Source organism: Triticum aestivum, chromosome 2D (genome assembly GCF_018294505.1).
Source record: "Triticum aestivum cultivar Chinese Spring chromosome 2D, IWGSC CS RefSeq v2.1, whole genome shotgun sequence".
In the NCBI taxonomy this organism is placed as follows: Eukaryota; Viridiplantae; Streptophyta; class Magnoliopsida; order Poales; family Poaceae; genus Triticum; species Triticum aestivum.
In genome coordinates, this window is record NC_057799.1 from 75,707,151 (window position 1) to 75,779,239 (window position 72,089).

At 44.3% G+C, this 72,089-nt stretch overlaps 3 protein-coding genes and 1 long non-coding RNA gene across 4 annotated transcripts; 2 read left to right on the forward strand and 2 right to left on the reverse strand.

The window, feature by feature from the left end:
* The first annotated feature begins 19,148 nt into the window (after positions 1–19,148).
* LOC123048808 (momilactone A synthase) lies at positions 19,149–20,812 on the forward strand. Its single transcript, XM_044471838.1, has 2 exons — positions 19,149–19,406; positions 19,501–20,812. Exons 1-2 carry the CDS (start codon positions 19,294–19,296, stop codon positions 20,303–20,305), a joined length of 918 nt encoding a protein of 305 aa, XP_044327773.1. The 5' UTR covers positions 19,149–19,293; the 3' UTR covers positions 20,306–20,812.
* Positions 20,813–23,746: 2,934 nt separating this feature from the next.
* Positions 23,747–25,770, forward strand: LOC123051685 (momilactone A synthase). The gene is made up of 2 exons (XM_044474647.1): positions 23,747–23,961; positions 24,060–25,770. Exons 1-2 carry the CDS (start codon positions 23,846–23,848, stop codon positions 24,856–24,858), a joined length of 915 nt encoding a protein of 304 aa, XP_044330582.1. The 5' UTR covers positions 23,747–23,845; the 3' UTR covers positions 24,859–25,770.
* On the reverse strand, positions 25,050–28,687 carry LOC123051686 (uncharacterized). The gene is made up of 2 exons (XR_006424232.1): positions 28,448–28,687; positions 25,050–28,247 (listed from the first exon to the last, which is right to left on the reverse strand). It is a non-coding gene; the product is annotated as an uncharacterized lncRNA (long non-coding RNA).
* Positions 28,688–28,948: 261 nt separating this feature from the next.
* Positions 28,949–33,221, reverse strand: LOC123051683 (cellulose synthase-like protein D3). Its single transcript, XM_044474646.1, has 4 exons — positions 31,269–33,221; positions 30,164–31,123; positions 29,726–30,056; positions 28,949–29,628 (listed from the first exon to the last, which is right to left on the reverse strand). Exons 1-4 carry the CDS (start codon positions 32,880–32,882, stop codon positions 29,171–29,173), a joined length of 3,363 nt encoding a protein of 1,120 aa, XP_044330581.1. The 5' UTR covers positions 32,883–33,221; the 3' UTR covers positions 28,949–29,170.
* Between the last annotated feature and the right edge of the window lie 38,868 nt (positions 33,222–72,089).

The following is a 72,089-nucleotide window of genomic DNA, read 5'->3' on the forward strand; positions in this document are numbered from 1 at the left end:
ACGCTGAAGAGTGTTACGTAAAGACTTGATAGTTTTTAACAGGATATTAGTGGAGGTGTCCTACCTCTTGAGCATGCGTTGGTTTTCTCTTGAAGAGGAAAGGGTGATGCAGCAAAGTGGCGTAAGTATTTCTCTCAGTTTTTGAGAACCAAGGTATCAATCTAGTAGGAGACTACACGCAAATCCCTAGTACCTGCACAAACAAATAAGAACCTTGCAACCAACACGATAAAGGGGTTGTCAATCCCTTCACGACCACTTGCAAAAGTGAGATCTGATAAAGATAATAAGATAAATATTTTGGTATTTTTGTTGTATATATTGAAAAGTAAAGATTGCAAAATAAACGGCGACAGAAATAGCACGTTGGTGGGAGATTAATATGATGGAAAATAGACCCAGGGGCCATAGGTTTCACTAGTGGCTTCTCTCAAGATAGTAAATTCTACGGTGGGTGAACAAATTACTGTCGAGCAATTGATAGAAAAGCGCATAGTTATGAGAATATCTAGGCATGATCATGTATATAGGCATCACGTCCGTGACAAGTAGACCGAAACGATTCTGCATCTACTACTATTACTCCACACATCGACCGCTATCCAGCATGCATCTAGAGTATTAAGTTCATAAGGACAGAGTAACGCATTAGGCAAGATGATATGATGTAGAGGGATAAACTCAAGCATTATGATATAAACCCCATCTTTTTATCCTCGGTGGCAACAATACAATACGTGCCTTGCTGCCCCTGCTGTCACTGGGAAAGGACACCGCAAGATTGAACCCAAAGCTAAGCACTTCTCCCATTGCAAAAAAGATCAATCTAGTAGGCCAAACCAAACTGATAATTCGAAGAGACTTGCAAAGATATCAAATCATGCATATAAGAATTTAGAGAAGAATCAAATATTGTTCATAAATAATCTTGATCATAAACCCACAATTCCTCGGATCTCGACAAACACACCGCAAAAAGAGTTACATCGAATAGATCTCCAAGAGAATCGAGGAGAACTTTGTATTGAGATCCAAAGAGAGAGAAGAAGCCATCTAGCTAATAACTATGGACCCGAAGGTCTGTGGTAAACTACTCACACATCATCGGAGAGGCCATGGTGTTGATGTAGAGGCCCTCCGTGATCGATTCCCCCTCCGGCGGAGCGCCAGAAAAGGCCCCAAGATGGGATCTCACGGGTACAGAAGGTTGCGGCGGTGGAAAAAGTGTTTCGTGGCTCCCCTGGATGTTTTCAGGGTATAAGAGTATATATAGGCGAAGGAAGTAGGTCGGTGGAGCTACGAGGAGCCCACGAGGGTGGGGGCGCGCCCTCCTACCTCGTGGCCGCCTCGTGGCTTCCTTGAAGTCCACTCCAAGTCTCCTGGATTGCGTTTGTTCCAAAAACAATCCTCGCGAAGGTTTCATTCCGTTTGATATTCCTTTTCTGCGAAACACTGAAATAGGCAAAAAAAATAGCAATTTGCACTGGGCTTTCGGTTAATAGGTTAGTCCCAAAAATAATATAAAAAGGTACAGTAAATCCCATTAAACATCCAAAACGGATAATATAATAGCATGGAACAATCAAAAATTATAGATACGTTGGAGACGTATCAAGCATCCCCAAGCTTAATTTCTGCTCGTCCTCGAGTAGGTAAATGATAAAAACAGAATTTTTGATGTGGAATGCTACCTAACATAATTTTCAATGTAATTCTCTCTATTGTGGCATGAATGTTCAGATCCAAAAGATTCAAGATAAAAGTTTAATATTGACATAAAAATAGTAATACTTCAAGCATACTAATCAAGCAATTATGTCTTATCAAAATAACATAGCCAAAAAAAGCTTATCCCTACAAAATCATATAGTTTGGCCATGCTTCATTTTCGTCACACAAAATGCTCCCATCATGCATAACCCCGATGACAAGCCGAGCAACTGGTTCATACTTTTTAACGCGCTTCAGACTTTTCAACTCTTACGCAATACATGAGCGCAAGCCATTGATATAGCACTATAGGTGGAATAGAGTATGATGATGGGGGTTATGTGAGAAGACAAAAAAGGAGAAAGCCTCACATTGACGCGGCTAATTAACGGGCTATGGAGATGCCCATAAATTGATTCCCATGCAAGGAGTAGGGATTGCCATGCAACGGATGCACTAGAGCTATAAGTATATGAAAGCTCATCAAAAGAAACTAAGTGGGTGTGCATCCAACTTGCTTGCTCACGAAGACCTAGGGCAAGCCCATCATTGGAATATACAAGCCAAGTTCTATAATGAAAAATTCCCACTAGTATATGGAAGTGACAAAATAAGAAACTCTCTATCATGAAGATCATGGTGCTATTTTTAAGCACAAGTGTGGAAAAAGGATAGTAACATTGTCCCTTCTCTCTTTTTCTCTCACATTTTTTTTGTTTGGGCTTCTTTGGCCTCTTTTTTTATTTGGGCTTCTTTGGCCTCTCTTTTTTTCATCATTCTTTCCTCACATGGGACAATGCTCTAATGATGATCATCACACTTTTATTTACTCATAACTCAATGTTACAACTCGATACTAGAACAAAAAAATGACTATGTGAATGCCTCCGGCGGTGTACCGGGATATGCGATGAATCAAGAGCGACATGTATGGAAGAATTATGAAAGTGGCTTTGCCACAAATATGATGTCAACTACATGATCATGCAAAGCAATATGACAATGATGGAGCGTGTCATAATAAACGGAACGGTGGAAAGTTGCATGGCAATATATCTCGGAATGGCTATGGAAATGCCATAATAGGTAGGTATGGTGGCTGTTTTGATGAAGATATAAGGAGGCTTATGTGTGATAGAGCGTATCATATCACGGGGTTTGGATGCACCAGCGAAGTTTGCACCAACTCTCAAGCTGAGAAAGGGCAATGCACGGTACCGTAGAGGCTAGCAATGATGGAAGGGTGAGAGTGCGTATAATCCATGGACTCACATTAGTCATAAAGAACTCATATACTTATTGCAAAAGTTTATTAGCCCTCGAAGCAAAGTACTACTACGCATGCCCCTAGAGGGATAGATTGGTAGGAAAAGACCATCGCTCGTCCCCGACCGCCACTCATAAGGAAAGCACTCAAAGAACACCCCATGCTTCAAATTTTTCACACAACGTTTACCATACATGCATGCTACGGGACTTGCCAACTTTAACACAAGTATTTCTCAATTTCACAATTACCCAACTAGCATGACTCTAACATTACCACCTTTATATCTCAAAACCATTATCAAACATCAAATTTATCATAGTGTTTAATGCATTCTATATGAAAGTTTTTATTATACCTATCTTGGATGCCTATCATATTAGGACTAATTTTATAGCCAAAGCAAATTACCATGCTGTTCTAAAGGACTCCCAAAATAATACAAGTGAAGCATGAGAGATCAATAATTTCTACAAAATAAAACCACCACCGTCTAAAAAGGTATAAGTGAAGCACTAGAGAAAATTATCTAGCTCAAAAGATATAAGTGAACCACAAAGAATATTCTAATAAATTCCGATTCATGTGTGTCTCTCCCAAAAGGTGTGTACAGCAAGGATGATTGTGATAAACTAAAAAGCAAAGACTCAAATCATACAAGACGCTCCAAGCAAAACACATATCATGTGGTGAATAAAAATATAGCATCGAGTAAAGTTACCGATAGACGAAGACGAAAGAGGGGATGCCTTCCGGGGCATCCCCAAGCTTAGGCTTTTGGTTGTCCTTGAATGTTACCTTGGGGTTCCTTGGGCATTCCCAAGCTTAGGCTCTTGCCACTCCTTGTTCAGAAATCCATCAAATCTTTACCCAAAAACTTGAAAACTTCACAACACAAAACTCAACAGAAAATCTCATGAGCTCCGTTAGCGAAATAAAACAAACCACCACTTTAAGGTACTGTAATGAACTCATTATCTATTTATATTGGTGTTAGACCTACTGTATTCCAACTTCTCTATGGTTCATACCCCCCGATACTAGCCATAGAATTATCATAAGCAAACAACACACGAAAAACAGAATCTGTCAAAAACAGAACAATCTGTAGTAATCTCTATCAAACGCAAACTTCTATAACTCAGAAAAATCTGCCAAAATAGGACGACCCAGATAATTTGATTATTGATCTACTGCAATTGGAATAAATATTTTATAACTCTCTGGTGATTTTTAACAATTGTTTTCGTGAGCAGAAAGTTTCTGTCTTTTTCAGCGAGATCGAATAATTATCACCCAAGAAGATCCTATAGGTTCTACTTGTCACAAACACTAATTAAAACATAAAAACACATCTAACCAGAGGCTAGATGAAATATTTATTACTAAACAGGAACAAAAAGTAAGGAATAAAAATAAAATAGGGTTGCCTCCCAACAAGCGCTATCGTTTAACGCCCCTAGCTAGGCATAAAAACAAGAATAGATCTAGGTATTGTCATCTTTGGTATGCAATCCATAAGTGGCTCTCATAATAGATTCGTAAGGCAATTTAATTTTCTTCCTAGAAAGTGTTCCATGCCTTTCCTTAATGGAAATTGGAATCTAATATTTCCTTCTTTCATATCAATAATTACACCAATCGTTCTAAGGAAAGGTCTACCAAGAATAATAGGACATGTAGGATTGCAATCTATATCAAGAACAATAAAATCTACGGGCACATAATTCCTATTTGCAACAATAAGAACATCATTAATCCTTCCCATAGGTTTCTTAATGGTGGAATCCGCAAGGTGCAAATTTAAAGAACAATCATCAAATTCACGGAAACCTAACACATCACACAAAGTTTTAGGAATCGTGGAAGCACTAGCACCCAAATCACACAAAGCATAGCATTCATGATCTTTAACCTTAATTTAAATAGTAGGATCCCACTCATCATAAAGTTTTCTAGGGATAGAAACTTCTAATTCAAGTTTTTCTTCATAGGATTGCATTAAAGCATCAACGATGTGTTTGGTAAAAGCTTTATTTTGATTATAAGCTTGAGGAGAATTTAACACGGATTGCAAAAAGGAAATACAATCTATCAAAGAACAATTATCATAGTTAAATTCCTTGAAATCCAAAATAGTGGGTTTATTGCTATGTAAAGTTTTGACCTCTTCAATCCCACTTTTACCAATTTTTGCATCAAGATCTAAAAACTCCGAATCATTGGGACGCCTTTTAACTAAAGTTGACTCATCTCCAGTCCCATCATTATCAAGATTCGTACTAGAAAACAAAGATTTAATAGGAGACACATCAATAACTTTTTGATCTTCATCATTGTTATCATGAAAACTGGAAGAACACGCTTTCGCAAAGCAATCTTTTTTAGCACGCATCCCAGCGGTTCTTTCTTTGCACTCATCAATGGAAATTCTCATGGCTTTGAGAGACTCATTGATATCATGCTTGGGTGGAACAGATCTAAGTTTCAAAGAATCAACATCAAGAGAAATTCTATCCATGTTCCTAGCCAACTCATCAATCTTAGGCAATTTTTCTTCAAGCAAAGCATTGAAATTCTTTTGCGAATTCGTAAATTCTTTAACACTAGTCTCAAAATCAGAGGGCATCTTATTAAAAATTTCCATAAGAGTTGTTGTAGGAATTACCATAATTATTAGAGGAATTACTAGGGAACGACCTAGAATTAAAGTTTCCTCTATATGCGTTGTTACCAAAATTGTTCCTACCAACAAAATTCACATCCATAGATTCATTATTATTCTCAATCAAAGTGGACAAAGGCATATCATTAGGATCAGAAGAAACACTCTTATTAGCAAACAATTTCATAAGTTCATCCATCTTTCCACTCAAAACATTAATCTCTTCAATTGCATGAACCTTTTTACTAGTAGATCTTTCGGTGTGCCATTGAGAATAATTAACCATGATATTATCTAGTAGTTTAGTAGCTTCTCCTAAAGTGATTTCCATAAAAGTGCCTCCCGCGGCCGAATCTAAAAGATTTCTAGAAGCAAAATTCAATCCAGCATAATTTTTTTTATAATCATCCATAAATTCAAACCATGTGTAGGGCAATTACGTATCATTAATTTCATCCTCTCCCAAGCTTGTGCAACATGCTCATGATCAAGTTGCTTAAAATTCATAATATCGTTTCTAAGAGAGATGATCTTAGCGGGAGGAAAATACTTAGAGATAAAAGTATCTTTGCACTTATTCCATGAATTAATACTATTTTTAGGCAAAGAAGAGAACCAAGTTTTAGCACGATCTCTAAGCGAAAAAGGAAATAGCTTCAATTTGAAAATATCATTATCCACATATTTCTTCTTTCGCATATCGCACAAATCAACAAAGTTGTTTAGATGGGTAGCGGCATCTTCACTAGGAAGGCCAGAAAATTGATCTTTCATGACAAGATTCAACAAAGCAGCATTAATTTCTCAAGATTCAGCATCGGTAATAGGAGAAATCGGAGTGCTAATAAAATCATTGTTGTTGGTATTAGAAAAGTCACACAATTTAGTATTGTCTTGCGCCATCGTGACAAACAATCAATCCAACACATAAGCAAGCAAAAAGAAGCGAACGGAAAAGGGCGAATAAAACGGCAAGGGTGAAGTGGGGGAGAGGAAAACAAGAGGCAAATGGCAAATAATGTAATGCGAGGGATAAGAGTTTGTGATGGGTACTTGGTATGTCTTGACTTGTGCGTAGATCTCCCCATGGCGCCAGAAATCCTTCTTGCTACCTCTTGAGCATGCGTTGGTTTTCCCTTGAAGAGGAAAGGGTGATGCAGCAAAGTAGCGTAAGTATTTCCCTCAGTTTTTGAGAACCAAGGTATCAATCCAGTAGGAGACTACACGCAAATCCCTAGTACCTGCACAAACAAATAAGAACCTTACAACCAACGCGATAAAGGGGTTGTCAATCCCTTCACGGTCACTTGCAAAAGTGAGATCTGATAAAGATAATAAGATAAATATTTTTGGTATTTTTTTGTATAGATTGAAAAGTAAAGATTGCAAAATAAACGACGACAGAAATAGCACGTTGGTGGGAGATTAATATGATGGAAAATAGACCCGGGGGCCATAGGTTTCACTAGTGGCTTCTCTCAAGATAGTAAATTCTACGGTGGGTGAACAAATTACTGTCGAGCAATTGATAGAAAAGCACATAGTGCTACCTCTTGAGCATGCGTTGGTTTTCCCTTGAAGAGGAAAGGGTGATGCAGAAAAGTAGCGTAAGTATTTCCCTCAGTTTTTTGAGAACCAAGGTATCAATCCAGTAGGAGGCCACACGCAAGTCCCTTGTACCTACACAAAAAAATAAGAACCTTGCAACCAACGCGATAAAGGGGTTGTCAATCCCTTCACTGCCACTTGCAAAAGTGAGATCTGATAGAGATGATAAGATAATATTTTTGGTATTTTTATGATAAAGATTAAAAGTAAAGATTGCAAAGTAAAAATAGATTGGAAACTTATATGATGGAAAATAGACCCGGGGGCCATAGGTTTCACTAGTGGCTTCTCTCAAGATAGCATAAGTATTACGGTGGGTGAACAAATTACTGTCCAGCAATTGATAGAAAAGTGCATAATTATGAGAATATCTAGGCATGATCATGTATATAGGCATCACGTCCGCAACAAGTAGACCGACTCCTGCCTGCATCTACTTCCATTACTCCACACATCGACCGCTATCCAGCATGCATCTAGAGTATTAAGTTCATAAGAACAGAGTAACACATTAGGCAAGATGACATGATGTAGAGGGATAAACTCAAGCAATATGATATAAACCCCATCTTTTTATCCTCGATGGCAACAATACAATACGTGTCATTTCCCCTTCTGTCACTAGGATCGACCACCGCATGATTGAACCCAAAGCTAAGCACTTCTCCCATTGCAAGGAAGATCAATCTAGTAGACCAAACCAAACTGATAATTCGAAGAGACTTCCAAAGATAACCAATCATACATAAAGAATTCAGAGAAGATTCAAATATTCTTCATAGATAATCTTGATCATAAACCCACAATTCATCGGATCTCGACAAACACACCGCAAAAAGAGTTACATCGAATAGATCTCCAAGAAGATAGAGGAGAACTTCGTATTGAGATCCAAAGAGAGAGAGAGAAGAAGCCATCTAGCTAATAACTATGGACATGAAGGTCTATGGTAAACTACTCACACATCATCGGAGAGGCTATGGTGTTGATGTACAAGCCCTCCGTGATCGATGCTGTTGCGACCCGACCTCAAACGGTCAAGTCCCTGTGCTTCTGTGTCATCCCTGGATCGGTAATGCTGACGCACACAGTACTCGAAGGATTTATAACAGAGTAGCAATCACACACTTATTACATCGAATGTCTCAAAAGAGAACTTATTACAATGAATATGGCTTAAGGCCATCTAATACGATAACAGCGGAAGGCTTGGAAGATAAAGTGAGTCCATCAACTCCAACGGCATAGCTGAGCTGCACGGCAACGACCTAACGAACCTTACTCCTCGTCTGAAAAGTCTGCAACATAATATGTTGCAGCCCGAAAACGGGTCAGCACATGGAATATGCTGGCAATATAACACAGTAGAGCAAGAACAGAATAATGCTATCACTACATGCATATTTGGCTGGTGGAAAGGCTCTATGGTTATAGTTTTGCGAAAAGCCAATTTTTTCCTACAACAAAGGAATAAATTTTATTTTAACTATCATGGTAGTTGAAACATCATTGAGAAGGTTCCTCCAACTCAATCCCAATTAAAAAGTAATTATCAACCCAACATATTAAATTAGAGTGATGAGATACATGTGATAATCCAAGTACTAGATACTCAAGATGTCCATAACCGGGGACACGGCTAACCATGATTAGATTGTACACTCTGCAGAGGTTTGCGCACTTTTCCCCACAAGACTCGATCGCCTCCGTTGAATTTCTCGCACTACATGGTGTTTGAGAAACGGATGACCGAGACACAGTCTTTCAGAAGCATGAACTCTAACCCCAGGTAGACAATACCAACCTACATCCCTCTACATCTGCTAGCCTACCACTGGAAGAGGTCATGCAACTTACTCAACTATGCTAGAGCCCATAATAGCTTGTGGCTGCACACGGAAGTTTTCTAGCATGAAATATCTCAGTTCCCTTTGAGCCTGGGTGGCGGACCTTAGGATTATCACACGGGTACTCCGGGATATCCTAGGACAACATTGGATTCTCCAGGTGCCCGACAAGCAATCCACCCAGATGTGTATTAAAGTTGCCACCTTAAGTTGAACCATTAATTAACAATCTCACATCTATCATGGATTCACTCACCCAAACCACGTCTACGAGCATAGCATAGCAATATAAGCAACACGTAGAAGTAACTCCCAAGGGTTTGATGCAATAGGTTCTACCTCATCAACTACTTCCCAATACCCACAAGTTAATCACATCCTAATCATGGAGTGTTTGAGGATTGGAGCTAATGCATAAAAACTGGGTATGAAAAGAGTATGATCAATGTGTTACTTGCCTTCCTGATGATCCGCAAAACCTAGAGACTCGTAGTAGCATGCTTCGCACTCCGGGAATTCTATTGCAAACAAACAATAGCATACATAAGCAATCAATCACAGATGCACGGGTAAAACTCAAATAAGAAGAATTAACCAAAAAGTTCAACTTAAGAACTCCGGTTTGCAAAAAGAATCAAATCAAACGGAGCAACGAAACTCAAACTGCGAAAAAAAACAAGATCCGATTACTAATCTGGACTAAAGTCAAATTTTACAGTATCAAAATCTTGTTCAAGTTGACTAAACAGAAAGAGGGCTTCGAGACGAAGATCTAGGCGCTTGAATCGCCTGATTCCGATAAACGAGCGAAAAGATAAACTAAAACGAAAATCGGATAAGAAATCGCGATTGAAAATAATTGCGAAAAACCCGAGAAAAAAAACTGACGAACAGGCTAACGAACGAACGTTCGTTGTCTGTGACTAACGGGCGAAAACCTTTCGTTAAAACGAACGTACGGATGAACGTCCGCTAAATAAACTAAACCGAGAAAACCAATGAACCGATCTAAAAAAACGTAACTAGGGTTTTTTTTAAAAAACCGACGGTTTTTACCTAAACCAAAAAAAACGGCGAGATCAGATCGGATCGGCGGCGGCGACTCCGGCGGCTTCCGCGGCGGCGCGGCGAGGCGGGGGCCGCGCGGGGCGGCTTGGCGGCGGCGCAAGGCGGCGGCGGCTGTGGCTTGGGGCTCCAGGGGGGCCCAGGTCGGCTTTTAAGGGGGGAGGGAAGGTGGCTTGCGGGAGGGGGCGGGGAGGCGGGGCCGACTCGGCCACGGCGAGTGGCGGCGTGGCGGTCGCGGTCTCCGCGAGGGAGACGGCGGCGCGGGGAAGGCTGGGCCAGCTGGGCCTCGGCCCAGTTCGGTCCGGCGGGCTTCTTTTTCTTTCTTTTAAACAGATTCCGCCGAAAAGAAATCCTAATTCTTTTTGAAAATACCAAAACAAATTTTCACCGTCTAAATGGAATATTTAGAACAAGGTGAACATTTTTTTTGGCCTAAAATGCAATTTAAAAACAACATATTTTTCCTATGCAAATAAAATAGCAATAAAATCCGAACAAAAACAAATATTTGATTTTAATATTTTTCCTCCAATATTCCATTTATTTTGAAGTCATATTATCTCCTCTCATATATTTTAATATGAAATATTTTCGGAGAGAAAAATAATTAAAACAAATAATCCTCGTTTCAATATTTGATAAAATTCAAATATGAAGACAGGGAAATCCCCAACTCTCTCCGACGGTCCTTGAGTTGCTTAGAATTTCGAGGATCGCGAAACAAATATGCAATAAAAATATGATATGCATGAATGATCTATGTATAACATTCCAAATTGAAAATTTGGGATGTTACAGATGCCCCCTCCGGCGGAGCGCCGGAAAAGGCCCCAAGATGGGATCTCACGGGTACAGAAGGTTGCGGCGGTAGAAATAGGGTTTCGTGGTGCTCCTGGATTTTTTTGGGGTACGTAGGTATATATAGGAGGAAGAAGTAGGTCGGCGGAGCCACGAGGGTGGGGGCGAGCCCAGGGGGGCAGGCGCGCCTCCCTGCCTCGTGGCCTCCTTGTTCGTTTCTTGACGTCCACTCCAAGTCCTCTGGATCACGTTTGTTCAAAAATAACTCTCCTGAAGGTTTCATTCCGTCTGGACTCCGTTTGATATTGCTTTTCTGCGAAACACTGAAATAGGCAAAAAAACAGCAATTTGCAGTGGGCCTTGGGTTAGTAGGTTAGTCCCAAAAATAATATAAAAGTGTAAAATAAAGCCCATTAAACATCCAAAACAGAATATATAATAGCATGGAACAATAAAAAATTATAGATACGTTGGAGACGTATCAAGCATCCCCAAGCTTAATTCCTACTCGTCCTCGAGTAGGTAAATGATAAAAAACAAAATTTTTGATGTGGAATGCTCCCTAGCATAATTCTCAATGTAATTTTCTTTATTGTGGCATGAATGTTCAGATCCGAAAGATTCAAGATAAAAGTTTAATATTGACATAAAAATAATAATACTTCAAGCATACTAACAAAGCAATCATGTCTTCTCAAAATAACATGGCCAAATAAAGTTATCCCTACAAAATCATATAGTTTGGCTATGCTCTATCTTCACCACACAAAATATTTAAATCATGCACAACCCCGATGACAAGCCAAGCAATTGTTTCATACTTTTGATGTTCTCAAACTTTTTCAATTTTCACGCAATACATGAGCGTGAGCCATGGACATAGCACTATATGTGGAATAGAACGGTGGTTGTGGAGAAGACAAAAAGGAGAAGATAGTCTCACATCGACTAGGCGTATCAACGGGCTATGGAGATGCCCATTAATAGATATCAATGTGAGTGAGTAGGGATTGCCGTGCAACGGATGCACTAGAGCTATAAGTGTATGAAAGCTCAACGAAAGAAACTAAGTGGGTGTGCATCCAACTCGCTTGCTCACAAAGACCTAGGGAATTTTGAGGAAGCCCATCATTGGAATATACAGGCCAAGTTCTATAATGTAAAATTCCCACTAGTATATGAAAGTGACAACATAGGAGATTCTTTATCATGAAGATCACGGTGCTACTTTGAAGCACAAGTGTGGTAAAAGGATAGTACCATTGTCCCTTCTCTCTTTTTCTCTCATTTTTTTATTTGGACCTTTTCTCCTTTTTATGGCCTCTTTTTTTCTTTTCTTTTCTTTTTATTTTTCATCCAGAGTCTCATCCCGACTTGTGGGGTATCATAGTCTCCATCATCCTTTCCTCACTTGGGACAATGCTCTAATAATGATGGTCATCACACTTTTATTTACTTACAACTCAAAAATTACAACTCAATACTTAGAACAAAATATGACTCTATGTGAATGCCTCCGGCGGTGTACCGGGATATGCAATGAATCAAGAGTGGCACGTATGAAAGAATTATGAATGGTGGCTTTGCCACAAATACGATGTCAACTACATGATCATGCAAAGCAATATGGCAATGATGAAGCATGTCATAACAAACGGAACGGTGGTAGGTTGCATGGCAATATATCTCGGAATGGCTATGGAAATGCCATAATAGGTAGGTATGGTAGCTATTTTGAGGATGGTATATGATGGGTGTATGATACCGGCGAAAGTTGCGCGGTATTAGAGAGGCTAGCAATGGTCGAAGGGTGAGTGTGCGTATAATCCATGGACTCAACATTAGTCATAAAGAACTCACATACTTATTGCAAAAATCTATTAGTTATCGAAACAAAGTACTACGCGCATGCTCCTAGGGGGATAGATTGGTAGAAAAAGACCATCACTTGTCCCCGACCGCCACTCATAAGGAAGACAATCAATAAATAAATCATGCTCCGACTTTATCACATAACGGTTCACCATACGTGCATGCTACGGGAATCACAAACTTTAACACAAGTATTTCTCAAATTCACAACTACTCAACTATCATGACTTTAATATCATCATCTTAATATCTCAAAACAATTATCAAGTATCAAACTTCTCATAGTATTCAATGCACTTTATATGATAGTTTTTATTACACCTATCTTGGATGCTCATTACTTTAGGACTAAAATTTTAACCAAAGCAAATTACCATGCTGTTCTAAAAGACTCTCAAAATAATATAAGTGAAGCATGAGAGATCAATTATTTCTATAAAATAAAACCACCGCCGTGCTCTAAAAGATATAAGTGAAGCACTAGAGCAAAATTTTCTAGCTCAAAAGATATAAGTGAAGCACATAGAGTATTCTAACAAATTCCGATTAATGTGTGTATCTCCCAAAAGGTGTGTACAGCAAGGATGATTGTGGTAAACTAAAAAGCAAGACTCAAATCATACAAGACGCTCCAAGCAAAACACATATCATGTGGTGAATAAAAATATAGCTCCAAGTAAAGTTACCGATGGACGAAGACAAAAGAGGGCATGCCTTCCGGGGCATCCCCAAGCTTAGACTTTTGGTTGTCCTTGAATTTTACCTTGGGGGTGCCTTGGGAATACCAAATCTTAGGCTCTTGCCACTCCTTGTTCCATAATTCATCAAATCTTTACCCAAAACTTGAAAACTTCACAACACAAAACTTAACAGAAAATCTCATGAGCTCCGTTAGCGAAAGAAAACAAAACACCACTTCAAGGTACTGTAATGAACTCATTCTTTATTTATATTGGTGTTAAACCTACTGTATTCCAACTTATATATGGTTCATAACCTCCGATACTAGCCATAGATTCATCAAAATAAGCAAACAACACACGAAAAACAGAATCTGTCAAAAACAGAACAGTCTGTAGTAATATATATCTAACGCAAACTTCTGTAACTCAGAAAAATCTACCAAAATAGGACGACCTATATAATTTGTTTATTTATCTACTTCAATTGGAATCAGTATTTTATCACGTTCTGGTGAATTTTAACAATTGTTTTCGTGAGAAGAAAGTTTCTGACTTTTTCAGCAAGATCAAATAACTATCATCCAAGAAGATCCTATAGGTTCTACTTGGCACAAACACTAATTAAAACATAAAACAACATCTAACCAGAGGCTAGATCAAATATTTATTACTAAACAGAACCAAAAAGCAAGAAACAAAAATAAAATTGGGTTGCCTCCCAACAAGCGCTATCGTTTAACGCCCTAGCTAGGTATAAAGACAAGGATAGATCTAGGTATTATCATCTTTGGCATGCAATCCATAAGTAGCTCTCATAATAGATTCATAAGGTAATTTAATTTTCTTTCTAGGAAAGTGTTCCATGTCTTTCCTTAAGGGAAATTGGAATCTAATATTCCCTTCTTTCATGTCAATAATTGCACCAATCGTTCTAAGGAAATGTCTAACAAGAATAATAGGACATGAAGGATTGAAAACTATATCAAGAACAATGAAATCTACGGGCACATAATTCCTATTGTGAACAATAATAACATCATTAATTCTTTCCGTAGGTTTCTTAATGGTGGAATCCGCAAGATGCATGTTTAAAGAACAATCATAAAATTCACGGAAACCTAACATATCACACAAAGTTTTCGGAATCGTGAAAACACTAGCACCCAAATCACACAAAGCATAGCATTCATGTTCTTTAATTTTAATTTTAATAGTAGGTTCCCACTCATCATAAAGTTTTCTAGGGATAGAAACTTCCAATTCAAGCTTTTCTTCATAAGATTGCATTAAGGCATCAATGATATGTGGTAAAAGCCTTATTTTGACTATAAGCATGCGGAGAATTTAACATGGATTGCAACAAGGAAATACAATCTATTAAAGAACAATTATCATAATTAAATTCCTTAAAATCCAAAATAGTGGGTTCATTGCTATGTAAAGTTTTGACCTCTTCAATCCCACTTTTACCAATTTTTGCATCAAGATCTAAAAACTCCGAATCATTGGGACGCCTTTTAACTAAAGTTGACTCATCTCCAGTCCCATCATTATTAAGATCCATATTGCAAAACAAAGATTTAATAGGGGATACATCAATCACTTTTAGATCTTCATCCTTATTATCATGAAAACTAGAAGAACACACTTTCACAAAGCAATCTTTCTTAGCACGCATCCTAGCGGTTCTTTCTTTGCACTTATTCCATGAATCAATACTATTTTTAGGCAAAGACGAAAACCAAGTTTAGCACGATCTCTAAGCGAAAACGGAAATAGCTTCAATTTAACAATATCATTGTCCACATCTTTCTTCTTTTGCATATCGCACAAATCAACAAAGCTACTTAGATGGAAGGCCAGAGAATTGATCTTTCATGACAAGATTCAACAAAGCAGCATTAATTTCACAAGATTCAGCATCGGTAATAGGAGCAATCGGAGTGCTAAGAAAATAATTGTTGTTGCTATTGGAGAAGTCACACAATTTAGTATTGTCTTGAGCCATCGTGACAAACAATCCAACACACAAGCACACAAGAAACAAGCGAAAAGCGACGAAAGGAAAAAGAGGGCGAATAAAACAGCAAAGCTGAAGTGGGGGAGAGGAAAATGAGAGGCAAATGGCAAATAATGTAATGTGAGGGATAAGAGTTTGTGATGGGTACTTGGTATGTCTTGACTTGTGCGTAGATCTCCCCGGCAACGGCGCCAGAATCCTTCTTGCTACCTCTTGAGCATGTGTTGGTTTTCCCTTGAAGAGGAAAGGGTGATGCAGCAAAGTAGCGTAAGTATTTCCCTCGGTTTTTGAGAACCAAGGTATCAATCCAGTAGGAGGCCACACAAAAGTCCCTCGTACCTACACAAACAAATAAGAACCTTGCAACCAACGCGATAAAGGGGTTGTCAATCCCTTCACTGCCACTTGCAAAAGTGAGATCTGATAGAGATGATAAGATAATATTTTTGGTTTTTATGATAAAGATTAAAAGAAAAGATTGCAAAGTAAAAATAGATTGGAAACTTATATATGGAAAATAGACCCGGGGGCTATAGGTTTCACTAGTGGCTTCTCTCAAGATAGCATAAGTATTACGGTGGGTGAACAAATTACTCTCGAGCAATTGATAGAAAAGTGCATAATTATAAGAATATCTAGGCACGATCATGTATATAGGCATCATGTCCGCAACAAGTTGACCGACTCCTGCCTGTATCTACTACTATTACTCCACACATCGACCGCTATCCAGCATGCAGCTAGAGTATTAAGTTCATAAAAACAGAGTAACACATTAGGCAAGATGACATGATGTAGAGGGATAAACTCAAGCAATATGATATAAACCCCATCTTTTTATCCTCGATGGCAACAATACAATACGTGTCGTTTCCCCTTCTGTAACTAGGATCGAGCACCGCATGATTGAACCCAAAGCTAAGCACTTCTCCCATTGCAAGAAAGATCAATCTAGTAGCCCAAACCAAACTGATAATTCGAAGAGACTTGCAAAGATAACCAATCATACATAAAGAATTCAGAGAAGATTCAAATATTCTTCATAGATAATCTTGATCATAAACCCACAATTCATCGGATCTCGATAAACACACCACAAAAAGAGTTACATCGAATAGATCTCCAAGAAGATCGAGGAGAACTTTGTATTGAGATCCAAAGAGAGAGAAGAAGCCATCTAGCTAATAACTATGGACCCGAAGGTCTGTGGGAAACTACTCACACATCATCGGAGAGGCTATGGTGTTGATGTAGAAGCTCTCCGTGATCGATGCCCCCTCCGGCGGAGCGCCGGAAAAGGCCCCAAGATGGGATCTCACGGGTACAGAAGGTTGCGGCGGTGGAAATAGGGTTTCGTCGTGCTCCTGGATGTTTTCGGGGCACGTAGGTATATATAGGAGGAAGAAGTAGGTCGGTGGAGCCACGAGGGGCCCACGAGGGTGGGGTGCGCCCAGGGGGGCAGGCGTGCCTCCCTGCCTCGTGGCCTCCTCGTTCGTTTCTTGACGTCCACTCCAAGTCCTCTGGATCACGTTTGTTTCAAAAATAACTCTCCCGGAGGTTTCATTCCGTTTGGACTACGTTTGATATTCCTTTTCTGCTAAACACTGAAATAGGCAAAAAAACAGCAATCTGCACTGGACCTTGGGTTAGTAGGTTAGTCCGAAAAATAATATAAAAGTGTAAAATAAAGCCCATTAAACATCTAAAACAGAATATATAATAGCATGGAACAATTAAAAATTATAGATACGTTGGAGACGTATCACATAGTTATGAGAATATCTAGGCATGATCATGTATATATGCATCACGTCCGTGACAAGTAGACCGAAACGATTATGCATTTACTACTATTACTCCACACATTGACCGCTATCCAGCATGCATCTAGAGTATTAAGTTCATAAGGACAGAGTAACGCATTAGGCAAGATGACATGATGTAGAGGGATAAACTCAAGCAATATGATATAAACCCCATCCTTTTATCCTCGGTGGCAACAATACAATACGTGCCTTGCTGCCCCTGCTGTCACTGGGAAAGGACACCGCAAGATTGAACCCAAAGCTAAGCACTTCTCCCGTTGCAAAAAAGATCAATCTAGTAGGCCAAACTAAACTGATAATTCGAAGAGACTTGCAAAGATATCAAATCATGCATATAAGAATTCAGAGAAGAATCAAATATTGTTCATAGATAATCTTGATCATAAACCCACAATTCATCGGATCTCGACAAACACACTGCAAAAAGAGTTACATCGAATAGATCTCCAAGAGAATCAAGGAGAACTTTGTATTGAGATCCAAAGAGAGAGAAGAAGCCATCTAGCTAATAACTATGGACCCGAAGGTCTGTGGTAAATTACTCACACATCATCGGAGAGGCCATGGTGTTGATGTAGAGGCCCTCCGTGATCGATTCCCCCTTCGGCGGAGCGCCGGAGAAGGCCCCAAGATGGGATCTCACGGGTACAGAAGGTTGCGGCGGTGGAAAAAAGTGTTTCGTGGCTCCCCTGGATGTTTTCAGGGTATAAGAGTATATATAGGCAAAGGAAGTATGTCGGTGGAGCTACGAGGGGCCCACGAGGGTGGGGGCGCGCCTACCCCCCCCCCCCCCCCCGGCGCGCCCTCCTACCTCGTGGCCGCCTCCTGGCTTCCTTGATGTCCACTCCAAGTCTCCTGGATTGCGTTTGTTCAAAAAATGATCCTCGCGAAGGTTTCATTCCGTTTGATATTCCTTTTCTACGAAACACTGAAATAGGAAAAAAAAAACTGCAATTTGCACTGGGCTTTCGGTTAATAGGTTAGTCTCAAAAATAATATAAAAAGGTATATTAAAGCCCATTAAACATTCAAAAAAGATAATATAATAGCATGAAACAATCAAAAATTATTGATACGTTGGAGACGTATCAAGGTGCATGTCCACACTGAAATTTGAGGGGAGGGAGGGGGTGGGGTTGATTAGTGAGAAGGAACTTTCATAGGGTACGTAAGAGAGCTTCGTAGGTGTGCCATTTTTTTGTTAGGTACTCCCTCCTGTAAGAGCGTCTAGATCACTAAAATAGTGATCTAGACGCTCTTCTATTTATTTACAGAGGGAGTAGAAGGCAAGAAAGGCGTCACAAGTTGTGATGATTGCGTGGTTATTCGCCAAGGTCTCTATCTATCACGGTTTTTCCGGCAAACTCAATAAATTACTGTTGTTTGGCTGTTTTTGTATTTATATGCACTTTAGACTGTACATTCTTTTTTAAAATATTTTTTTGGCGATCTGAAAAGAGTTTCATTCCAACATTAGAGTTACAATCGAGAGGCAAAAGATCCTCTATACATGGTGGTGTGCTACGTAGCCATACAACAGTACTACTTTCTACTCGACTATACGACGCCAACCGATTTGCCGTCCTATTTTGTTCACGCTTGATTTTCATGTAATAAACTCTCTCCCTTACATAAAAAAACTTTATCTCTACCACCAAATGACCATATGCCGATCTCCAGAGGCCTTCCACCGACAAAGCTAACAAGCAATCATGAAATGGATCACTTGGTAGTATTTGGCTGTTCCTGATAAATTCGTTCACTGTAGATTGTACGGTGGTTGTTGACTTGTTGTCATGCTGTGCGGTTTCAAATGCCAATCATGCTATACTGTGCGGCTGTGCCAGGAACAGAAATATCACGTAGCCTATCCCCAAGCCACACGCTCAGGAAAAGAAATCTAGCACGATCAAGCAGCACCAGGGGGGGAGGATGTTCCGAGCAGTGAAGCATGTCGTCGTCGGGGCGACGGCGAAGAACAGCCGAGCAGAGCCAGCCTTGTCGGCCTTCGCGAGCCACTTCTCCGCGGCCTCCACCGCGCAGAGGTTCGCGTGCCCTCCCGTCAAACTCGACTCGATCTTGCCTTGTGCTTGTTTTGCCGAGCTCATGAATCACAGAGGAACGATCCGATGTTTCTAGGTTGGTCAGGAAGGTGGCCATGATCACCGGCGGCGCCAGCGGGATCGGCAAGGCGACGGCCGCGGAGTTCGTCAGGAACGGCGCCAAGGTCGTCCTCGCCGACGTCCAGGACGACCTGGGCCGCGCCGTGGTAGCCGAGCTCGGCGCGGACGCGGCGCGCTACACGCGCTGCGACGTGGCCGACGAGGCGCAGGTTGCCGCGGCCGTGGACCTGGCCGTCGCGCGGCACGGCCGCCTCGACGTCATGTTCAACAACGCCGGCATCAGCGGCGCCCTGACGCCCGTCCCTCTCGCCTCCCTGGACATCGCGGACTTCGACCGCGTCATGGCGGTCAACGCGCGGGCCATGCTCGCCGGCGTGAAGCACGCGGCCCGCGTCATGACGCCGCGCCGCAGAGGCAGCATCATCTGCACGGCCAGCACCGCGGGAGTGCTGGGCAGCGTGGCGCCGCACCCGTACAGCGTGTCCAAGGCCGCGGTGCTGGGGCTGGTGCGCGCCGTGGCAGGGGAGATGGCGCGCTCCGGGGTGCGCGTGAACGCCATCTCGCCCAGCTACATCCCGACGCCGCTGGTGATGCGCACCATGGAGGAGTGGTACCCGAAGGCGACTTCCGAGGAGCGTCGGCGGATCGTGGAGCAGGACGTCAACGAGATGGAAGGGACGGTGCTGGAGGCGGAGGACGTGGCCAGGGCGGCGCTGTACCTGGCGTCCGACGAGGCCAAGTACGTGAACGGGCACAACCTCGTCGTCGACGGCGGGTACACGGTCGGAAAGCCGCCCAACATGCCGGCGCCGGCGCAGTAAGAGTCGCTCGGCGGACGATCCATGGTCCATTCCTTCGGGATTTAAAAAGTAAAATCACGGTGTCTTGCTGCACCGGAACAATCGAGCGTTTTTTCTCTTCAAAATTGCAAGAACAATTCTTCCTCAACAAATGAACTCCTAGTATCTTGCACCGGGATCCCTCACACATAAATGTCTGAACTCTGAGTTACAGTCGCAGATGCTATTCTTCTTTCCGTGTTGCTTGTGTCTGTAGGAGCTTGATTTTCTTTTTCTTTTGAGGGTATGGTAGGAGCTTGATGGGTTCTGCCACTCGATTAAGGAATTTGGTTTGATTATCCGGCTTCAACAGCAAGATTCAGAATAGATGTTCAAGTTTCAGATGCTTAGCTAGCATTGAGAACTGTCTCAATGCAACTGTATTTGCAGATGGTCCTGTGCTGCAATGCACGATTGTATATGTACGCTGCTGGTAGATCAATGAAATATCCGCCGTACGAAAAAAAGAAGCAAGAGGGGGTTTCGAGACATAGAGCCAGGAGGAGTCAGGATGTAAGTGGACACCATTTTTTTTGGGGTAAAAGCCAAGTTTATTTATCAAAAGTCACAAGGTGTGGGATAGTTTACGTCATGAAGTTGGCCAAACCAGACGTGACGTCCCTGTCTTAAAGAAAGCGAGAACTTGGCTAGACTGTGTGCGTCAAAGTTAACAGCACGATTATCAAAACAAAATTACACTGAAACTGAACTGCTTTAAACTTTATCTCACTATGCCGCCCACTAACCTAAAGGGCGTACGTGGACGTCCACTTAAACACATTGAAATTCTCAAAAAAAAAGTAAATGGAAACGCAACCAGCCAACCAAAGCCCACAAAACCCAGGGGTCGGCACAAACAAATCCCATCTCCTTTCTAACGCCGCCACCATGCCCTAGGCCTCACAACGTCGGTTTCGCTCACTTCCACCCCGCGTCACCTGCGACCGGTGTCCCCCGCTGCGGTCAGTTTGTCGGTGTCGAGACCAGCAACGCTTGATTGGAGGCGACGAGGCCACCCGATGCAGCAGCGCGGTGGAGTTCATGGGCGGGCCGAGATCCGCCAGTGTTCATTGTTGACCAATCGTCTTGACGAACGATTCCAGAACTCTAACCGCTAGTTTCACCATTCACCGTTGACAAAAAAATTCACATACTTCTTAACAATTCATATAAAGTAAAAAATCACAAATTTGAATAAGTTCATCAATTTGACAAGTTCAGGAATATGAAAAAAAATTGAACGGCATATGGGAATTTTTTCATGAAATTTGAAAAAAAATCACCAAACCATTTTTTTTCAAATTTGAAAATAATTCCATAAATAAATAAATTTGACAAAAAGTTCATTGATTTGAAATTGTTTGTAATTTTCCAAAAAATGCGAAATTGAAACAAATCATGGAATATTTAAATTACTACAAACGATAAATAATAATAAAAAGGAAAAATAAGAAAGAGGAAAAAGCAAAAGATAAAAAACTGGGAAAATCAAACAAAGCAAAAAAATCAGAGAGAAAATCAGCCTAGAAAACAGCAAAAAAAAACCTTCAAGCACGAGGGGCCCGCCCACGCGGACACAGCCCTCAAGCCCTTTTCTCTCTCTTTTTTATTCTTTTTTTGTTTCATTATTTTACTTTTGATTATATTTCTAAATCTTCTGAGTATGTTCATTATAAAATTCACTTTTTATACAAAATTTACAAAAATATTAACCATGCATTAAAAAATTGTAAGTGTGTATAGAAATACATGTATACAGAAAAGGTACAATGCGTATGGGATGAGGAAACAAAAAATACTATAAGTTTACAAATGTTTTCGACAAATGTTAATCATGCTATAAAAATATATTAAATGTGTAAGAAAAGATGTTTCCGATGTATACATTAAATGTACAATGCATATGAAAAAATGAAGAAATAAAAAAATACTATAGGTTTCCAATATGTTTGAATTTTTTAATCACGCATTAAAATGTTAAATGTGTATAGAAAAAATGGTTCTGCTGTATACAAAAATGTGCAATATGTAAGGAAAACCATAGGCATCACAATATATAAGTTTTCAAAAAATTTAATCATTAGAAAAATATCAAACATTAAACGTGTATATAAAAAATGCTCCTTATGTCTACCAAAAAATGTAGAATGTAAAAGAAAAAAATAGAAATAAAATCTATGTTGTAAAAAATGTTAATCATTAGAAAATATAAAAAGTTTGTATATAAAATCTTCCTGGTGTATAAAAAAAACTAAAATATTTATTAAAAATAGAAAATAAAAATATATGTGTTGAATCATGTATTTTTGAAATGCTAACCATATATAAAAAAATATTTTTGGCCTATACAAAAATATACAAAGAAAACAATACAAACCTATAAAAACCAAAAGGAACACACAAAAAGAAACAAAAAAAGAAAATAAAAAACTAGTAAAACTCAGTAAGAAAACATAGATAAAAAAATAACTGGTCAAACTTTGAAAGAGACGAACAAAAAAGATGAAAAAGTAGAAAAGCGAAGAAAACCAAGGAGGGAAACCAAAAAAAGAAAAGAAAAAGAAAAGAAATGGACGAAGCCGTACGTAAAACGAGTGAGCGAACGACTGAACTAGCAAGGGAGCGACATCGCTAATGGGCCGCCCTATACATGCGAGCCGTTCAGGCGAGACAGATGCTAGTCTCGCTATAAGAGGATAGCATTCACGAGCTTGTAGAAGGTTCCCAAAATCGATGTGGAAAGAGAGATAATGTGCCTACAGGCCATTTAACACTTAGCAAATGCGTTGAGTGTGAGCACTGTACCAATCGGCCTCTATTTAACGCTTTATGTGCCACATAGGATTTGGTATATCCGCCTTGCTTGCATTCCTCTCCACCTGGTCTGTCCCTGCCTCTTGGGTTGTGCTGATAGTTGGGATCTTCGGATGCTAATACAGTATCAATTTTAAAATGATGTGCTGACTCGGTAACTCGAAGATGCTCATAAGAATAAGATGTGTGTGCCTGCGTGCGTTTATAAGTGTGAGTGTATGTGCATGTATGTGTTAAAAAGAAACATAAACCAAGACGAGGCTATAGGTAGTCCTCCTCGGCGCGCGCGCACACACACAAAAGGGTTCGCACCTAACGGTAGTTCGATACCTTTCAAGATAATACCACCATTATAATGAGACGGCAATCAGCTAGCTGATTCGATTCGGGTCATACGATATTGCATAAGATCCAAAACAGCACTCCATGTAACGATGGAAGAATCATCACAAACAGAAACAGGTCTGACCTTAATTTATGCCTCCCACGGTCACACCTATGCTGTCCGCATGCACCACGCGAGAAGATAAACAAATGGCATCAAGTTCCCCGCCCAAAGAGCCAATGCCAGGAAAGCAACGTCTTTTTCTAGACAGCGCCGAGCTCTGCTCCTGCTACATATCTCATCGATCACCAGTGCGCACGCTCTTGGATTATACATGGTTCATAACTCATAAGCATCTGTCCCGCGGCACCAGAGGGGGCAGGATGTTCCGAGCAGTGAAGCATGCCGTCGTCTGGGCGAAGAAGAGCCGAGCGCGAGCTGAGCCCGCGGCCTTGTCTGCCTTCGCCAGCCACTTCTCCGCGGCTTCCACCTCGCAGAGGTACTAGTCAACTGGTCATCTTAGCTTCTGTTCTCGCTTACGATCGGATCATGGAAGGTCTGAAAGGTGTTTGTGGGTTTGATTGATTTGATTTGTAGGTTGGCCGGGAAGGTCGCCGTGATCACCGGCGGCGCCAGCGGCCTCGGCAAGGCGACTGCCGCGGAGTTCGTCAGGAACGGCGCCAAGGTCGTCCTCGCCGACGTCCAGGACGACCTCGGCCACGCCGTCGCCGCCGAGCTCGGCCATGACTCCGCATGCTACACGCGCTGCGACGTGACGGACGAGGCGCAGGTCGCCGCGGCCGTGGACCTCGCCGTGGCGCGGCACGGCCGGCTCGACGTCATGTTCAACAACGCCGGCATCAGCGGCGCCCTCACGCCCGTCCCCCTCGGCTCCCTGGACCTCGCCGACTTCGACCGCGTCATGGCGGTGAACGCGCGGGCCGTGCTCGCGGGCGTCAAGCACGCCGCGCGCGTCATGGTCCCTCGCCGCAGCGGCAGCATCATCTGCACGGCCAGCACGGCGGCGGTGCTGGGTGGCGTGGCGTTCCCGGCGTACAGCGTGTCGAAGGCGGCGGTGGTGGGGCTCGTGCGCGCCGTGGCGGGGGAGATGGCGCGCGCCGGGGTGCGCGTGAACGCCATCTCGCCCAACTACATCCCGACGCCGATGGTGATGGGGTACATGGCCGAGTCCTACCCCGGGGCGAGCGCCGAGGAGCGCAGGCGGATCGTGGAGAGGGACATGAACGAGATGGGCGGGCCGGCGCTCGCGGCGGAGGACGTCGCCCGCGCGGCGGTGTACCTGGCGTCCGACGAGGCCGGGTACGTGAACGGGCATAACCTCGTGGTCGACGGCGGGTTCACCGTCGGCAAGGCGCCGAAAATGCCGGCGCCGTGACGTTGATAGGTCTTGATGCGATGAAGTGTTCTGCCTCGGACCAAAACCGGACATGTTCGTTCTTCAACATTGCAGTTGGGCAAACCTGTTACGCTTCATAGTACTCCCTCTGTTTTTCTAGTCTGCTTATAAAATTGTCTGAAGTTAAGCTTTGTGAAATTTGACCAACTTTATGAAAGAAAATGTCAACATTCACAATAGAAAATCAATATTATTAGACTGTCTACTTTACAGCCGGATGAAAACCAATTGGAGTTCAGTCGTTTTTTTCAACCAATTACAACTTGACAAGAGTTCCTGTCCACTGTACACCACTCTCCTGAATGTATGCACGTTGTCTCCATCAGTAACAATATCAAGTCTCTTCCTTATAACAACGTCATGAGGCCCAAATACAAAAGCCTAAGGAAGACTACAGTAAAAGCTAACACCTGAACTAAACTAGGAAGTGCAGCCACTGACACTATTCTCACATGTAAAAAAATGAAGTTACTGAAACGACCAGTCTAATTTACACTATGGAATAATCACATGTCAGGTGCCCTCCCTAAATCACCTCTCTCCCTGATGCTTCTGTCAAGTACATCAATCCAACTGCAGCATTCCCTCATATCAACATGATGTTTATGAATCCTTAATTTTCTGTTACAAGTTACAAAAAAAGGAGAACATAAAATAGTTAAGAGACTGCAGCCGGTAGATAACGGAAGCACTTCTAACAGCTAGTAGACACTAGAAGCACATCTAGATCATAATTGCATCGAACTTTACAGAGAAAATGAGTATTGTATACCATATCTAGCCATGTGCATATGACTACCAGATCTTGTAACTCATGCAAAAGACTATAATGAAAAACAACTACCCTCATTTATGAAGGTAGAAAGAGAAGACATGAAATGCTTCTCCAAATTGAAAGAAAGGAACAAATTAAGACAAGCGTACATCAGGAAACATATTACATTAAGATTACAGGGAAAATAAAACTACTAAAGAACTGCAAATCATATATACATTAGAACTTTCAAACAGGAATGGCAAAGAGAAGCAGAAATTATACTGATAAATGTAGCAGAAATATAAGATCTCAGTACAGGAAACTATCACATAGTTGGACTGTAAGCAAAGTAAAACGGAAACAGTAAATCATTTTAGTCCAGTAACAATTACAGGAAAAAAGGAACAACTACAGTAAACTTTGAAGATAAAAACGTAACCATCACACATGATGAACTGAACTCACACAGTTAAGTCACTCTGAAACAATACATTCGGAGTTGAATTACAGTAGAAGACAATTTTACAGTTTAAATTACACTGTATTTTACAGTAGAATTGCAGTGTAAAATACAGTATAAACACAGTACAATTACAATGTAATTTACAAATACAATTACGATGTTTTAAATACAGTAGAGTTATGGTATAATTGTAGTAAATTCAAAGTGTGATTTACACTGTAATTTCAGAAGATTTACAGTATAATTTATAGTAGATTTACAATGGAATTTACATTGTAACAAATATAGTAGAATTGCAGTGTAACCAGTAGATTAATCGTGTGATTTGCAGTGTAATTTGAATAGATTTACAGTGTAATTTATAGTAGAAATACAACTACAGTAGAAATGTTGTGAGTTTTACAGTGCAATTGCAAAAGATTTACAATGTAATATACAATCTAATTACATCACAAATATAGTGCAATATACATAGAACTACTATAATTCCCAGTGACATTTGACATTAAATTTACAGAGGAAAAAGCAGTAGTATTATAGTGCAAATGACAGTTGAATTACAGTATAATTGCAGTTGAATTACAATGTGATCTACAGTGAACCAACATTGAAAACTGCTGTAATTCCTCCGTAATTGGCCCTGAAAATTTCAACAACTCCCTCTCCCAAACAACATAAACAAGTACTAGCTGAACCAATAACTGAACAAAACTGAAAAGCATAGACAACCACCTAGAAAATATGGAATGTAAAGGGTTGCCTGCTCATATGAAATGTATACTTAGCAAGCTCACAGGCAGAGAGAAGTGCTTTTTAGTTCAAAATACTACATGCCAAACACTCGTAAGAGGAGAGGATCACATTTACACTGCAGCCACATAGATAAAAACTGCTCCTTAAGTACTACTAGTATTTCAAAACCCATTGCGAGCACACATCAATCGAAACAAGCAAGCCGCCACGTGGATGCAAGCCACACTTCACACACCCATTGGCAAGGTCTAGGCATGTAGACACAGGCTCATATCAGCCATCATCTTATTTCAGAGCCACAAAGGCGAGCGAGAGCCACCAAAAAGCTCACGCTTCCAGTACATCACACAAAAAATCCAATACGAACCAGTGTAAAAATCACCGATAAGATAAGTGAATACAGTACCATGGCAGTAAGATTTACAGAGTAAAACCACAAAAGAATTACGGCGTGACTACACTGAGATTTACACTGTAAAAATCCACTAGGAATCAACTAAATACATTGCAAAATGCACTAAGAATTACAGTGTAAATCCACTGACGAATTACACTGTAAAAATCATCTAAATACAGTCCAAAAACACTAGGAAATATACTGTAAATCAAGTGAGACTTACACTGTAAATCCACTAAAGAATTGCATTACGAGAGCACTCAAGAATTATAGTGTCTGTCCACTGAAGATTACGCTGTAAAAACCACTAGCAAATGCAGTATTACATTTGTGAATCCACTAAGAAAATGCACTAGAAATTACAGTGTAAATCCACTGAAAAATTACGCTGTAAAAATCAACTAAATACAGTCGAAAAAGCACTAGGAATTACACTGTAAATTAACTGAGACTTACACTGTAACTCCACTAACGAATTACAAGATCACTCAAGAATTACAGTGCCGATCCACTGAAAGTTACGCTGTAAAAACAACTATTACATTCTGTAAATCCACTGAGAATTAGACTGTAAAAACCACTAAAAATCCAGTAAGAATTACAGTGTATTTCCAAAATAGAATTACAGTGTAAATCCACTAAGAAAATACACTGTAATTCCACTAAGGATTACAGTGCAAATCCACTGAAAAAATACACAGTAAATCCACTAATGCAATGTAAATCAGCAAAGAATTACAGTAAAAAATGCAGTGTAAATTGACTTACAAAACACTAAAATTACACTAACAAATAGCCAAAGCAATCCTCCATTAAACCAGGCAATCAAGACATGGACAATCTATAGCAATCTCATAGTGATAGATAGGCAATGAAACAATACATACAAACCTACATCAGCAAACGGCACAGGGGATATAAAACACTAGAGAATCCAGCGTGTTCCAGGGGATTGAACTCACTGAACATGATTTCAGCGTCCAAATTGAAATACCTAGCTGCAAGGGAAAATCCAGGCGCATATCAACCAGCCGAATTCACCAGATTCAATGCCAGTAAACAACGCAAACCACATACATCTAAACTAGCTAGAGGGGAAATACCACACTCAACAGACGAAAGGGGATAGATCTAACCATAAAACAGTACACACAACTAACAACGGGAAGGAGGATCATGCCAAAACTGACGAACATACCAAATCACAGGATCAAACCAGAAATGCCGGCGGGGAAAAATTGGGGGCCAGGTGGGCGCGGTGCCCGAGAGATGCTGCAGACTTCCGTGCGGGGGCAGCTGGAGGAAGAACGTCGGACGCCTGACGACCACCCTAGTGAACTAAGCGGCCGGATAGGAGAGCTCCAAGTCGCCATGGATCCCTCTCTCTCTCGACTCTGTTCGGTTGCGTGTGGGAAATGACAAAGGGAACGAGAGAGGGGAAGGGGACAAAGGCCGCGGTAGCGATGGAATCTCAGGACAGAGATCGAACGGCTCAGAAAACGGATGAAAGCCAATTATTTTCATCCGGATGAAAAATAGCGATTCCGTTATTAGATGTATCGTGAAATCACCTTTCATACCATGAAACTTTACTTGTAATAGTTCCCTAAAATTCTAACGTTCACCTTCACCACATATTACGGTCCATGGCTCTATCAGTTTTCTTCGACCAATTTCAGCTTTAGAAAGGCCATTCCTCTACGGAAACATTGGCCCACTCCTTTCAAGTTTCAAGTATACATATACACAAAACTTAAGTCTACGAGAGAACAAGTATTTTTTGAAGAATACAACACAACGACTTTGCTAACTCATGTATCATGTATTGTATAACGCACCACCTGGATGGGTGCTGGCGTGGATCTATGCTCGAGGATCAACATATACACCAGGGAAGTAACATTTCCATCACCCTATTTTATCAAGGGAACTGGAATCCGCCGCCTCGTGCACCACCGGTGGAGTTCGCCTCCGGTGGACTGAGGGCCACCCACAGGAGGGAGATGGTGATGGATATGAGGCCTGACCAGACAAATATGATGGTGGGTGTCTTGCCGCGGCGGCCCATGAGACCCTTGGCGAATGGGTTGAGATGAGCGAGAACCCAAAAACTGAAGAAACCGCCGCCGATGAACTTGCCCCACCGTGGGTTGTCGCTATAGATGGTGCGGGCGAAGGCGAAGGCGATGGCGATGATGTTGAGCATGCCGATGGTGATGGGCGGGATGAGCAGCGATGACCACTTGACGACGTAGAGGTCCGCGTAGATGTCCTCGTTGTCTTCGGCCGCCGCCTTCGCGGTCAGTGTGAAGGAGATCTCAATCCCGGCCATCACCTTGAGCAATCCCTGCACCACCGCATATAGGTGCGCGCTTATGCCTGTCATTGCATTAATTGTGCAAAGACACACGTGGTGGTCAGGTCAATATCGGGATCCTAGCTAGGTCGTGAGTGTCAGGATTCATGATGCACGTGCCTGAGATGAGCCAGAATTGCTCATTGCGCCACCAGTCCTCCAGTTCAATGCCCGACCACTTGACCTCAAGGATGCCGAGCGCGATGAGGGTGACCGTGATGGTGAGGAGGTAGAAGAGGAAGGCGACGTTGAGCGTCTGCACGATGAAGAACCCGGAGAAGAGGGACAGCGCCGGGATGAAGCAGTAGGTGAGCAGGAAGATGGAGGTGAACGGGTAGATGCCGACGTTGAGGTACGCGACCCGCTGCAGGAACATGAGCTTCCGTGATGCCAGGAACGCGTTGTTCCGGGAGAAGAAGATCTCCACCGACCCCGTCGCCCAACGCAACACCTGATCGATGGTTCGATAGTCATTCACCGGTAACACAGGTATTGGTGATCAACTTTTTTTACCAGGATACATCAACTTTATTCATGGTTCGAATGAAAGGAGTGAACCTGGTGCAGTCGGTCGGTCATGTTGATGGGGGCTGTGCCGAGGAAGGCGTCGCGCTTGCTGATCCAGTAGACGGAGCGCCAGCCGCGGTTGTGCATGCGGTAGCCAGTGACCACGTCCTCTGTGACGGAGCCGTAGATCCATCCCACGCGGTCTCCCCACTCGGTCTTGTCCTCGTACCAGCAGGAGATGACGGAGACGGCCTCGGCAACGGTAGGCGGGTCCAGCGGCGGGCGTGGCACGGTGAGCGTGCCCGGCGGCCTTCCGTGCAGCACGGCGGGGTGGTCGGCGATTGGACGCGCCTGGAACTCGGCGATGGGGATGGACGCCAGCATTGCCGACGAGTTGCCGAACCGCCTAGGCACTAGCTGCGCCGTGAGCTCAGCGTCGAAGTCCTCTGCCTTGAGCTTTTGCGTGTCCGACTCGGGGTCCTTGAAATTGGTCACCTTCTTCTTCTTGAAGAGCCAGCCCGTGTACTCGGCCGTCCGCGGCGGGTCGAAGCCGTAGAGAGCGAACCGGCGGAACATGCAGCCGGTGCCGACGTACATCGGGCCCTGGAGGCCGTCGAGCGCCCGCATGTTGCCGTCGAAGAAAACGGTGTTGTGGTTGGCGTAGCGGTCGGAGGGGTCGATGCCCTCGAACCTCTGCGGGAACTGGATGTAGCAGATGCGCTCGCCGCCGCGGTCCATCATGAAGCACATGGCCTCGCGGACGGCCTGATTGTTGTTGATGTAGTGGTCGCAGTCGAAGTTGAGGATGAAGGGCGCGTTCGACATGACGGCGGAGCATCGCACCAGGGCGTTCATGGCGCCTGCCTTCTTGTTGTGGTCGTACCCCGGCCGCTTCTCCCGCGACATGTAGACCAGCATCGGCAGCCGGGTGTCCACGTCGCTGTAGTCGATCAGCTGGTCCTCGTCATGCATGCCGTACAGCGGGTCCGGCGACGGCGGCCTCAGCATCACCTGCCATGTCATGCATGTCGATGTTTGTTTGATGCATGCGTGACAAGTGAGAACAACTAGGCAAAGTGCCATAAAAGCATTCGATTTCTCATGTCTAAAAATCTGACGTAAGATTTTTTAGCATTTTCGTTTGTGTAATGAGTACCTGTAGGATGCCGGCGTGGTTGCCTTTGGCGTGGTCAGGCGAGGAGACGGCCCATGTGCCGGGCCAATGTGTTCCGTCGGCCATCCAGGTAGCCTTCTTCACCTTGGGCTGCTCCGACGGGTCGGCGCCAGTCTCGCGGAGGTGCTTGAGCATCTTCATGTCCTCGCGGGCGTTGAAGGCATCAGAGCGGCGGCGGATCGAGTCCGGGAGGCCGTTGATTCGCACCTTGAACTCATCGTATTCCCGCTTCACCTTGCGGCGGTCCTTGACGAAGTCGGACCGCCGCTTGCCCTTGGTGGGGTCTCCCTTGAGGGCGAAGTAGCTGTCCGGGTTGCGGGGCTCGATGTCGTGCTTCTTGCAGAATGGCACCCATATGTTGGCGAAGCTCGCCGCCTCCGCCATGGCCTCGAAGGTGAGCAGCGCGCCGCCGTCGTCGGACACGTAGCATGCCAGCTTCTCCACGGGGTAGTCCACGGCCAAGATGGAGAGGATGGTGTTGGCCGTGGTGAGCACCGGCTCCTTCTCCGGATCGGCCGTGGACACGAACACGTCGAGGCCCGGTAGGTCGGACCTGCCGTGCGGGTTGGACGGCGAGGGCGTCTCGAACTTCTCCTTGAGCACGGCGAGGTCGGTGCTGCGGTTGATGGGGTTCACCTTGGGGAGCATGTCGAGAAGCCAGGAGAAGGCGAACCAGAGCTCGCAGACGATGGACATGCCCCAGAGCCAGAGCGCCTCCATGTTGGGGTTGCGGATACGCCAGGTTAGGTAGAAGATGAGCACGAAGAACCGGATGACGATGAAGATCCGGTACGGGCTGATGATGGACGCCGGCATCGGTATCTTGCGCGTCAGCGGCTTGAACGGCTTCTGGTTCATGTCTTGCATGCCATCGTCGCCGGCTGCGCCGTCCTCGTCTAGGTCATCCTCGTACATGCCGCCCTTGGGCATGAACGCGTTGCCGTAGCCGTAGGTGCCGGAGCTCTCGAAGAGCCACCGGTTGTGGTCGAACTCCCCGTTCTGGTTCCGGGCGAGCAGGGACTTCCCCGCCGACACGTCATGCGTGTCGTCGTCGGCGTAGTCGCCAATCTTGTAGTGCTCCTTGCACCCCGGGCAGAGACAGCCGTCCTTCTGCGCGTCCAGGTAGCAGTCACGGCAGATCTTGAACCTACACTCGCAGGGCTCGATCTCCTCGCCGCGCTCGTTGCGCATGACCTTGCCGTCGCAGGCCGGCATGGCGCAGCGGGCGGGCCTGGCCCCGGCCATCTGCGGGTGCTTCACGTCGGAGTCGATGACCCTGTCCATGAGGTGGGCGCGGGTGACGCTGTTGAACCCGCCGGTGAAGAGCGAGTTGGACACGTACTGCTCCTCGGCCTTCATCGCCACGGCCGTCCGCTCCGCGCCGTCCTTCATGGGCTGGTTGTCCGGGGTGGGCGGGATGTGCACCGTGTAGTTGGCGTAGTCCGGCCCCATCTCGCCCTCCATGTCTATGTCCTCGCGCGACAGGCTGAGATACCGCCCGCTCGGCGTCCGGCGCGCGAACTTCACCGGCTGCCCGGACGACGACTTGGGCGCGCCCGCCGACCCGCCGCCGGGGTTCCTGGGCGCCTTCGACATGTTCTCCTAGCTCCTCTCTTTTCTTTCACGCGGCTTTCTTTCTTGCACCCGTTGCGCGCATGGCTGGGATGGTTCAACTGGACGGCGCCACGCCCGTGTGCTCGTCCATGGCGATGGTTTGCAAAAAATGTATGGGCGCGGTAAGGGGAGGGATATGGTGGGAAGCAATAATACTACACGTACAGGATGATCGTACAAAGTTTTACAGGATGACACCGTGGCCTAATCTAATTGCTTCCCCCCTGATTTTCAGGGTGGGGCCGTCCCCCTTAATCATATTCCAACCAATCACAGTCAACGAGCCTGTAAATCCCCCGTACAACGCCCGTACGTCTAGCATTGCTCGGTGGGAAGAGGCGGCCTGCGCGCGCGCGTGCGGTGGTCGTTGCGGGGGAGACCCGGTCTCCTGCCTCGAAGAAGAGATGGCTATATTAAGGCACAAAGCGGAGGTGCCAGGTTTGGTGGAGAGCTTGTGTGGTGAAGGAGAAGAACCATGAACCAACGGTTTTGCTTGGGAGCCATGTAAATTTATCGGAAGTGACTCGCAAATAAATAAATATCGGAAGTGACATTTTATGTAAGTCTTCTCAAAATTTATTTTGAATAAGTCGATTTTCTGGCCACTAGATTAAGAGATCCAACGGTCGTCCTTCGTCCTTCTTTCTTCCTTCTCGGGCTTTCTTCCTCCTCCAACCATTTGTTTAGGTCAAATGTTGAGGGTTGTTATCAACATCCAATATTATTCTCTCATGTTCTTGATGTCTCCAGTTCTATCCAGTAGTGTTTTTGCTAAATTAGGCGGATAGTTTTCTGTATTCTCATGATAATGATATATTTTTCTTACTTAATATTTATTAAGATGCCAATCAATGAGCATAGCACGGTGTGCCGCCGCACACTACGTATTTTATATACTGTGCAACGTGGACACTCAGGATTGGATTAAGGGGGATTGAGGGGCCCACCCCCACTAAAAATCGGGGGGGGGGGGGAATTATTGTTAGGAAGGTTACGTTACCTTGCGTTAGGGTTGAAAATGGAGTGGAAACTTTCCATTTCTCCGCAGGAAAAATAAAAATGAAGAGGAAATATGAAAACGAAAATGAAAATTTGCAAAACGGAAATGGAAATGAGATTTTTTATGCGGAAATGAAAACAAAAACGAAACGGTGTTTTCCGATGGAACAGACGTGGAAATGGAACTTTCCATTTCCATGAGTAAAGAATTTCCGTTTTTACTATAGGCTTATGACTGCTTTGTAGCCCAACCACCAAACAACACAAAATGACGAGAATGGTTTTTCTACCATGCACGGGATCTCCCGTGCATGCATAGTGTCTCACTGTACTACTACTTATGACTTACTTCACCCTATGACCCTACATAGGTTCTTTTTCTCCTCCTATTAACCCATGCATTTTAAATTGAGTCTGAAATTATAAAACCATGTATCTTTTGAATGAAAATCTTGATTTCTGGTATGTTAACATATTTGGGGTCCTGGTAAGAAGATCTTTTAAACAAGATCAATTAAGGATATATTTCTATAATTTTTTAAATAATAATTTTGAAACTTGGTGAAACTATAGAATATAATACCCATCAAACTACAAAATTTACATGAAAATAGTTTCACAGACTATATCATAGAGTTTCATACCTTGTTTCATTGAGTTTCACCATATTTTCTAAGGTTTTATCATGTTTCAAAAATTAAAAATTAAAAATTATCAAAATATATTCAAGAGTGTTCTTGCTTAAACGTTCTCGTGACCAGGAATATAAATACGCAAACGAAAGTTAAATCGGGATTTTGGTTCATAAGATAAAATGATTTTAAACTGTGAAATCACATGAAAAGGCATGGATGTGTGGTGGGTTTCATGTCAGATATTGGGTGCATTGACCATGTCATTGACTGATATGACACGACTAGATGCGTGAGATACAGCTAGAAGACATGTGCATGCATGCCGATCTCAATCTAAATCCAACGGCTGGCCCATGTACAGAACCTCCCATGCATGGGAGAATTGCTTTTCTCCACAAAATGACACAATGAGCAGATGTATCATTTAAGGCCCAACTTCTACTACCACATATGTACTCAACTAGACTCTATACGCAATTGTGCATAACTACCACAATACTATACTAAGTTGCTAACATAATCATTTTATTTCGTAGTCATGTTAACAATTCATTATTATTTGTTGTGTGTATTTCTCTAGGATTCAAGGGGTTTCTTAAGTTCCGGCTAATGCCCACTTCTGTTTGTGTATCCGCTCTATATTCGCTTTGTGTCTGTTTTTAAAGTGCTAGTTATCGACTAGAGGGCGCCCCGGGGGGGGGGGGGGGGGGGTGAATAGGCGATTTTTATGAAAATCTTCAAAACATGAGAGTTTCGAAGACAAACAATAGAAATGAACCTATTGATATGCAGCGGAAGGTAGACTACACTAAGCAAGCCATAGTCAAGTATGCAATGAAGTGAAACCACGAAGACTAATAGCAGCTAGGTAGTAAAGATCAGGATGGAATAAAGTATGAAGCCAAACAATGATAGTAGTCACACAGTGAAGTCAAACAGGTAGTGCAAGCAGGCAATGACTTCACGAAGACAAACTGTAAGTAAAGAGAGGGAGAGGATAGAACCAGTCACTTGGTGAGGACACATGATTTGTTGGACCAGTTCCAGTTGCTGTCACAACTGTACGTCTGGTTAGGGAGGCTGAGATTCAACTCAGAAGACCACGTCTTCACCTTATTCCCCTTGAGCTAAGGACACCCAGTCCTCGCCCAATCACTCTGGTAAGTCTTCAAGGTAGACTTCCAAACCTTCACAGACTTCGTTCACCGGCGATCCACAATGACTCTTGGATGCTTAGAACGCGACGCCTAACCGGCTGGAGGATTCACAATCCTCAAGTGTAACAAGTCTTCAGGTCACGCAGACAGAAAGACTTCAGTGATGCCTAACACTCTTTGGATCTGTGTGTTTGGGCTTTGTCCTCGCAAGGATTTCTCTCTCTCAAAAGCTTCGGAGGTGGGTTGCTCTCAAACGACAAAAGCCGTGCACTAACTCTGAGCAGCCACCAATTTATGATGTAGGGGTGGGCTATTTATAGCCACTAGGCAACCCGACCTTATTTGTCCGAAATGACCCTGGGTCACTAAGGAACTGACACGTGTTCCAACGGTCAGATTTAAAACACACACGGCAACTTGACTTGGGCTACAAGTAAAGCTGACTCATCCAGCTCTGGATAAGATTTGCTCTCATTGTCTTTGCTCGAAGACATAGGATTTGGTTGAGTATCACTTCAGTCACTCTGACTTTGTTCACTGGGACCCCATTTAACAGTACGGTGGTTTCTATGACTCAACAAAGAAGAAAAGGAAACACGAAACAACTAAGTCTTCACGCTCCATAGTCTTCACACGATGTCTTCTCATGTTATAGTCTTCAATGTGAATATCTTCACATACCACCATTGTCTTCAATGTCTTCATACATTTTTAGGGGTCATCTCCGTAGGTAAACTGAATCAATGAGGGACTACTACCTGTGTTATCCTGCAATTCTCATAAACACATTAGTCCCTCAACCAGGTTTGTCGTCAATACTCCAAAACTAATTAGGGGTGACACTAAATGCACTTACATGTTTCCAATAGTATCTGTTTTCGTATTCATTTCCAGGGTATCTGTATTCGCTTTGCTTCTGCAAAAAAAATTATAAAAACAAATGCAGCAGCATCCAGTTTCGTCCGTTTCCCATCCATTTTCATCGCTACCTTGCGTAGGTGTTTTCGTAGATAGAGCATTATCGCCCTGAAAATCAGTGACTGGCCGGGAATAGTTTGGTGGCCAATATATACACTCGACGGCAGGAATGGGATGTCCTTTTATTAACTTACATGCATGCAAGACTAGCAATCGCCTCCTCCTAAAAAAAAATATATAGGCTCCTATTAAGTTACATGCATGCGTGCTGGCCGAAGCTTTTGTTTTACCTAACCTCCGTGAACGCAGAGAGTACAAGAAAATCTAGATCCAGCCTGCAGGCTGAGAGACTACTACGGTTGTAAATAAAAGAATGAAACGGAAGATAATCTCTTGCACAAGCACACGTACGTCAATGTAATAAAAAATCATCGACATGTTTATTTCGAATAAATCCTGCTGTGATGTGAATAACTCGTTCATAGACGCATAGACCCAGCGAGGCTCCCGCATGACCGCTCCCGCTCCCGCCTCTCCCCCTCCCCCACCTGCCGCCGCCGCCGCCGCCGCCGATGGCTCGCCCCCCGCCGCCGCCGCTGCCACCCCTCGATGCACCTATGCCTCGCCAAACCAGATCCACCGGCTCCCCCCCCCCCCCGACCCCCCCCCCCCCCCCGATCCCACCGGGCTCGACGGTGATACAGATGCCCCTTTCATTCGTATACCAGTCGTTCCTAGGGAAGCTGCGCCCGATTGGATCGGTTTCGCCGGCGACGCTCCAGGCGACAAGGATGCAGCGGTGGATGGAGCGGGCGACATGGATCCGCGACGACACCCTCTCGTGGATGCAGTGTGTGAAGGAATGGAAGGAGGCGGATCGCGCAACGGAGCAGACTTCAGATCCATTTCAAAAGCTCTGCCGGTTGAGGTACGTACAAACCTGCCAAATCCAGGCGGATCGAGAGCTGCTCAACCTCGCACGACGGATCTATTTCGAGGGCACCAAAGCAGAGAAATCTCAGATACCGGGACCGAGAGCGCAGCCAGAAGCCTTTGTGAGTTGGGCGAGGTCGGAAGCAAGGAGCAGCGATGCTCGCCGCCGGGGATGCTGGGAGGGGGTGCTGGGAAGGCTGCCTTCCTGCCCCCCATCGGATTTGGAGGAGGTGGATCCGTGGCCTTACCTGTCCCCTGAAGGAAATATGCCCTAGAGGCAATAATAAAGTTGTTATTTATATTTCCTTATATCATGATATATGTTTATTATTCATGCTAGAATTGTATTAACCGGAAACTTAGTACATGTGTGAATACATAGACAAACAAAGTGTCACTAGTATGCCTCTACTTGACTAGCTCGTTAATCAAAGATGGTTAAGTTTCCTAACCATAGACATGAGTTGTCATTTGATGAACGGGATCACATCATTAGAGAATGATGTGATTGACTTGACCCATCCATTAGCTTAGCACTATGATCGTTTAGTTTGTTGCTATTGCTTTCTTCATAACTTATACATGTTCCTATGACTATGAGATTATGCAACTCCCGAATACCGGAGGAACACTTAGTGTGCTATCAAACGTCACAACGTAACTGGGTGACTATAAAGATACTCTACAGGTGTCTCCGATGGTGTTTGTTGAGTTGGCATAGATCGAGATTAGGATTTGTCACTCCGATTGTCAGAGAGATATCTCTAGGCCCTCTCGGTAATGCACATCACTATAAGCCTTGCAAGCAATGTGACTAATGAGTTAGTTGCCGGATGTTGCATTACGGAACGAGTAAAGAGACTTGCCGGTAACGAGATTGAACTAGGTATGATGATACCGACGATCGAATCTCGGGCAAGTAACATACCGATGACAAAAGGAACAACGTATGTTGTTATGCGGTTTGGCCGATAAAGATCTTTGTAGAATATGTAGGAACCAATATGAGCATCCAGGTTCCGCTATTGGTTATTGACCGGAGATGAGTCTCGGTCATGTCTACATAGTTCTCGAACCCGTAGGGTCCGCACGCTTAACGTTCGATGACGATCGGTATTATGAGTTTATATGTTTTGATGTACTGAAGGTAGTTCAGAGTCCCGGATGAGATCACGGACATGACGAGGACTCTCGAAATGGTCGAGACATAAAGATTGACATATTAGATGACTATATTCGGACACCGGAATAGTTCCGGGGGTCACCGGATAAATATCGGAGTGCCAGAAGGGTTATCGGAACCACCGGGGAAGTTATGGGCCTTGTTGGGCCTTAAGGGAGAGAGAGAGGGAGCAGCCAAGGGGTGGCCGCGCTCCCCCCATGGGCCTAGTCCGAATTGGACTAGGGGGAGGGGCGGCGCCCCCTCCTTCCTTCTCCTTCCCCTCTCCTTCCTTCTTCTCCTAGTAGGACTAGGAAAGGGGGGGGGGGGTTCCAACTCCTACTAGGAGTAGGATTGCCCCCCTTGGGCGCGCCCTATAGGGCCGGCCGGCCTCCCCCTTGCTCCTTTATATACGGGGGTAGGGGGCACCCTAGAACACACAAGTTGACAATTGTTTTAGCCGTGTGTGGTGCCCCCTCTACAGAAACACACCTCGGTCATATCGGCGTAGTGCTTAGGCGAAGCCCTGCGCCGGTAACTTCATCATCATCGTCAACATGCCGTCGTGCTGACGAAACTCTCCCTCGGCCTCAACTGGATCAAGAGTACGAGGGACGTCACCGAGCTGAACGTGTGCAGATTGCGGAGGTGCCGTGCACTCGGTACTTGATCGGTTGGATCGCGAAGACGTTCGACTACATCAACCGCGTTTCTTAACGCTTCCGCTTTCGGTCTACGAGGGTACGTAGACACACTCTCCCCTCTCGTTGCTATGCATCTACTAGATAGATCTTGCGTGATCGTAGGAATTTTTTTGAAATACCGCGTTCCCCAACATCCCCAGCACCGGATCTGGACTGTTGCAGCTATAGCGCCTGAATCTCGAAGATCAACCAAAATTGATTGAAGAGGGCCGTTACTGTGCTGCACATGGCCATTGCCGGCCGAGTGCATTTTCTCGGTGGAGGGGAACTGGAAGGATATGCTACAGCAAAGGTAGCCCATGCCCCCGAACACACCCACCCACCATGAGAGAGGGGGAAGAGGAGGCAGGTTCAGGGGCTCTGAATCAAGAGGAAGAAGAGATCTCAGAGCTGATGCTACGGGGGTTAGCAGCGATGAGGATCCCAAGGAGGGGCCGCGATTCGGCTCAAAAGCTCATGACCAGGATCATATCTTTTGCTATGGACCACGAGCTGTCGCTGATTACGGCAAGCAGATCGACGCCGACAGCGAAGGTGAACTCCTGGGCGCTGGCGGTGAGGGATTCGCCACGGAGAGAGAGGCGGATCCGCTAGGAGGCTTTCTGGAGACTCCGGCCACAGGAGAGCCTCGCTTTGGCAGTGAGCTTGACCTCATCCCAATAGCAGATTCAGTGATGAAGCAGGGCGCCAGAGCGGAGGCTCTGCTAATCATGGAAGCTTCGGGTGGATTCAGGTTCATGAGCAGGAGGAAAACCGCCAAGTTTCAAAACTGCTCCAAAGCTGACGCGTCTGCCAGCTCGCTCACCAAGCTGCCAGATGCTCATGGTGACGAGGCGGAGGGGAGATACATTCAGCTGTGGGAGCCTATAAAAGAGTGCGAGAGGGGAGGGGAAACTAGGGTTCCGCCTCCCCCAACCAGCCACCACACAGCGACTGCCGCCGCCGCCGATACGGACACCATGGAAGATGGAGGAAGAGGGTGTGGACGGGCCAAAAACCGAGGGGAAGGGGAGATACGTCAAACAATTGGCCTCTAGACCAGCAATAGAATAACCAGGGGAGCGGGATGCCGCCACAACAGCCGTTCTTCGCGTTCGGTTTCCAAGGTCCACCGCCGCCTTGGGCCTTCCCAGGTCAGTTCCCTGGACCTTACCCTCCGCAATGGGGAGGACCGCAGCAGCAGTGGTTCGCTCCCCCGCAGCTGATGCAAGGGCAGTCCGGTGGACAAGGGGGAAGCCAAAGCGAGGGCCACAATGGAGGCCAGCAACAGATCAGATCTCAAGCCAAGAACCAGCAGAAGAAGAGCAAAGAAGGAAATCAGAGAACCCTCGCAGCTAATCCGGGTCTGATGTCCTATGCTGGGGTCACTTGTTACAATTGTGGTGACCCTGGGAACCACAAAGACAAGTGTTACGAAGCCCAGGAATTGTTTCATCTGCAAAATGATCAACCACAAGGTGGAAGACTGCCAGTGAGGAAGAAGCCTCACTCAACAGCCAAATTTGTTGGGAGCGTGGCACCAGGGCTTGGGTTCTACCACCTGGATGCCCCTGATGTGAATGCCCAACACACAGGGTGGTTGAAGAATGTAGGGATTGTGTATGTGGAGTCTGGTGAAGTTACGAAGCAGGAGCTAGCAACAGAGTTTGCCAGCATCTACAAGACAAATTGGCCATGGCCCATCAATGCACTGGATGAGTGGTCTTTTCTGGTCAAATTCACACCTGAAATTGATGTTGAACAGGTTGCTGGATACCCCTGCTTTGGATTGTCTAAGGATAACACTATAGTGAATGTGGAAGTGTGGCAAGGTGAGGTTTCTGCTGAGGATGAGCTGCAGAAAGTCTGGATCAAGTTGAGGAAACTGAACCCAAAGTGGTGTGAATGGTCATTGCTTGACCAAATCACATCCACCTTTGGAGTGTTGCTGGATGTTGACTGGCAACACAATTTTCAGAGCTTCTATGAGACTGTCAGGGTCAAAATAGCTTGTAAGGATCACAACAAAGTACCAAGGGAAAGAGTGTTTGGAATCCATGGGAAGCTGTACAGAATCCAAGTAGAAGTGGAGCCACCAAGTGCTGATGTAGAGGAGCTGAGGCAGGAGCAGCCCACTAGTGATCAGCAAAATGGAGGAGCTGACAAGACCTACAACAGCAAAAATGGTGATGATACTGCTTCACATAAAAGTTCGAAAAGCTCAGACAATGGCTCTAGGACTAGCTCTAGTGGTGGGATGACTAAAAAGACCTCACAAGATCCCTGTCAAGATGACATGGAGCCTCCCACACCAACTACTCTCCGGAAGAACAAGTTGCCAGATTCTCTGCAAAACTCTAAGAGGAGTGCTATTGATCTCCTCCTAACAGATGGGGACCTGGATGATGGCTTCAGTTTGCTGAGGGAAATGGAAAGATGGGATGATGATGAGATTAGCACTGAAGATGGTGAAGAGGACATGTCAATGGAGGCCCTGCAGCTGCCTGGAAACAATGCTGAGAATGTTGCTGATGATAGTCACCTGGGCTATGAGGAGGATTTCCCCCAATCCAACAGCAATGTAACAAAGCAAAAACCTGGGGACCCATCCAAGCCCCCAGGATGAGTGCTAGAGTGGCTGGAGACACCAGAACTATCCTTCAGAAAGCACAGCAGTTCAAGAGGACACAAGATGTGGGAGCAATCAGAGATGGTAAGAAAAACAAACCCTTCTCTCTTTTCAGTAATCCCAATTTCCTTTCTGTTGCCAATAAAATTGGTGTATATGTAAATTTAGAAGTAGGAGTAGATGCTGAACCTACTAGCAATACAACAAGTCATGATAGTAGAGGGGTTTTGATTCCTGGCAGAACTGAAGGTTCTGAGTCAGATTTCATCACTCCACCTAGAATGTCTGGCTGTGATAATGCTGAGGCTAACTCTAGTTAACTCTGGTACCTGGTGTGTAAAAATAGAAGGGGCAAGCACCCCAAAACTAGGCTTATAACATGAATGCCTTGTTCTGGAATGTTAGAGGGATTGCTGCCCCTGGTAGAAAATCTCTGTTCTTGGAAACCATGGCTAAGACTCATGCATCCATTGTTGGTTTTCAAGAAACAAAAAAAGAGGAGTTCTCTGACTCCTTTCTGAAATCTTTGGTAGGAAATAGAAACTTTTCCTGGCACGACTTGCCAGCCCAGGGCTCTTCTGGAGGCATCCTGATGGGAGTGGATTTAGATATTTTTGAAGTTCTTTCTTGGTCTAACCTAGAGTCATCTGTTAGTTGTGTAATGAGGATGAACGATGTTGTTACACCTTTTAGGGTTATTACTGTCTATGGTTCCCCTTATGAAGAAGGAAAAGAGAGTTTCATTTCAAAAGTCCATTCCCTATTCCAAGAGGATCCCCTTCCCACCCTTGTAGGAGGGGATTTTAACTTGGTAAGATATGCCAGAGATAAGAGTAATGGTAACATTAACCATAGGTGGAGTGATAGCTTTAATGCCTGGATTGAGATCTGGAGCCTTCTTGAGATTAAATTATCCAGCAGGAAATTCACCTGGGCTAACAACCAGGTGGATTTGATCATGTCCACTATAGATAGGTTATTTTGTAATACTGAGTTGGATAAGATCTTTCCTCTAGCATCCTGTAGGGCTTTGCCTAGACGTGAAAGTGACCATGTTCCTCTGGTATGGGAATCTGGTCTAAACCAAAACCCTAGATGCAGTAGCTACAAAATGGAGAAGTGGTGGCTCCTAAGAGAAGACTTCTCCAACCTAGTCACCAAAATTTGAAATGAACCTACCCACACCTCTTCCCATATAGAGAGCTGGCAAATTAAGATTAGAAAGCTTAGGAAAATCACCAAGGGGTGGAGTTCCAATGAGGAAGCACAACTTAGGAGATATAAAAAATCCTCTTAGAGGAATATGATAAACTAGATATTAGAGCTGAGACCTTAACCCTCTCTGAAGCTGAATTTTCAAGGCTCAGATTTATCCACTCCGAACTTCAGAAAATATGGCTACAAGAGGAAGTTAAGGCAAAACAGAGATCTAGGGATAGAGAGATTAAGGAAGGTGGCAGGAACACTGCATATTTTAATGCATGGCCAACCAGAGAAGAAGAAAAACAATTATCAGCTCTCTGGATGGCCCTGAGGGCCCTGTCACTGATAATGTAGAGATGCTTAAAATTGCTAGTGATTTCTATAAAGAATTGTTCAAGAAAGAGGATAGGAATGGCTTTAAAATGAACCCCAACTTTTTTTCTGAAGGAGAAAAGGTAACTCCTGAAGAGAATGAGGCTCTAGAAGCTACCTTTTCTAAAGAAGAAGTCAACAAAGCAGTCTTTGACTCTTACTCTAATGGAGCGCCAGTTGAAAGGATCGAGATGGACCTAGAGGGGGGGGTGAATAGGTACAATTACAAAATTTTAATTATTACTTAGCAATTTTAGGCAATAATGCGGAATATGAAGGTGAGCCTAACAATTGCAAGTGTAGTACTAAGTGCTAAGCAAGTAACACAAGTATGTAAGTAAGCAAGCACAATATGATATAAGTAAGTGCTAAGAGACAAGTAACCACGGGTAGAGAGTTAGGGTTAGGAATAACCGCAACTCCGGGAGACAAGGATGTATGCCGATGTTCACTTCCTTGGCGGGAAGCTACGTCACCGTTAGAGAGGTGGATGTTACCACGAAGGCACACCAACACCACGAAGGCTCACCCTATTCTCCCTTTGAGACAACACCACAGAGGCGTTTCTCAACCACTAGTGGTAGACCTTGGGGTGGTCTCCAAACCCTCACAAACTTTTCCGGGGTAATCACAAAGGTCGATTCCTCTCCGAAAGACTCCTACCGCCTAGGAGTCAACAACCTCCAAGAGTAACAAGAACGATGGGGAAAAGCTCAAGACTTGCTCAAATCACAAATTCCTTTGGTGAGAAGAAGGGGAAGGAGTGGATCTATCACTTGATTGGAGAACCTCTCTCAAATGTTTCCAAATCACTTGGGATCTATGAGTTGGTGTAGAGGATTGAGAGAGAGAGAGTGAAAAGTGTTCTTGGCAAGCTCAAAGTGAATGGTCAACTTTATCCCGTGGGGGGGGGAGAAGGCTATATGTAGTGGAAGTGGAAAAGTAACCGTTTGAGCAACTCAAGTGCACAGGAGACGTCGGATGTCCGGACAGTACCGTACGTCTCGGTGACACAGATAGGTCCGGACGTCCGACAGATATCGGTCGTCTGGTGGCTGGAGAAGGTCCGGACATCCGACAGATATTGGTCGTCTGCTCGCTGGAGAACCATAAGCAATGAATAAGCACACAGCCAACGGACGTCCGAGAGTTTCCGGTCGTCCGGTGACCGGACGTCCGGAGATGACCGGACGTCCGGAGATGACCGGAAATCTATAAATAACATTCTGTTGAGAAGGTGTCGGTCATCCGGAGAGAGATGGACATCCGGCGACCGGATGTCCGGAGAAGCACGGACATCCGTAAATATTGTTCTGTTGACGAAACACCGGACGATCGTGGAGAGCCGGAAGCCCGGACAGCTGAGAGGGATCGGACGTCCGTAAGATACCAGACGTCCGGAGAAAAATGGAGTTGGTGGGTTTTGAGCAAATCTTTCACTAGATCCAACAATCCCCTCTTAATAGTGTGTGATCCCTATACTCAAGAACAAACCGTAAACAAAGCCAAGGCTAATGTCTTGTATCTCCGATCTTGAGTTATATGCATTTGTCCCTAGTCATGATCCACACACGGCCTTTGAGACATAATCCTGAGATATATTTGATAAACATGATTAGTCCTATATATGCATGTTGTCATCAACATCAAAATATGATTAAGGACATGATTGCACTTTCAATCTCCCCCTTTTTGGTAGTTGATGGCAACATACATGCACTTCTCAATAATAATAAAACTTTGAATATCGAAGGAGTTTGTTGTGGAGCTCCCCCTAACTATGTGCATAGTTAAAATAAGCATGAGAGGAGCTCCCCCTCAGATTGATACCGAAGCATCCAAACCAAAACTCAGCCAAACACTCAAAGTACACAAGAACCCATAATACCATAATAGGTGCCTCACTCATATCATAGATCATAAAGCATAGTCAGAACATGGTTCATGGCACGATACATATACATAACATAGTTCATGGTACGATACAAACTAATATCACCATATTACACAGTACGAAAACGATAAGTGCTACTCCCCCTTGGCATCAAGTACCCAAAAGGGGGCCAAGAGGAGCAACCAGAGCAACATCATCATCATCAGAACCCTACCTCATCAGCATCATCATGAGCACCACTGCCACCGGCCTCGTCAAAGAAATCAGACCACACAGGACCCAAAGGAAAGCCAAAGTCAGAAGGGGGCTCATCAGGAAAACGGTCATCATCACTCACATCGAACACTTCGGAGTCTCTCAGACGAGCCTTCAGAGCATTTTTGGAGGTGATAAGGCGCGTGACAACATTGTGATTTTGGGAGCAGTTAAAAGTAACAACCTTCATCAAGGCAGAGTGGGCCTTCCCAAGAAAGCGAGCAATGCGACCAAAGGGTGCAGATCCGGAGGGAGCAGAACGAGGAATGCTAGCAGCTGTGCGGCGTGGATGAGCAGAAGAGGAAGAGTCCTTGGGAACATAATCATCTGCCATGTGTGCGGGAATGACCCATCGCTCATGCAAATGAGTGCGGACAATAGGAAATGGAGCCACACTCTCAATGAATGCCTGAAGAAAGGGAGCATGAGGAAAGGCCTGCTTGTGCTGGAGAGAAGCAAGGCAAATTTCATGCTACAGAAAATGAGGGACATTGATCTTCCCTTTCGGAGATGCATAAAGGCGATGCATGAGATCGATGCTCTAGCTAATGCAAGAGCCCTTGTGACCCATCTTAGGATAAATGGTGCGAATGACACATTGATAGATAATGAAGAAGGGAGCGCGCCAAATGGAGACTTGGTTAAAGCCCTTATGTTTCTCCTCATCAGTCAGTTCTGCTATGGGTTTGATAAGATCAGCACATGCATCAGTGCCCTTGGGTCTATGTTCGGAGTCATCATTGTGAATCTTGAACCCGGTGTCAGGAAAACCAAGGGCAGCAACAAATTGAGAATACGAATCCGAGAGCTTTGTGTCGGAGGTCATCCAAGTAACAGTGTTATTTGGACCGAAGAAACATGTGGCATAGAATTGATGAATGGCGGCTTGGTTAAAGTCATCTTGAAATGCAAATGGAGCAGCAAGATTGGATGACTCAATGAGCTCAATAGCCCCGGAATATTTCTCCGGATGAGTACGAATATGCTCTAAATCAATGCACACATGCAGAGAAAGACCCTTAGGAATGATGATAGTGGTAAAAATGTCAGCTTGGACATTAGTGCGAAAACGATTGTCCCGAGAGTCACGAGCAACCATAAATTGATCAACATCACGACGCAACTTAAGATAGGAAGCAACGGGAACCTCGTTGAACCGCTTAGCGTGACGGCCGTGTGGTAAAGGAGGTTCAAGAGAGATATGACGAGCATCACCGTGAGGTTGCACCGGAGGAGGTGGAGGCTTGAAAGTGGGCCGCCGAGTCCCGGGCTTGGGAGCAGTGGTGCGAACAGGGACAGGCTCTCCTCTCTCCATATGAGCCAGCTCATCTTCATAGTCAGAGTCCTCCAATGAGTCTTCGCTTGGAGAGCGGCGAGGTAAAGGAACACGCTTCCGAGGATGAGCCTGTTCTTGGGAATCGTCGAAATCACCGCGATGGGATGGACGAGAGGACCCAGACGGGGTCCCCTTGCGAGCAGAGTGCTTGGTCTTCACCATCCCGACCTAGAGGAGGAGGGAGACCCAAATCAACAACCCACCACCATAGATCAAAGAATCGATGGATGAGGGGAGAAGAGATAGGTGCTACCTTGGAGTGAGGAGCGCGGAGGAAGGTGTCGACCTAAATGAATCAGGCAGAGGGCCGCGCCGGGGACTGGAGCGACCCAAGTGGTGTGGCGCCGGCGAGGGCCAAGGGCGGCGAGCGGCCGCAGCGAGGAGCCGCGAGACAGGGGTGGCGGCGACGGTGAACAGAGGAGGGGAGCGAACGAGGATTAGGGTAAATTGATCCGAACCGCACCCCGCGCTATATATATGTGCCCGAGAAAATCCCGGACGAACGGAGTTCTACGGTCGTCCGGTGCCTGGACCAGGGAAAAATTAACGGAAGTCCAGATAGACCGGACGACTGGTCTGAGGGCAACAGAAGACTTTCTACGGACGACCGGAGTTCTACGGACGTCCGGTGCCTGGGCCAAAAAAAATAAACGGAAGTCCGGGTAGACCGGACGACCGGCCTGAGGGCAACAGAAGACTTTTTACGGACGAACGGAGTTCTACGGACGTCCGAAGGGGTAACCAGAAGGCTTTTTATGGATGTCCGGACAGTACCGGACAACCGACACACAGAAATTTGTCTGTAAAAGACAATGGAGATGATGACAAAGGTAGGAGATGATGATGACAATGATGATCTAACCCACGTGTAAGGGTACCAACGATGATTTCAGTATGGAGTAAGAAGAATTTGTATAATGGTAAGTAGTGAGTATCCTATGTCAATGAAACAACAACACCAAACATAGATCACACCGATCTAACCCATGTTTGAGTATACGTGACATGGCACCGCAAGAATTTGAACTTTGGGTGCATAATCACTACTCCATCATTGGAAGCTCCATAGTTAGAATAACATGGTAGCTTTGAGAGTGTTTGTTCTTTTTATGCATTTCATAGGGTGAGAGTACTCATGAGTTGAGTGTCTCCCCCTAAATATATGCCTACATTGAGACAAGACATTATGACAATGCATGCATGGATACTAGTTTTCACATAATGTTGTCAACCTCCAAGCTACCAAGTTCACGCCTAAGTTGAAAAAACCTTGCTTCATCCAATGGCTTCGTGAAAATATCTGCAAGTTGCATATCTGTGCCAACATGAGCAATATCAATATCACCCTTCTCCACATGATCTCTCAAGAAGTGATACCTAATATCAATGTGCTTGGTGCGGGTATGATCTTTGGGGTTCTCAGCAATATTGATGACACTTTCATTATCACGTAGAAGAGGCACATGTCTATAGGTGATACCGTAATCCTTCAAAGTTTGCCTCATCCATAGTAATTGAGTTGCACAACTGGCAGTTGCAATGTATTCAGCTTCGGCGGTGGAGAGGGCAACACAATTTTGTTTCTTCGAGGACCAACTTACCAAGGAGCGTCCAAGAAATTGACATGCACCGGAGGTGGACTTACGATCCACTTTGTCTCCAGCCCAATCCGCATCCGTGTACCCAATGAGATCAAACTTAGCATCCTTGGGGTACCATAGACCCAACTTTGGGGTGTAAACAAGGTATCTAAGAATATGCTTAACCACCTTATGATGACTTTCCCTAGGGGAAGCTTGAAATCTAGCACACATGCATAAACTAAACATGATGTCTGGCCTAGATGCACAAAGATAAAGCAATGAACCAATCATAGAGCGGTAAATAGATGGGTTGAAAGGAGTACCATTTGTGTCTTCAGTGAGTGCAATTTTGGTTGGCATGGGTGTCTTACATGGACTAGCATCAGACATGCCAAACTTCTCTAGGATATCCTTGAGGTATTTTGCTTGGGACAAGAAAATTCCTTCTTGAAATTGTTGAATTTGAAATCCAAGGAAGAACTTCAAATCCGCATTGAGTGACATTTCAAAATTATTGGTCATTGAAGCCGCAAACTTCTTGCACAAATGAATGTTAGGAGAACAAAAAATGATATCATCTACATAGATTTGGCATAAGATCAAATCACCCTTGTCCCTCTTAGTAAAAAGAGTGGGATCGATCACCCCTCTCACAAAACCATCATCGAGTAAAAACTTCTTAAGATGATCATACCAAGCACGAGGTGCTTGTTTGAGGCCATACAAAGCCTTATGAAGTTTATACACATAGTCTTTGTGATCAGGATCAATGAACCTAGGTGGTTGTGATACATATACTTCTTCTTGTAGAGGACCGTTAAGGAAAGCACTCTTCACATCCATTTGATGTAATGTAAAACCATTGAAAGCAGCATAAGCAAGTAAGATGCGAATGGATTCAAGACGGGCAACGGGGGAAAAGGTCTCACCAAAGTCCAAACCTTCAACTTGTGAGTACCCTTGTGCCACTAACCTTGCCTTGTTGCGAATGATTACACCATTCTCATCTTGCTTGTTCTTGAAAATCCACTTTGTTCCAATGACGTTGTGTTCCATAGTTGGCCTCTTGACTAATGACCACACTTAATTGCGCTCAAAGCTACTCAACTCTTCTTGCATAGCAATGAGCCAATTGTTGTCCATCAACGCTTCTTGTACCTTGAGAGGCTCAACACTAGACACAAATGAGAAGTGAGCACAAAAGTTTGTCAATTGTTTACGAGTGACTGTACCTTCCGATATGCCGGTGAGGATTTTATCAACATCAACACGACCGGCCACACGGGGCATGATGGAGGTTAGGGTTTCACGAGGTTCAACTTCATGTCCATCATCCACATTGTGATGCCCGGATAATTAGGCTACAGTAAAACTCTGCTAAATATGCCACGTCACCTCCGTTACTGTTGCTAATTCCTCGTTAGTTCAAAAACCGATTCAAAATTCAAATTCCAAATATGGCATACAACAAAAGTTTTCAAACATTAAAACAAAAATGTTGGTTAGTGCCAAATATTACGTAGGTAATTGTTGTGAAGGAAACTCATTTTTAGAAAATGCTAAAAGGCTCTAAAATAAATAGAACAGAAAAGAAAATATAAAAAAAGAAGAAAACAAAACTAACAAAAAAACAAACAAAAGGAGAAAAACCTCCCCTGCCCGATGGGCCTTGGCCCAACTGGCCACCAGGCCGACTAGGCCGGCCCAGCCGCCCCCCTACAAACCCCAGTCCAACTCACCCGCAAACCCTAACCCCCCACTCGTCCCACTCCCCCTTCGCCTCCCTCCCCGATCCAGATCGGGATCGGGGTGCTCGACGCCGTCGCCGTCACCCCGTGGCGCCGCTCGGACCTGTCCGCCACCGACGCCCCTCGCCGGCCTGCCTCCTCCTCCCCACCGGTCTGCCTTCTCCGACGCCGTCGTCCCCATCGACCACCTCGCGCCCCACTACCCGTGCCCTACGCCCACAGTGAGCCCGCGTCCTCCCCTCTCCCTCGCGCGCACCGTCCTGTTCCTCCGCCGCACCGTTCCACCTCGCGCTCACCGCGACTATGCCGCCCGCGGCCACCCACGCACTCACCACCCCCTGATGTGCCCGTGCCGCGCCGTAGCTGCGCAGGCCGCGCGCCCAGCGCGCGCGTCCACGCCTCACCGCTGCGCTGCCGTTGCCGCGGCACCGTCCCCCTGCTGCTGGTGCGCCACCGCGCATAGGCGCCCGCCGGCAGCCCCTTCATCGCAGATGCCCGCACACGCGCGCCGCGTGTGGCCATGCCTCTGCTCCTCGACGCTGGTCGACCGCGGATCCTCCCTCGTCTCCTGGCTGCGCCCCGTGCTTGCTGTTTCCGGCCACGGCCGCCGCCAAAGCCCCCTGCTGCAGTCGCCTCGCCACCGCTCCAGCGCCACAAACCGCCCTGGCCACCGGCCTCTTCACTCGCCGCACTCCACCATCCTCGTCGGCCCCGCCCGCGGCCCCTGCTCACTGGCGCTCGCGCCGGCGCGCGCCTCTGTTCGCACACGGGCTGGGCGCTAGCGCCCGCACCCGCCTGTCCCCGTGCCCGCTAAAGGCCCCTGGCCCAATGACGAACGGGGCCCACGCCCCTCCCAGAACGTTTTTTATAAAAAGGAAAATAAAATAAAAATGAATTATTAAAATAAAAAATTAATTAATTAATTAATTAGTGAGTTAAATAAGTTAATTATTTAATCTAATTAACTAGTTAGATTAATTAAACAGTAATTAGATTAGCTAAATCCTAATTAACCTAAACAGTCTATGACCAGTGGGACCCACACGTCAGTTTGACCCAGTCAACGTCCTGTTGACTGCTGACGTCATGCTGACGTTAGTAGGCACTATTCTGGATAATGTTGAATTAAATAAATTCTAAAAATGATTTAAATCTTTAATAATTAATATAAAATAATCCGTAACTCGGATGAAAATACTTTATACATGAAAGTTGCTCAAAACGACGAGAGGAATCCGAATACGCAGCCCGTTCGTCCGCCACACATCCCTAGCATAGTAAACACGCAACTTTCCCCCTCTGGTTCAATTGTCCGAAAACGCGAAGCACCGGGGATACTTTCCCGGATGTTTTCCCCCTTCACCTATATCTCCTAGCATTGCGTTAGGTCACCCCTAGCGCTGTGTATTGCCATGTCTTGCTTTGTGATGCTTTTGATTGCTCTGTTATTTATTGTGTTCCCCCTCCGTTACTTCTTTCCGGTAGACCCTGAGACTGCCGGCGACCCCCAGTTCGACTACGGTGTTGACGACCCGTTCTTCTTGCCAGAGCAACCAGGCAAGCCCCCTCCTTGATCACCAGATATCGCCTACTCTACTCTCTACTGCTTGCATTAGAGAGTGTAGCATGTTACTGCTTTCGGTTAATCCTATTCTGCTGCATAGCCTGTCATTGTTGCTACAGTTGTTACCCTTACCTGCTATCCTACTGCTTAGTATAGGATGCTAGTGTTCCATCAGTGGCCCTACACTCTTGTCCATCTGCCATGCTATACTACTGGGCCGTGATCACTTCGGGAGGTGATCACGGGTATATACTATATACTTTATATACATGACACATGTGGTGACTAAAGTCGGGTCAGCTCATTGAGTACCCGCAAGTGATTCTGATGAGGGGGCTGAAAGGACAGGTGGCTCCATCCCGGTAGAGGTGGGCCTGGGTTCCTGACGGCCCCCGACTGTTACTTTGTGGCGGAGCGACAGGGCAGGTTGAGACCACCTAGGAGAGAGGTGGCCTGGCCCTGGTCGGCGTTCGCGGATACTTAAAACACGCTTAACGAGATCTTGGTATTTGATCTGAGTCTGGCCATTTGGTCTATACGCACTAACCAACTACGCGGGAACAGTTATGGGCACTCGACGTCGTGGTATCAGCCGAAGCCTTCGTGACGTCAGCGACTGAGTGGCGCGCGCTGGATTGGACTGGAACGCCTGCTAGGCTAGGTCTGCTTCCGGCCGCGTTCGCAACGTGTAGGTGTGCAATGGGCGATGGGCCCAGACCCCTGCGCCATAGGATTTAGACCGGCGTGCTGACCTCTCTGTTGTGCCTAGGTGGGGCTGCGACGTGTTGATCTTCCGAGGCCGGGCATGACCCAGAAAAGTGTGTCCGGCCAAATGGGATCGAGCGTGTTGGGTTATGTGGTGCACCCCTGCAGGGAAGTTTATCTATTCGAATAGCCGTGTCCCTCGGTAAAAGGACGACCCGGAGTTGTACCTTGACCTTATGACAACTAGAACCGGATACTTAATAAAACACACCCTTCCAAGTGCCAGATACAACCCGGTGATCGCTCTCTAACAGGGCGACGAGGAGGGGATCGCCGGGTAGGATTATGCTATACGATGCTACTTGGAGGACTTCAATCTACTCTCTTCTACATGCTGCAAGATGGAGGCTGCCAGAAGCGTAGTCTTCGACAGGACTAGCTATCCCCCCTTATTCTGGCATTCTGCAGTTCAGTCCACCGATATGGCCCTTTACACATATACCCATGCATATGTAGTGTAGCTCCTTGCTTGCGAGTACTTTGGATGAGTACTCACGGTTGCTTTTCTCCCTCTTTTCCCCCTTTCCTTTCTACCTGGTTGTCGCAACCAGATGCTGGAGCCCAGGAGCCAGACGCCACCGCCGACGATGACTCCTACTACACCGGAGGTGCCTACTACTACGTGCAGGCCGCTGACGACGACCAGGAGTAGTTAGGAGGATCCCAGGCAGGAGGCCTGCGCCTCTTTCGATCTGTATCCCAGTTTGTGCTAGCCTTCTTAAGGCAAACTTGTTTAACTTATGTCTGTACTCAGATATTGTTGCTTCCGCTGACTCGTCTATGATCGAGCACTTGTATTTGAGCCCTCGAGGCCCCTGGCTTGTATTATGATGCTTGTATGACTTATTTATGTTTTAGAGTTGTGTTGTGATATCTTCCCGTGAGTCCCTGATCTTGATCGTACACGTTTGCGTGCATGATTAGTGTATGATTGAATCGGGGGCGTCACAAGTTGGTATCAGAGCCGACTGCCTGGAATTCCCCCTTCCAACTCCTTGGCCGAAGTCGAGTCTAGTCATTGAAAAACTTTTACTAACATGGCTGTGTGGCTTACGGGCCCATGTCGCCATTGGGTGGTACTAGGATCTCTTACTCCTCGACCTTTACTCTGGGACTCTGATCTCTCTCCTATTCGGGTTAAATGAATTTTGCTAAATCTAACATTAGGATCTCGTTATCACTTTCACCCGGAGAGCCCCTTTTTACTGATGATCGTCTGCTGCACATGAAGACCCTGAAGACACTCTCCGCTGTTAACCCGAGAACTTGTGTTCATCGCTTTTGCAATTCATTTCCATCGATAAACTCCTATGGATAACCACGTATACTCGCCATTCATACAATGTTTCCCAGTTGATCTTGTTATTACAAGATACCCTGAAATTCTCTCTATTGTTCCGAGAATATTTTGTGCCTACTGCCTTGCAGTTCCTTGCCACGTGAATACCCGTATGGATAATTTCTCGCCCTTACCGAGTATCCGCTCTTCCCCCGTTGTTTATATGATTTACAAGACACATTTAAATACTATCTGATCTTTTGATAATCCTCTGCCCGCTATTACTCGGCAAATACTTGTCTGCTTGCATTATGGTTGCGTTCCATATGACTAGCAATATTCATTAGTATCCTTTGTCATTATCATTAGAGTCCCTTGATTCAATATGTTGCGAATTCTCGCAGTCCTCAATTAGATCCTAGAATTCATCCTTCCGGCTTAGACGTCATATTAAACATGAGTTGGATCTCGACCAATGAAATTGCCATCGATTGTACCCTTAAGCCTACTCAACCTATCCATCCTTGATCAGAGTGTTTGCTTCTGATCCCTTGATTTGGAGCTCATAATTCCTTTGCATTGGAGCTTTAAATTAGTCGGTTGTTTTGATAATCCGATCTCCTTGCTTTATTTCTTCTGATGGTTGAGTACCGATGCTCACATTAGGTCTCTTGTGGACCACCAGAACCTTTATGGGATTTTATCCGACGACGTCCTTCATATTCAATAACTTTGTGATTCTTTTCTCGGATACATAATGCCTTTGGTAAATTGTATCCTCTGCTTTGTCAACCATGACTACTTTTGAGCTGGTGATAATTACTCTCGAAGCTGGTGGCATATGTTTCTAAGTTGCCCTGATGGGTTGAACCTATGCCTTCCTTAATCTGTGTGAACCCGAAAGTTTTCCAAGGTTCATACTCCTCTGGTAATTCACCAGGTAGGTCTTCGCACTCAAATTATTTTTAATAGAGCAGTGAATGAAAGGTTATGGATTGCAGAAGTGGGAGTCGACCTTGAACTTTGTGTTCATGCCCATGGACACGATGTAGATCTTATCATTAAAAGCTTCTCTTAAATTAATTATTCCCTTGGTATAAGTTCATCTTATATCTGGGATCTGGCCTTTTGCAATTGTGGTTCCGACCCTGCTCTCCTTTAAATACCATTTCTCGTACAAGTTAAGCACTTGTCTTCTGCAGAGCAATACCCCAGTCCAACCTCTACTTTGGTTTGTCGTCGAGTATTACCCCCCTGGTATCTCGAGATTATCACAGAACCGCATAACTTCTTATGAGTTCTTCGTCAAGTACTACATTCTCATCGATTCCAATTTTTCTTGGGGTTTGAGTGGTTAGTCACTCGAGTACCCCGATAACTGAATCGAGTCCGCACTACAGTTCAACAATTCTTAGTAATCTTCCTTACTTACGAGTTTGTACCCGATCACGTCATTCCTAGCCTATTTGGCTATATCATTATCATGATGATTTTAATTGTGCTACCTGGTCCTTCCTCCCGGAACACAACTTTTCGACGATGAGCTAAGCTTACGTCGACCTTCCTCGTCTTATCATTTCGCCTTGGACAACAAGCTTGGTCTCGAGTTTGTGTCGTACCCGTGGTTTCAATAACCTTTCGCTTCATCATTCCTTTGACTTGATGTCATCGCCGATCGATTACACCTTCATGAAATCTCTCGACAATTGTGTCGTGATCATCATCAACATTCTAAGATCTTCCAGGATATCAATCGGATTCATGATGGGAAATACCATCCTTGCCCCTCGATGATTTGTGTAATCATCGACAACATTCTTACCTTCCCCCAACACAAACTTGTTCATGTTTTGTGTTGTACCTTGATATCCTTGCTATCTAGCTTAGGTTATGTTCTACCTTGTAGTATTACTGTCTTCTATATCAAGAATGTTGTGAGGATTGCTCCACCTCTTAAGTATTCTTGGTATAGTGATGCTTCTCGCCATCACCATTCCCTTCTTGGTCCCCGTGTTGAGTGAACTCTGTTGTGCGAATTTATTATCTCTGGCAACCCTATTGATTCAGATTTAATGGACAATTATTCCAATTTAGTGTGTTGGTTGCTCAATCGCCATTCCGACATTGGGCGTGCAACCCAACCCATATTTCGAATGCACCTTTCAAACCATGTTTAATTGTGTATGTTTTCCTCCAGCATACATCATTAAGTCATTTGATCTGGCTAATGTTATCTCCTTATTCACATAGTTGTGGAAATCCATCCTTTTTGGAAATGTCAATGGATTATCGCTGAGTCAATCAGTCACCTCCTCACCTCTCCTTGATTTAATGATGAACTCTTGTTTCGGAACTCGCTTCCATGGTTTAATTCCCGAGAATCATACAATGTCACCTCGACAATTTGTGTTGCACCTTTCTTCTCAGGCATCCTGAGTCTAAGGTATTTGGTTTAATTCCCTAACCGTTCTCTTTTGTTGAGGATGAAACACTTACACCCAAATACGCGAAAGTACTTGACATTTGGCTTGTTCCCGGTTAGGAGTTCATATGGAGTCTTTTCCAATATTGTGCGGAGGAAGAGCCGGTTTAATGCATGGCATGCGGTGTTGACAGCCTCGGCCCAAAAACTATGTGGCGACTTGTATTCATCCAACATGGACCTTGCCATCTCCACAAGTGTTCGGTTCTTCCTTTCAGCAACACCATTTTGTTGAGGTGTGTATGGAGCGGAATATTGATGCTCAATCCCTTCATCACTAAGAAATCCTTCCAAGGTGTAGTTCTTGAACTCGGAGCCATTACCACTTCTTATTGCCAAGATTTCTTTGTCAAACTTGCGTTGTGCTTGCTTGGAAAAATCAATGAAGGTGATCTTCATCTCGTCCTTGGACTTGAGGAAGAAAACCCATGTATATCTTGAGTAATCATCAACAATGACAAGCCCATACTTTTTCCCACCAAGACTATCCCATGAAGGAGGCCCAAAAAGATCCACATGAAGGAGCTCCAAAGGCCTTGAAGTAGACACAATATTCTTGGGTGGGTGCTTTGATTGATGTTGCTTCCTGGCTATGCATGCACTACACACACGATCTTTATCAAAAGAGACATTGGTTAGTCCAAGGATGTGATTACCCTTTAAGAGATCCTGAAGATTTCTCATGCCGACATGGGCTAGCCGGCGATGCCATAGCCACCCCTTGTCGGCCTTGGCCATTAGACAAGTTGCATGGAATGTGCTCTCTTTCGAGAAATCAACCGTGTAAAGGTTGCCATCCAACTCTCCAACAAAGGCCACTTCGAGAGTATCTCTCTTAAAGACTTTCACATCCGTTAGTCCAAAGAGTGTATGATAACCAACAGAAGCCACTTGGCGAACAGAAAGCAAATGGTATTTAAGGGATTGGACAAGCATGACATTTGCAAGAGACATGTCATTTGTGATAGCCACCTTGCCCAAACCAAGTACCTGTCCTTTTGATCCTCCACCAAACATAATGCTCATAAATGGTTGAATAGCTTCCATGAAATCGTAGAGCAATTTGCTATCTCCGGTCATATGATTTGTACATCCACTGTCAATCACCCATTTTACTCCACCGGAGAAAGCAACCTACACACAATTATGACTTGGTTAGAGGCACCCATTTTGCAATGGGACCTCTCAGGTTAGTCACAAGGGTCTTAGGGACCCAAATAGCATAAAACCGAAATGCATTTCGAGGACCAACAAACTTTGCATAAACTTCTCCATCCTTAGTCTTACAAAGTACATAGGATGGAGGCATGAACTCTTTTGGCTTGTTGAGAGTGGGTATGCCCCTTGTGGCCTTCCCACTAACAACCTTACCTTTCTCCTTGTGCCCTTCTCGCACAAAAGTTTCTTTTAGAGGGGTGGTGCACTTTTGAGAAGACGTCTTCTTCTTGCTTGCGCTTGGGTCAAACCCGAGCCCCTCTTTGGCAAACACATCATTGTGTTGCCTCAATACCTCATCAAGGTTCTTTTGACCTTGAGCACATGTCATGAGACCTTTCTCGATTTGAGCCTTGAGAAAGTGATTCTCCTCAAGAATAGATGCTAGATCACTACTAGAGTTAGTAGTACATGCATCAACATTGATAATAGGAGAAGAGTAAGCCTTGGCTAGAGTTTCAAGATAAGTAAGCTTGAGTGTCTCAAAACTCTTTTTAAGAAGGGCGAACTCTTCTTCCTTAGTCTTGAGGGACACGGATAGGAGCTCACAATCCTTAGAGAGAGAAGTATTAGACTTCACAAGCTTACTTTTATCATGCATCAACTCTTCGCAAGAGTCAATAGCCTTTTTCAAGGAGGCAATATCTTTAGTATGAACATCAATGTTTGCACCAATTTTCAAGCATAGTTCATCATTTCATGATTCCTCATATTGGACTTTCCGCTCAAGGATTTCATATTTTTCCTTTTCCTCGGTAACGAGGGTTTCGAGTTCCTTAATGGTGATGGTGTGCTTACTCACCATCTCCATAAGCATACGAAACATAGTGAGCTTCTTTCCTTTGAGGGAGCACATGAACTTATTTAGTTTAGCAAGCATAGGATCATCTATATCATCATCCTCATAACTATCCTCTGCATCAAGATACTCGTCACTAGGAGTAGGAGGAGTGAAAAGAGGAGGGTTTGATCGTGGGGTTACCTTGACCTTGTCAGGAGAGTGTTGGTCCTCTCCATCTTCTACCAAGGCCTTTGCCATGAGGCACTTGTGAGCGTTGCCCTTGTAGTCCTTCATGTAGTTGTAGGTGACAACATCACCATTTTTGTTGACTAGCCTCAATGTGTTTTGAGAATCTTGAGCAACTCCGGCAACACCACTAACATCATCCGGATCGGATTCTTCTTGAGCAACCATTGCTTTCCCATCTCTCTTCTTGAGCTTGGAGTTCAAAGGATTTGGAAACTTCTTCTTGGGAAAGGTCTTGGGAAACCTTGGTTTATCCTCTCTCTTCTCATAAGGGCACTCGTTGGAGAAGTGGTTGGTTTCTTCATAGTTGTAGCATTTTCTTACTTTCTTCTTTTGAAATCTTCCCTTGAATTTTCCCGCGCTAAACTTCTTGACAAAGAGAGCCATGTCTTCATATGAAGGGCCCTCATCGGATTCAACCTCATCACCATCTTCATCATCATCATCATCATCATCTTCTTCTTCTTCACTTTTCTCATCTTCACGTACATGCTTGGCCTTCAATGCAAGATTGATCTTTGATGTTGGAGTACCATGCATGGCAAGATGTTTTGCAGCATTTGCCTTCGACTCTTCAAATAGTTGGAAAGTGGATATGATGTCATCTGTAGTCATTTCCTTGAAGGCATGGTGTTGTCTTATGTCCCACACCATTTGATGGTGATATGGGGCATGAGCATGAAGCAACTTGTCCACAAGGAATCGCTTAGTCATGTTAAATCCATCTTGTGTCTTGTCACACTCACACGACTCAATGTCAGTGGTTAGAGTCATGAGACGCTCAAGGAGTTGATTGGGAGTTTCACCTTTCTCCATACAAAAGTTTTGCAATTGCCCCTTGGCAATTTCATATTGAGCACTCCGGAGGGTGGAGGTACCGGTCTTGGATCTTATAATACTTTCCCATAGTTCCTTGGCATTTGTGATGTGTATGAAAGGTCTCCTTTGCTTTTCAACCATACCTCTCCTTATACACATGGTTGCAGTGTCATTGAGATTCTTGTCATAAATTTCTCTTGGTGTAGGATTCTTTGGATCAACCACATGGTAACCATACTCCAAGATCTCCAGCATCTCATCATTTCCATATCGAAGATGATCTTGCAAAGCAACTCTCCACAAGGCAAAATCGAAAGTGGCATCACGTAAAGGAGGTTTGCCTTGAGGGTTATATTTCGGTTTCTCAACTTGGGGTCTTGCATAAAGCCAAGGAACACTGGAGTGATCATTGCTAGGAGGTTGTTGACCAAGTGACGGAGTAGGCACACTTGGCCTCGAAGCCGCCACCCGAAAGTGGTGCAAGCACCGTGGACAACGTGGCTATTCTCATTTGGACCAAGGCCTCAAGAGAAGCATCATGCTCCTCTTTTTGCTTCTGAAGAAGCCTCGCCTTTATCCTTTGGATCTGCAACAAGGGGAGTCCCATCGGGGTTCATCTCGCTCTAGGGCGGTTAAGCCACAAGAATAGAGCACGAGGCTCTGATACCAATTGAAAGGATCGAGATGGACCTAGAGGGGGAGGGTGAATAGGTACAATTATAAATTTTAATTATTACTTAGCAATTTTAGGCAATAATGCGAAATATGAAGGTGAGCCTAACAATTGCAAGTGTAGTACTAAGTGCTAAGCAAGTAACACAAGTATGTAAGTAAGCAAGCACAATGTGATATAAGTAAGTGCTAAGAGACAAGTAACCACAGGTAGAGAGTTAGGGTTAGGAATAACCGCAACTCCGGGAGACGAGGATGTATGTCGATGTTCACTTCCTTGGAGGGAAGCTACGTCACCGTTAGAGAGGTGGATGTTACCACGAAGGCACACCAACGCCACGAAGGCTCACCCTATTCTCCCTTTGAGACAACACCACGGAGGCGTTTCTCAACCACTAGTGGTAGACCTTGGGGTGGTCTCCAAACCCTCACAAACTTTTTCGGGGTAATCACAAAGGTCGATTCCTCTCCGAAAGACTCCTACCGCCTAGGAGTCAACAACCTCCAAGAATAACAAGAATGATGGGGAAAAGCTCAAGACTTGCTCAAATCACAAATTCCTTTGGTGAGAAGAAGGGGAAGGAGTGGATCTATCACTTGATTGGAGAACTTCTCTCAAATGTTCCCAAATCACTTGGGATCTAGGAGTTGGTGTAGAGGATTGAGAGAGAGAGAGTGAAAAGTGTTCTTGGCAAGCTCAAAGTGAATGGTCAACCTTATCCCGTGGGGGGAAGAAGGCTATATATAGTGGAAGTGGAAAAGTAACCGTTTGAGCAACTCAAGTGCACAGGAGACGTCGGACGTCCGGACAGTACGGGACGTCCGATGACACAGATAGGTCCGGACGTCCGACAGATATCGGTCGTCCGGTGGCTGGAGAAGGTCCGGACATCCGACAGATATCGGTCGTCCGGTCGCTGGAGAACCATAAGCAACGAATAAGCACACAACCAACGGACGTCCGGCGACCAGATATGACTGGAAATCTGTAAATAACGTTCTGTTGAGAAGGTGTCGGTCATCCGGAGAGAGACGGACATCCGGCGACCGGACGTCCGGAGAAGCACGGACATCCGTAAATATTGTTCTGTTGATGAAACACCGAACGACCGTGGAGAGCCGGAAGTCCGGACCTTCTCCAGCCAGATGGATATGTTTTCAGACTTCCACGTAGGGGAGTTTGCTATACACAGGCTTAGTTTTGCTATGCTAACTTTGATTCCCAAAGAAGCATATGCTTCTTCCATGAAGAAGTTTAGACCCATCAGCCTCTTGAATTGTAGCTTCAAAATTTTCACCAAAGTACTCACCAATAGATTTTCAAAAATCTAGCAACCAATCTGCCTTCTTGAAAGGCAGATATATTCTAGAAAGTGTAGTTACAGCACATGAGGTGCTTCATTCAGTCCATTCTAGCAAGAGACAAGGTCTGGTGCTTAAATTAGACTATGAAAAAGCCTTTGACAAAGTCAACCTAGAATTCTTGGAGGAGCTCCTCAAATTTAGAGGGTTTGGGGGGAGATGGACCCATTGGATCAAACAGATTACCCATGGGGGCTCCATTGGTGTCAAGGTGAACAACAGTGAAAGTGACTTCTTTCTCACTGGGAAGGGACTCAGACAGGGAGACCCCATTTCCCCACTGTTGTTTAACCTAGTAGTAGATGCCCTTACTAGGATGTGGATAAAAGCTGCAAACCAGGAAATGATTGCAGGGCTTTGCCCTGAAGTCTGCCCTGGGGGGATCATCTGCCTTCAATATGCAGATGACACCATACTCTTTGTAGATAAAAATATAGAGCATGCAGCTAACCTTAAGATGGTCCTGAACTGCTTTGAGCAAGTTTCTGGGATGAGGATCAACTACAGTAAAAATGAGTTGATCCCTATTAATATGGATGAGAGTGAAACAGTCTGTTTCATTGAAACATTGGGATGCACTGAAGGTGCTTTCCCCATCAAATATCTAGGGGTCCCTCTCCACTATGAAAAACTTAGAAGAGAAGACATTCAACCCCTTATAGATAAGATTATGAAGAGGATTGCTGGATGGAGAGGGAAACTGCTTTCCTATAAAGGCAGGCTAGTGCTAATCCAAGCATGCCTAGCTAGTATCCCAATTTATCTGCTCTCCTTCTTCAAATTCCCCAAATGGGCCATTGACATGATCAATTCCCAAATGACTAACTACATGTGGAATGATTTTGAAGGGCACATGAAACTTCACCTTGCTAGTTGGAAGAAAATATGTATGAAGAAGGACTTTGGAGGTCTAGGAATTCCAAACCTCCAGGAGGTGAACACTTTTCTACTAGGCTCATGGGTCAAAAGATACTATGAGGAAGGAGAAAAACCTTGGAAATATATTATAGAGAAAAAAATTGATTGGGAAACCTAATCTGTTTGCTGTCAACCCCACCCCAAACTCTTCCAGGTTTTGAAAGGGATTTCAATCCATCATCCAAAACATGAAGTTTGTCTTTAGATGGAAAGTTGGCAATGGAGAGAGGATCAGATTCTGGGAAGATACCTGGTTTGGGACATCACCACTAGCTACCCAGTTCTGGCCTGTCTACATGGTTTGCAATGAGCAAACTAAAACTATTAAGGAGGTTTGGGATGGGGAAACCCTCAAATTAACCTTCAGAAGGAATTTTGATAGTAAGCTCATGGAGCAATGGTACTAGCTAGTTGGGATTGCTGCCTCTGTGAAGACATAGACTCACTAATATGGCAGCTAGAAAATAAAGGGGTTTACTCTTCGAGTTCACTGTACCATGTGATAAACTTTAGAGGTGTGCAACTGGTTTTCATCCCAGCAGTGTGGAAACTTTATGTGCCCCCTAAAATTCATGTTTTCCTGTGGCTTTTTTCTTATGAAAAATTAATGACCAGAGATAATCTGAGGAAAAGACACATCATTAAACCCCTTGAGTGTGTTTTTTGCTCTGAGTATGAAACCAATTTTCACTTGTTTTTTGATTGTACTGTAGCAAAAAATATCTGGTCATTCGTGTCTGACCACTTCAAAGTCCCAATAGGGACTGACTTTGAATCTGTAGCCAGATTCTGGATCTCTAACAAGAGAAATTCAGCCTTAAATTATGTTTCATCAGCAGTCCTGTGGTGTTTGCGAAAGTATAGGAACTCTATAATCTTTAACAACACCATTTGGACTTCTATTATACAGGTATGGAGACTGATCCTCAGAACGCTCAAGTTCTGGGCGATCCTGGCTCCAGAAAGTGGCAGGGCAAGATTGGAGGAGTTCCTTACAGCGCTAGCAGCGTTCTCCCAGCAGCCGCTGAGGATAACGAGTGGCTAATGCTAAAGGGATTCGCAAGAGATGGGGTGGTAGACCACCGGGATAAGCTGAAGATCTCGAAGGATGACTGGAGCTTCCAATCCCCAAAGAAGCGGGAAGACCTGAAGAACGAAAGCACGATGAGCAGCCCGGTTTCGACCCTAGCCTGCTGGTTACCGCAAGCAGCAACAACACCGCCTTTCAAGTTCAGGAAGTCTTGCGAGATGGAGGCAGACCCAGCTCCGGAGATTTCAGTCTGAAAAACTGCTCTCGATTTCAGGCATGCGTGCCACATGATCTAAGGATATGTAGAATATGTTCTTAGCTTTCCTTTAAGTACTTTTTTATCTGCCTGAACTGCTCCTCTTAGTGAGCTGCTGTAAAACAAAGTTGGTTTACTGTGGTTTCATTCTGAGTAATGGAACCGGGGAGGAGAGCCTCCCTGTTCATCTAAAAAAATAGACGCATAGATGCCCTCATGGGTGGACCATATGAGGGCAGGAAAAAAGGGAAGATTTCCCATCTCGGATATGCAAAGTATGAAAAGCTCTTGTTACCGATCTGACCTATAGCATCCCATCCAGGCGCAAGGGCCAGCCATTTGTACTATAGCGAAGATAGATAGTGTGTCTTGGGCTCTGAGCATGGATTCTTGAGGCATGGCATCAGGGACTTATGCCACACACAAGTGTACATAGACGTCCTGGATGTGTCGGCCTTAGCGTGGGCATTATTGTGTGTCTTAGGCTCTGAGCACCCGCAAGTGTATCAAACTCCATGCGACATAAGATTCTTGCGGACTACTCCCACTATTCAAAATATAAGTCTTTTTAGAGATTCTAATGAGTGACTACATACGGAGCAAAATGAGTGAATCTACACCTTAAAATATGTCTACATACATCCGTATGGTCTAGTCCATTTGAAATGTCTAAAAAAACTTATATTTAAAAACGGAGGGAGTAGATCACATCTCATTGTTATCATCCCCAACAAAGCCAACACCACCCTGAGACCTTGTTCACCAGTGCTAGGCAGAGTTGCAGCTAGGCTGAACATGGCAGGGGCATGTGTCATAGTTTCAGTTGCCGTCATATCAGAGACATCAGCAGCAGTAGTTGCCGCAGCATGAAACTTCACACCCAGAACTTCATGGACTTGTGTGCAGTACAGCGAACCATCATCACATTTAGCGAAGTCATCAGGGAGATCATTCAGATCTAGCCCAGCCATCTGCATAATTATTTAAAAAAAACGTAAGCAACAAGATTCTAAAAGACACACACTTAAGGGGGTGTGGGAGAGGATTTTTATTTCATGGTTTGTGCGAAGCAACTTCTTGATTTTCTAATTAGCTTTTTTGTCAATGCGCCTACATTATTCTACATTGGACAAAACAACGAAGACAAAAGTGATGACCCACAAGTATAGGGGATCTATTGTAGCTCTTTCCGATGAGTAAGAGTGTCAAACCCAACGAGGAGCAGAAGGAAATGACAAGTAGTTTCAGTAAGGTAATGTCTGCAAGTGCTGAAATTGTAAGTAGCGAGTAGTTTGATAGCATGATAATTTGTAACGAGAAAGTAACGATAATAGTAACAAGTATGCAGCAAGGTAGCCCAATCCTTTTGAGGCAAAGGACAGGCCAAAACGGTCTCTTATGATAAGCAAAGCGTTCTTCAGGGTACACAGGAATTTCATCTAGTCACTTTCATCATGTTAGTTTGATTTGTGTTCGCTACTTTGATAATTTTATATGTGGGTGGACCGGTGCTTAGGTGCTGTTCTTACTTGAACAAACCTCCTACTTATGATTAACCCTCCCGCAAGCATCCGCAACTACGAGAAAAGTATTAAGAATAAATTCTAACCATAGCATTAAACTCTAGGATCCAATCGACCCCTTATGGAATAGCGCATAAACTGGGGTTTAAGCTTCTGTCACTCTCGCAACCCATCATCTAATTGCTACTCCACAATGCATTCCCTTAGGCCCAAATATGGTGAAGTGTCATGTAGTCGACATTCACATGACACCACTAAGGGAATAACAACATACATACTATCAAAATATCAAACACATATCAAGTTCACATGATTACTTGCAACATGATTTCTCCTGTGACCTCAAGAACAAAAGTAACTACTCACAAATGATAAACATGCTCATGACCAGAGGGGTATTAAATAGCATAATGTATCTGAACATATAATCTTCCACCAAATAAACCATATAGTAATCAACTACAAGATGTAATCAACACTACTAGTCACCCACAGGCACCAATCCATAGTTCCGGTAACAAGGTTGAATACAAGAGATGAACTAGGGTTTGAGATGAGATGGTGTTGTTGAAGATGTTGATGGAGATTTCCCTCCCCAAGATGGGAGAGTTGTTGGTGATGATGATGACGATGATTTCCCCCTCCGGGAGGGAAGTTCACCCGACGGAATCGCTTCGCCGGAGGGCAAAAGTGCTCCTACCCAAGTTCCGCCTCGCGATGGCGGCGATCCGTCCCGAAAGCCTCCCCCTTATTTTTTCTAGGTCAAAATGACTTATATACCAAAAGATGGGCACTGGAGGTGGGCCGAGGAGGCCACAACCCACCAGGTCGTGCCTGGGGGGGCCTGGCGCGCCCAGGTGGGTTGTGCCCACCTGGTGGCCCCCCTCTGGTGATTATTGGCTCCAGTATTTCTTAAATATTCCATAAAAAATCTCCGTCAAGTTTCAGCTTGTTTGGAGTTGTGCAGAATAGGTGGCCCGACGTAGCTTTTCCAGGTCCAGATTTCCAGCTGCCGGAATTCTCCCTCTTTGTGTGTACCTTGTAAATTATGAGAGAAAAGGCATTAGAATTACTTCAAAAAGCATTATTATGGATAAAAACATTATAAATAACAGTAATAAAACATGATGCAAAATAAACGTATCAACTCCCCCAAGCTTAGACCTCGCTTGTCCTCAAGCGAAAACCAAAATCGGAAAACATGTCCACATGCTTTGAGAGAGAGGTGTCGATAAAAACAAAATACGGACATAGAAGCATCATGTTGATTATTATAGCAGCAAAAAAAATTAAACATAGGAATTTTATCATAGAACTTTTATCATATACTTCTCATGAATAAGTAACAGTTCATCACATAATCGAAGTATAAAGCAAAAACTCTATTAGAAACCAACAAACTATGTTCTCAGTCAACTTTGCAACTACAATTCATCATCCTTTCAGGAAGAGTCACGTGTCGGAGACTTTTAGGCAAGTCCACATACTCAACCATCATATAGTTTTCTATGATTGCTAACACTCACCTCTTACCCATGAACAAAACGTTTCAACCGGACACAGAGAAAGATATGGGCTTATAGTTTCGCCTCTCAACATACTCACCTCAAGGGTGATGTCAACAATAATGGCTCATGCTATCTATATTCAACTGGACATATGTGCCTGATCTTTCCTCACCACATGATGCTTGCCAAGGGAGAAAAATAAAAAGGAATAGGACGAAAACTTTGACTCTTTGCATAAAAGTAGATACATAAAAGTAAAAGATACGCCCTTCGCAGAGGGAAGCAGAGGTTGCCATGCGCTTATTTGTTTGCATGCTCAACCTCTTAGTGCAAAAGAACATCATGTTAAATTGCCCTTAAGATGACAACCTTTATTATGCAGTCTGTCGCTTTTATTCTTTGTCATCCAAGTTCGTGCGACGCTCAATTTTCCTTTGCACTAAAAGATCTCACATATTTAGAAGCAATTTTTATTGCCTTTTTGCACCGATGACAACTTACTTGAGGGATCTTGTTCAATCCCCAGGTAGGTATGGTGGACACTTGAAAAAGATTTGGGTTTAAGGGTTTTTGGATGCACAAGTAGTATCTCTACTTAGTGCGGAATTTTTGGCTAGCAAAGATAGGGGCAAGCATCACATGTTAAAGGATCTATGACGATATGACTTCTATGTGAATATAAACATACATAAACCATTAGGTTGTCTTGCTTGTCCAACGTCAACAATTTTGGCCCATAATATTTTGATGAGGGCTCACAATCACAAAAGATTTCTAGGTTAGTATACTTATATGCGAATCTTCTCTTCCCTTATTAATTCTTTCATGAGTTGCATCATTGACTAATGCTATGTTTGTCAATCTCTAATAAAATTTCCTACTTATACTTTTCCTTATGTGGTGCCATCACCTACCATAGGATTAGTATATGATCTTATTGATTTATTTCCTTTCTTTTGTTTATTTCCTTTCTCTTTTTCTTTCTTTCTTATTTATTTTCTTTATTTGCAACATGAAAGTAAAGAAAGCAAAAAATCAAACTAATCTTCATTATGTAACTTGCACACGATTACAATATAGTGGGATTATACGATACCGGGGCACCTCCCCCAAGCTTGGCGGAAGCCAAGGGGAGTGCCCATACCTGATACTCAGTTCTCCTTTGGTGGTGAAGAAGATGGTGGTGGTGAAGAAGAAGATGGTGGTGATGAAGAAGAAATCTTGTCCTCGGATTTCCATGGCAGTGGTGGTGGTGAAAAGTGCGGGGTTCCCCTTTTGCTTCCTCCAGCTTCTGACGGAGAATAAAATTTTCCATCATCAACTCACAATTATCTATCTCGAGTTTTATTATCCTCTTGCATAACGCCTTCATGCTCTCATCCTTGAACCGGGAAGGAATCGATTCATCTTCTTCTTCCTCGGAGGTCCAGCTATAGTGCCCCTCATCCCCATAGGACTTGGGGTTTGCGATGAGATCAACAACATAGCTCTCACCCTCAGAGTCTTGGGAGGACATATTTTCAGATCTACGCAGGAAACGGCAAGAAAAGAGAACAGAGGATTTCTCCGTGATACGGTGGTTAACAGGTTTGGGAAGTATATATAGATTTTTTATCTTGGAGGACAAGTACATGGAAGAAAAATGGAGTACGGAAGGTATCCCAGGTGGGCACAACCCACCTGGCGCGCCCTGGTGTCTTGTTCCCACCAAGGGACGCTTCCTGGGAGTTTCTTTATTTCCAAAATACTAAAATATTCCAAAACTGATAAATAATATTTTTGCGGATTTTTCGAAGTCCGTTTACTTACCGTATCAAATACCTCCTTATTTTCACGATTCTGGAGTGTTCCGGAAGGACTCTTTTATGTGTTCTTTCGGTGTCAAAGTTTGGATAATATTACTTTCAGCATTAATGGGCGTACCTGAGATATAATGCTTTATTCGTTGTCCATTGACAACCTTCGGGTTATGTCGTGGAATTGTCACGGCAGATGTCCTAGTGTGAGGACTTAGTCATGAGGCCAACGCATCTATGTGGTAGCTTGAGAGGGGTTGGTCGGGATGAGAGACGCGAGACGGATCAACACACAAGACAAGGGTTTAGACAGCTTCGGGCCCCGGGAAACATAAACCGGTAAAAACCCTACATGCTGTTTGTGGCTAGGTCTCATTATGTTCACGAGGGAGTCGCCGTAAGCCGGCTCTCCTCGTTATGTCTAACCTAGAGATCATTCAACTCCCCCTCTTGGGGTGCCCTGCCCCTCCTTGTATAAGTTGAAGGGGCGGGTTACATGTAGAGTCCAACTCGGACTTAAGACTTAACTATTCTGACTTCTCTTCACGGGCTTCTCTCCATGGCCTTCTTAACATTTTGGGCTTATTAACCCCAGGCGACTCTGTCACAGTCTAACTTAAACAATCTGCCGGCTTAACTGTCTGGCTTAACTATCTGGCTTAACTGTCTGCCGGCTTACCATGCTTAACTGTCTCCGCCGGCTTACCCTGCTTAACTGTCCGTCAGCTTACCCTGCTTAACTGTCTGCCGGCTTATAATCTGCCGCCTTAAACAACTTAAACAATCTGCTGGGTCACCAATGAACACCAAGTCCCAGCCGGGTCATATCTCCGACCGGGTCATACCGCGGGGTATATCCCCGACATTAACCCCCAGTTTAATTTGGATTTATCCATGTTAAACTGACCCTGTAAACAAAACACAAGAACAATTTTAACAGGTTATGCTCCGGGTTAAACATCTTTGTAAGCCGGCACCTGATCATCCTTAACTCCTTGTTATTTCCTTCTTCAAAAATCCGGGTCAATAAGCCAACTTCATAATCAATTTGCTGACATTGGTTTCTCACAGAGAAAGACTGTGAAGAATAACTCATTTGACTCAGCTCCCAATGCTTAAAATTATTGTTCTTGAAATATTCATGTGACCTTCAACCGTCTTAAAGATGAAAAAACTTGCCGGGTTATATAGATGATGCCAAGTCATAATTGTTGCCGATGCCGGGTCAAAACTGAGAATTTTGAAGATTTCTCTCCCTCATATCCATATTACCTGTAGCCCCCAAGTCTTGAGCAGAACAAAGTAATGACTTAATACTTGCTTCAACATAAATATTACCACTTTGAATAAATCCATGTTGTTCATCTCAATCACTAGTCAAAACTGAGTATTCCACATATGTAGCCCCCAAGTGCCGGGTTGTTATGCTTGCAGCAACCTGGGACTTGTAACTGCCTTATGCTCATAAAAACTTCAGCCAGTGTAGCCCCCAAGGGCCGGGTCATTATGCAATAATGAGAAGGGACTTTATAGATATGATCATGTAGATTTGAGCATCAACGTGTAGCCCCCAAGGGCCGGCTCAGTAAGATAATATTGAGCTGAGACTTTATATATAATTCTTTGAAAAGAACATCTTATGATGTAACCCCCGTCATGGGGCTTGAACCCACGTCCACAAGGTTAAGAGCTTTGTGCTTTACCAACTGAGCAGTGGACCCTTCAATATAATGGATTAAGGCTTATGTACCTTGAATTGTTGACAGGAGCAATTAGTAGTCCCCAAGGGCCGGCTCATTACAATGTGACGAGTCGGGTCTTCAAGAAGGCAAGTAAAAATGACTTTGCATTAGCCCCCAAGTGTCATGGTGCATGCTTGCAGCGACATGAGACTTGCATATTTGATTAATCTCAACTTGAATAATGTAGCCCCCAAGTGTCGGGTCGTAAGCCTGCAGCGAACTGGGACTATTCCTTCCATTGTAGAATAAATCATATCCATTGATGAAATAATAGCCATTGCGCTAAAAGCGACTTTGAAAACCTCAATCATAATACTGGTTATTGATAACCATAATAAAAATCCAGCCATGTTGGCTATTAAAGATTTGAATAATATAACCCAATGATTTATAAGCGCATAATTCCAATGGCGCAATCAAATACATACTGGCGACTTATAGTCGAAAACCAGGCTGGGTTAATAAACACCGGATATTATCTTATCTCATACTGGCGACTTATAGTCAAAAGCCAGGCCGGGTTAATAAACACCGGTTAATGTCATATATGACTCATAAGGCATTATAAGCCTTGTTGGTTTTCAACCATGTATTACTATGTCACATGAGAAAAAATCGCAAAAAGACGTTAAAATCGAATCAACAGAAAAATCCAAGGCTTTCATAGGCCGCCAAGCCAAAACTTTCTTCTTCAATGAAACTAGCATTAGCCACTGGAAGGTACGCGCTTTCTGTGAGCCGGCCCACATTTACCCAATCGACATTTTAACCCGGATAAGTTCAGTCCTTATTTAAAGATAGACTTATCAGGAGTATGCGGGGTTAGAGCAGCATCGTGCATCACAGGCCGATTTATCCAAGTTTCAAGGAAGGCTGCTTTTCAGCCTGAGCTTCTCCTTGCTATCCGTAAGCCGTGCCCTCACATGACAAACCGTCGTTTTAACCTTAACGAGTTCAGGGTCTTATTGAAAAGATTGACTGTTAAAAGTTCGGCGGGCCAATCAGGATTACCTGATAGAGAAACATCTGGCATACAGGCAGGATAACTCGGGGTTTTAGGTGAATACACCTGGCTTCCAAGCCTGGCTTTTAAGCCTATTACAAGGGTTATACAAACTCTTTGTTCTTTAGAACAAGGAGTTCCCAAGCAATATTTTTGAGCTATGCTCAGTGGGTACCTATGTTTGAGTTGTGCCTTTGCAACAGACTCTCTTTGGTCCCTTTAATTTTTCCTAAGAACTCGAACTTTTGCGAGAGATAATATTCTTCTTGAGTCGGAATTTTAACCCGGATATTTGAGAGCTTCAGAGCTTTGTAGGAGACAGATTTCCCTTGAACCGGATTGTAAACCGAATATTTGAGAGCTTCAATAAGACTGACGTCCCTTGAGCCCAAGCTTTTAAATCTAGGCCGATACGACCGATATATAGGCTGATATATCACTTTTGTACCGATATAAACATAACATATCATTTTGTAAATATCATTTTCAAACATATCATCCGATATGGACCGAAATATCAACCGATATATAGCCCGATATGTCCACCGATATAGAACAAAACATAGATGATAACAATTATTTATTAGAATGTAGTGCAATAAGATTATGCATTTACAACTTCATTATATATAATCAAATTCATGCACAATGTTTCGTACAAATGCATATATATCATATTGTTTTAATCATAGAGCAAGGATTTTATGGATCTTTCCTTCATAGT

Coding starts and splice junctions, on each gene's coding strand:
- LOC123048808 (XM_044471838.1), top strand. CDS start 19,294: ATGTTCCGAGCAGTGAAGCATGTCGTCGTCGGGGCGACGGCGAAGAAC. Junction 19,407..19,500: donor GCGGCCTCCACCGCGCAGAG/GTTCGCGTGCCC, acceptor CGATGTTTCTAG/GTTGGTCAGGAAGGTGGCCA.
- LOC123051685 (XM_044474647.1), top strand. CDS start 23,846: ATGTTCCGAGCAGTGAAGCATGCCGTCGTCTGGGCGAAGAAGAGCCGA. Junction 23,962..24,059: donor GCGGCTTCCACCTCGCAGAG/GTACTAGTCAAC, acceptor TTTGATTTGTAG/GTTGGCCGGGAAGGTCGCCG.
- LOC123051683 (XM_044474646.1), bottom strand. CDS start 32,882: ATGTCGAAGGCGCCCAGGAACCCCGGCGGCGGGTCGGCGGGCGCGCCC. Junction 31,124..31,268: donor ACCACGCCGGCATCCTACAG/GTACTCATTACA, acceptor ATGACATGGCAG/GTGATGCTGAGGCCGCCGTC. Junction 30,057..30,163: donor TGACCGACCGACTGCACCAG/GTTCACTCCTTT, acceptor ACCATCGATCAG/GTGTTGCGTTGGGCGACGGG.